Raw genomic sequence first — 57,643 nt, forward strand, 5'->3', positions numbered from 1 at the left:
AATTACAATACAGAAACAAATACAACTCATGTGGCACCTCTATTTCAATTTACTTATGAGCAAACTGCGTAGTGGTGGGGAAATTTTGACAAGATCAACAACGTCATTACGATGAAGTAGTAGTATTCTTACAGTTTGGGCGATAGTGATTACGATTACAAATTATATGAAACAGTTACACCCACCCCTCTCCCATGGACCCCCTCTGTAAAAAAAATATTGTCATAATACCACTGCTACTTATTTAAATATATTTCTGTAATATATATTTGTGTAATATATATTTGTGTGATATATATGTATGTTTAGAACAGTCATCTAAAAACTGATGCTATGTTCACTCTGAGTTGGTTATCTCTCCCCCCCCCCCCACCCCCCAACACACACACCTCACCACCACAATTGTGTAGAGCGACATTAATGTCACACCTAGGTATACACTGGGTTGGATAATTGACTTAAAGTGACCAGACAGTGGTGAATGAAGTTGAACCCACCCCCACCCCCCACCCCCCCACCCACAATCCACCCCGAACTGATCTGTTAAGTACATGTAGGAAAACGCGTAATGATGTACCAAAGTACCATGCCGCCAGAACATTAGCTTTTTAAACGTAAAACGCTGTGAATATTGTTTTTGGAATTACCAGTAAAAAGGTGTGTGATCAATACAGTGATCTAACCCATACCTATCACTATGTAAAAAGTGATCTTTAAAGAACACAAAGAAGCAGTAGTTAATTAAAAATATATGAATCTGAACAAAAAGACCAATATTTAGTTAAATGTAGGCTGATCTTCCGAGCTTCTTCCATTAAATCGAAAAGCGTGGTTTTATACCATATCTGATTTTTAAAAAAAACTTTCATTATGCTGTAATACTTTAGCATTTATGATGTTGGTATATTAAATTTATGATTATAGACAAAAACATTTTGTAAACACGAATAGTGTTAAACAATTTCATTATATTCTTAAGTAATTATTTATTTGTTTTGACATTTAAAATTAAATGTGTAGATATATACATATTTATATTAAGAGAGTGATTATTTCCCCTATTTCACTTGTCTTAAAATAATTTCACTGGAATTATTATGTAAGAAATTTTTAGCGCAATTTCCATTCTGGAGAATTGCGTTTATTAACTCGTCTTTTCTGGGAATGGATGGATGGATGTGTGTTCGCAGCTTTAAGTCGTATCTCCTCCTCCACGAAGCAATATTGATGACTAGTTCCAAAAGCAAATATGTTAACGAAATTCCGACGATGATAGTGGGCCAAAAAAATTCCCGGAATTCCTTCCTGGATTTCCCAGAAAAGCCAAAAAAAAAAACCTAGAAAAATTGCAGTTTTTGGCCCATATCTCGGCAACCAGACCACTTAGCGACTTGAAACATTTACCAATCGATTCCTGCCATAATTTAGAACAATATTGCCGAAGAAAGTTTTTAAAAATATCCTTTCGTTCGGTCACAAATTTTTTTTTAAAACTTACATTATACATAATACACTACAGTACTATATAGCAATATATAGATATCTATTTTTCGCTATCTTTTAGATCTTGCTATAAGTTTATTTTTTTTATTACTTATTTACTTATTAATTCAAACGTTATTTTTGTACCCTATTAATTTATTTATAATTTATATGAGAGTGATAAGGAGTTACAATTACAAGGTTTTGTTTCGCTAGGCCTAATCATTTTTTCACATTTTTTAAAAACAATAGAGTTATATGACTAAAAACCATTGCGCGCCTACTGAACGTGATGGCGCAGCCATGGAACGTGATGACGCATTCATCTATTGAACGTGATTACGCGTACATAAGGAAATTGCGCTTAATTTGTCACTAGACTTTTTAATTAACTTGTTTTTACAAGAATTACAAAACAGATTGTGTTACGTTCATTGTTTTTGGTTGTAGTGTGTGTATATATTTTTTTTTGTTTACATTTTGATACAATTTTTGTTTTGTCGGCCTACATTGTGTGTTTTTTTCTTATTTTTTTCAGAGTGCTACTTTCAATTTATTTTACATCATAGCGAAGTAATGACATACAGCTAGTAATTATATATATATATATATATATATATATATATATATATATATATATATATATATATATATATATATATATATATATATAATACACGTATGTAGAACGTGTTAACAATTCGGCGCCTTTTTTTGCTCTTTTCGCTCCCCCTACAACGAATACCTGGATACGCCTCTGTGTTTCTTATATACTAGGCATGCTGCCCAGCTTCGCTTAGGCTTTCGAAAACATTGAGGATTTGAATGCTTAATTAATTCGCCCGAGGGTCGGTCTGCGACCTCAGGAGTTATGAAGAGGTTCCTCCGTGGACATTTTTTTTCGATTTATAGCTCTTATAAGGCGCCGGTCAGTCGAGGTCAGTTTTGACCCTCTCATCGTAGACTTTTCGGCCAACCGGCCCCCGTGTTCTGTCGCCCCAAGGCAAGATCCTGCCAAATTTGAAGCGCCTGCGGAAAGTGCCCTATCGGACACCCGACAACTTTGCTTTATATATTATAGAGATTAGCAAATTGCATAGATAAACAAAGATTCTAGATCTAGGTAGGGTTTACATCTGTGTAAGTCTAGTTTTTCCGTAGATCTAGTTCATCTAGATCTAGATCTAGAATCCAAATAGAATTTTTTTTTTAAGTTTAGCCCGAGCAAAATAAAAAAAATAGATTAACCAAGTTGACTAGGTGTATGGTTTTAAGTACACTATCATCTCCGCTATTTAGGTACCATTTTAACGCGGAGAATGAAAGACGTATTTTCAAATCTTAACTTACGCGAATATGCCTATTCTTTCAAATTGATTTTTTAATCCCAAATTAGCCAGTTCCAAACAAAGATTTTTTATAAAATAATTAAGTCTTGGAATAGATTCTAGAGAAGTTAGAGTCTAAATCTAGATCTTAGCGTCTACGTCTAGTTATTGCGTAGATTTAGATCTAGTCTAGATCTAGAATCTCTAGATCTAGAATCCAATTAAATAACATAAATTTTATGAGTTTAGGCCGGAAAAATTGTATTGTATACATTTCATAGTGTACGTAGATCTAAATCAAATTTGAATGAGGAAAAATCGTATTGTATACATTTCATAGTGTACGTAGATCTAAATCAAATTTGAATGAAATAGTTCATTTCTTTTTATTCTAAACACGGCAGATGACGTCATCAGTTAATGTATAAACATTAGTGACGTCACAGTTTTATGCGTTCTTTTTCACATCTATAAATGCTTTTCCTGTTGCATAAATACAATTGTTTTTCTACACTTGAATACGCTTTTATTTTATATTTTTCTTCTTTAAACAAAATTGTGGTTATACATTTAAAACATCTAACATATTATTTTCAACAAAAGTCCGTAAAAAGTTATCGATATATCGCTGTAGATTCTGATGTGATGTCCGGCGAAAATATTTTGCGGACAGACAGAGAGAGAGAGAGAGAGAAGTGCGAACGTGGCCTGTTATATATATATATATATATATATATATATATATATATATATATATATATATATATATATATATATATATATATATATATATATATATATATATATATATATATATATATATATATATATATGCCACACACACAAACATATATATATATATATATATATATATATATATATATATATATATATATATATATATATATATATATATATATATATATGTTTATATTTATATAATAATGTGTGTATTTAGTTATTAATTTATATAAAGAGAAAGAGATAGAGAGAGAGATAAGTAGTTCTTTTGTAGCCTATATTTGTGGCGGTAAATCGACAGTTCTCCACGAGCGCCAAAATGTGTCCTTACGCTGCAGGGGTCAATAACCTTATCGATTTGAAGAGCCATTATATAAATTCGCTCAGCTAAGAAAACATTGTGTTGGCGACCGGTTTGAACACGTCTCTAGATGTGCACGTGATACCCGCAGTGTTCTGTTTGACTTCCTGTACTTTCCGTTAGAGAATGACATTTTCTGACAAGTTGAAGAGCTGCATTATTAATTTGACTTTTAGAAAGTTATTTGTCTATGTTAAATAAAAGGATAGGCCATGCCGTAAAGAATTTACTTTGGCACTTTTTCGTAATTGTTTAGGAGCATTGTATCAGGGGCGGAACTACCATACCGCCAGACCCCGCAATGCGGGGGGCCCAGGACGTTTAGGGGCTCAGTTCCGACCAAAAAACAATGATTTTTTTTTTCAAAAAATATGTTTTTCATGCATCTTGAAAGTGATTTTGTAAAAAAAAAAAAAACAGGTCTACTATAGCAGAGATAGCTGCGTAGAAAAATATTTTAAAATCTACAAGAGCTATAGTTTGAAAGGTAGGCAAACATTCACACTACTTCCATGACTTACTGCCCTTCTTTAAAATAGGTATGCCCACGAAGCTCATTTAAATAGTTTTGTACTCTGTATATTAAAAAGCAATTGATTCTCTGAATTGTTATTTAAATAAGACGTAATAAACAATGGTATAGCTATAAAAATCAATTTTTTTCAAAATTGATATTATAAAAGCCAAAAATGAAAAAAAAAATAAACATAACGCGAGAAACCATTCACGAATCAAGCTTACGTCTTTATATATTTTTGAGCAGCTTTTTCTGCAGTAGCCATGATTATGTTGTTTGGATGAGTTTGGACTAAATTTGTCTGAGTTGTTCATTCAGAATGGTTATTTATTGCAATGAAGTAGACTTAATTACACAGTTAGGATATAGATTATATATATATATATATATATATATATATATATATATATATATATATATATATATATATATATATATATATATATATATATATATATATATATATATATATATATATATATATATATATATAGGGGGGCCCTAATTTTTTCTTTGCGGGGGAGCCCTTTTTTTCTAGTTCCGCCACTGCATTGTATACGAGGTTGAAAAGTCTTCATGTTTGTGTAGCTGTGTGGTTGTTTGGTTAAAGTTGTGGTGACGTAGCAGGTCGCTGACCACTGATCGTCTGCTTGATGGTGCGCGTGTACGTTGGTCCTTCAGATGTCAACTGGCGCATTGTGTCATTGACACGGACACGCAGTGACACGCATCTTTGGTTTAATTAAACTGATCCAGCCTGACATTGTTTTTTTTTTTGTAATGGGAGGGCTGGTTCAGAGGCGTCGCTAGGCGGGGGCGAGGGTGCGGACCGCACCATTTAGAGGGGGGGACACCACGACAAAAAAATTGCAATTTTCCAGTTCAATGCATGGTTAATCCGAGTTTTAAAAAAAAGAGAAAACAATGCTACACCCAGCTCTTTATTTGGGGGGGGGGGGGGGGGTGACACCAACTGCAAAATTTACAAAGAAAAAAAAGGGGGGGGTGCAGCACCGTGTGACACCCGACCTAGCGACGCCACCGGGCTGGTTATGTTGTTTAAAAAAATATAAGTTGGGGAGGGGCTAATCGTCTATGTAGGCCTACAACCCGAGAGTCATCCACCGCTATACAAATAATAATTTAAAAAAAACCCCATAAAATCGTTCAGAGCAAAACATTTTATATTTTACATATTTATAAAACTGCAAAAGATAGGTCAACATTACTACATTATTTCAATATTTTTCGGGGGTTGAGCTTGGGTAGCTAATACCCTCCCTCCTATGACTATGAGCCTCACGTGAATAGGCGTATGATCCTTGGTGTTCAAAAGTCACCTTGCACAATGTGACCTTGACAGTGACACTCAAGACAAAATATCCTTGACCTACAAGTGTCATCTGGCATCCTTGTGACGTCAGCACAGGGACAGAAACTTGGCATTAAGATGCTCGTCGACACGACACATCCCCCCCCCCCCCCCCCCCTCATGCTTCTAATGGATGCCTTTAAACAACAGACGCTCGGTTATTTCCCCTTTCAGATGATTCCCTTAGGGGAAGTAACTCATTCTTTGATATCGTAATCGTTGTGCGCCTGCACTGGTGAAGACATTTATGGAACGTACATTTTTTGCTTACCGATACATTGTCTTGTAGCATTAAACACACACACACACACATACATACACACACACACACATATATATATATAGAAATATAGTGATATATATATATATATATATATATATATATATATATATATATATATATATATATATCACTATATTTCTCTCTCTGTATATGTGTATATGTATATATATATATATATATATATATATATATATATATATATATATATATATATATATATATATATATATATATATATATATATATATATATATATATATATATACATCCATATATATACATATATATATAAATATATATATAAATATATATATATATATATATATATATATATATATATATATATATATATATATATATATATATATATATATATATATATATATATATATATATATATATATATATATATGTATGTATATATATATATATATATATATATATATATATATATATATATATATATATATATATATATTCATATATTCATATATATGTATTTATATATATATATATATATATATATATATATATATATATATATATATATATATATGTATATATATATATATATATATATATATATATATATATATATATATATATATATATATATATATATATATATATATATATATATATCAATGGAATAACCAACTCTATGGCTAGGGCTTAGCAGACAGCTAGTTTAAATTAGAACGACTAAATCTATTCATCTATTCTTCATTGTTCAGTCTTTGTTATTTGAATGACCAGCTTCATCGCTTGTGATTGAATCACTTCTATTGTCAATTAGTTATAGAACGATAAGAATGGCCAGTAGCGGTATGACGATAGAAAATGACCGTTTTCTAAAGCGAGACTCCAAAACGACCATTTCTTTTACCTAAATTAGAAATGACCACTTCTCAAGACGAGATTTAATAAAACGACTTCCTTTAGCTAGGCATTGTCTGCAGCTAAACTTAACAATGACCACTTCCTCTAGCTAAAGTGCAATAATAAAATATCAAGCCAAAGTCCACCCGCACTAGAGACGCACATGATTGCTTTATGTTTGAACTGCGATTAGACTATCCAGAGAGAAATCAATAAACTATCGATTTCGCCCGTGTAAAAATAATTATCACGATCATTTTAAAAAAAAAAAAGAAAAATTAAACCAGCTTCTTCACGTACGGCTGAGCAAGCAAGGGAAGAAGTAGGCCCCTACTTCTTGTCTGATGGCATTAGAGAATTTTTAAGTATCTCGCTGCACGAGAATGTCCGAAGAGTTGTAGGACTTTGTGACATAGTTATTTCCCTTTGGTGACGCTCTTCTCTCCCATGTTGATGCGCTGTAGGAATAAAGGTAAACTACTTCAACATTTCTACATTTCTTTTTTACCATTTTTACAATGTTCATTTAAATTGTTATACATAATCGATGAAGCTATACACTAAAACTAATGTGCTTTTAAGTGAATGAAATAGCATAATGTCTACTTAGGAAAGCGATTTTTAAGTCCAATACAAAATAAACACCCGTGGTACACACACACACACACATGTATATAAAGGCCCTTATATATATATATATATATATATATATATATATATATATATATATATATATATATATATATATATATATATATATATATATATATATATATATATATATATATATATAAACATATTTAAAAACATACATTTAGATTGGAACATGTTTAGATACACTAACCCGCATACACACATACATACGTATGATTACACATATACATATATACTATGTATAGTATAGACCTACCCGGTTAGGTTATTAATAGAACAAGCTGTTCAGTTGCTATATTTAATAACCCATAGCAATAAGAGCAAAATGTCGGTGATTTGATGGAGGAGAAGGGGGTGAGAAGATTTTTAAACAAAACAAAAACACCTCCAGATGATGTAGCTGGATTAGGATAATCCCACAGGGAAATATAAGTCATGCATTAGAGTGGGGGTGGGGTGGGGGGCTGATCCTAAATCTTCAGTAAAGTATAGGCCGGAGACGTCATTGGATTCAAAATTCGTGTTCTCCGCCAAGATTACAAATTTACTGGTTGCAAAGTTACAGTTATTCCCCTTTTGTTTTGTAAACAAAGACCGCGGTAAATAAAACGTGCGTTCAAATGGTATTCATGCGCGGCCGACGTATTTGGAGCGGCGGCAAATAATGACGCACTACTTCGCCACTTCACTACTCCGCCACACAAAAGAGACCCGTTCCGGAATGCTCGCTGTACGATGCTTGAAGCCAGGAACAGAGACCACAGAACGGCACAATCTGCCAGCATAAATCTGCATTCATGAACAAGAATAAATATTGCATGTAAATACTGTCGCTATGTTTGGTTGGAGTGAAGGGAGAGGATAGGGGGGGGGGGGGAGAGCACACAACGCTTGGAACAGCTTTCATTATTTATTTCCGTGGGTTCGGAAATACAATGCAATAATTTTTTTTAAAAACTCTTTTATAAAACGTAGATTTGAAAGACATAAAATAAAGAAAATAAAACGTTTTAAATATTTCATGAGCGCCCAGCAACAAAAACAACCAAAAACCCATCCTCCCCGTTCAGAGTGTAGTAGAAAATGAAAGCCCTCCCAACTAAATTATGTAAAGAGTTAACGTTTGACTACATCCCCCACCCAGCCACTCAGCTTAGTAGAGTCTGAAAACCCTCCCCCCTCCCCAATGTAGTTTGTTTGAGTATGAAAGTCCCCGCGCTTCGTTTTGTTGGATACGGAATCCTCCCCTCCCCCCAGTGTTGTAGAGGATTGTTGAGTGTGAAAGCTCCTTCCCCCTCCAATGCTATAATGTATGAAAGCCCCCTTAAATTATGAAAGCCACAATGCCCTAGTGGTGTAGAGCATGAAAGCCCCCCCCCCCCCACCTCCACAGTGGCTTAGATTGTGAAAGCCTCCCCCCTCCCCAGCGCTACAGAGTATGAAAACTCATTTCTCTCCGCCCTAAGTACCTTCTGGGACCAACTGACGGGGTTAAACTGCCAATGGTCTGTTTGAAAATGGTCTGTATATTGATCCCATGGTGTGTTTGAAAATGGTCTGTATATTGATCCTGTGGTGTGTTTGAAAATGGTCTGTATATTGACCGGTGGTCTATTTGAAAATGGTCTGTATATTGATCCCATGGTGTGTTTGAAAATGGTCTGTTTAAAATGGTCTGTACATTGATATGGTCTGTATGAATATGGTGTGTTTGAAAATGGTCTGTATATTGATCCCATTGTCTGTCTGAAATGGTCTGTTTGAAAATGGTCTGTATATTGATCTCATGGTCTGTCTGAAAATGGTCTGTTTGAAAATGGTCTGTATATTGATCCCAACGAAAGAAAAAAAAAAACCTAGTTGTAGTTCCTGCCAGGAATGGGTGAGTTTTAACTGCGGCGTCTGTTTGAGTCTGTGACGCAATGACGCCGTAATGACCCCCATCTTGTGGTCTGCTTTCACAAGTCATGTTGTAAATAAACGTCACGAAGCGAGGGCAAAAGGTTTTTTTACGGCCTGTTTGGTTAAAGGAACAGCCGGGTCACGTAATTCATCGAGATTTTTTTTTTGTTACAAGAATCGTAATCAATCTTTAAAATATTTTTTTTTTAAAATTTAAAAAATAAAAAACGAAACAATGTGGTATTTGATCTCGAATTAGCCTGATGTAGAGAAAGCGGAGTTGATCTCATCAGTGTTTTTTTTTCAATATTTTAAAACAGTAATGAATGGTGTTTTACGCCTTCCTCCGTGATACATACATACATATATATATATATATATATATATATATATATATATATATATATATATATATATATATATATATATATATATATATATATATATATATATATATATATATATATATATATATATATATATATATATATATATACGCACGCAATATGTCGTCTGACAAAGACCCTTTACTCCACAACACCATTGTTACGAGTCTATCAAACAATATAAGCCACATCTTTCACTACACAACAATGCGCCCCGTTGATTGATTTGTTTTAAAAAAAATGAGTTTATGGTGCTGCGATCGTAATTATTATTATTTTTTTTTTGATTAAGCTAATGAAGTTTTTCTCATTATGACATATCTACACCAGCTGACTCGCGAAATCTTTGTTTCGTTTAACGAACACGATTATTTTTTAAAGTGCTTATATTTTCTTATGTTTTTATTGGTTCAGAACTGTTAGGGACTGTTGTAACGAGATGTAAACAGTCAATTTGGTGAGATTCGCCACTATGGCTGCGGGTGGTGTTCATGTGGTTGTGTGGGTCTCGCGTGTGGCACCACATTTTTTGTCTGTGATTGAAACACATTGTCTCGCTGCTTTTTGTGTGGCTTTGGGCGTTTTTCGTCTGGTTATGTAACGAGGAAGAAAGTTTGACTTGCTACATTATAAGAGGACCTGTAAGTATGACTAGGTATATTCTTGACTAGTTACATTATCAGAGGACATTGAACATTGACTAGCTACTTTATAAGACGACAAAAGTGTGACTAGCTACATTCTTGACTAGCTACATTATAAGAGGTAATTAAAGTTTGACTAGCAACATTATAAGAGGACATTGAAGTTTGACTAGTTATATTATAAGAGGACACAAATTTGACTTGCTGCATTATTGACTAGCTACTTTATGAGAGGACATTTAAGTTTGACTAGCAACATTAGACGAGGCCATTGAAGTTTGACTAGCAACATTCTTGACTAGCTACTTTATAAGAGGACATTGAACATTGACTGGCTACATTATAAGAGGATATTAAAGTTTAACTTGCTACATTCTTGACTAGCTACATTATAAATGAACATTGAACATTGAAGAGCTATATTATAAGTGAACATTGTACATTGACTGGCTACATTATAATAAAACGTTGAAATTTGTTTCGCTACATTATAATAAAACATTGAAGTTTGTTTCGCTACATTACAATAGAGCTTGCTAGTTCGACAAGCCACGCCAAGAGTTGAAAGATAATTTTGAACATCACAGCACACAAAGATAGGGTTATCGACTGTTTGGCTAATTTGATTGTCTAAAGTGGGACTCATAAATATTCGAGCTGGGCTTAAAGCGTCCTTCAACGTAAAAAAATGTTCGTGTTTTTTTTTTAAACTGAAGCAGAAGTTAACACTCAAATGGGTGGAAATCACGATAAGGCAATTTTAGATTTTGTTTTACTTTGTCTTTGTAAGTGTTGATTTTAATTTTTAAAATTAATCTTTTTGTAAAATTTCTTAACTTTTTTTTTCTTTCTTTTTACTACGAGTGGAGCTTAGTTTAAAAAAAAAAAGATTTTTTTTTATCCAACGAATTTAATTCACAGATACTGTCTTTATTCTTGATCAATGGTTCTTAACCTTTTCGGAGGTACCGAGCCCCACCAGTTTCATATTGCGCATTCACCGAACCCTTCACAAAAAATATATAGCAACTAACAAAACCACCATCGTGAATCCCATGAGTCGAAACCCTAGACTTACTCATCGAACCCTGAACCCCTGGGGTTCAATCGGAACCAAGGTTAAGAACCGCTATCTGGATCTTTAATTTCCTTCACGACTAGGGTTGCCAGATACCTTTTCCGAAAATACTGGACACCTTTCCATCCTTCCCTTCTCAGGTATGCCGCAAAGCAGAAGAAGGGGGGTAACAGAGTATTATTTCATATACTTGTCCAGTATTTATATTTATTTTATCCTGGACAGTCTGCTCAAATACTGGACACGTAGCAACCCTATTCACGACTGATCTTATCCAGATCATTTTTCATCTTTCTGCTTTAATTTTGGACTACGGGTTCATGTAATTGCTTGTGTACCTCCATGTAAGCGACAAACTACGGACAAGATTTCTGATATGTGCAGTGCATGATTTATCATTTCTTATCCTTTTAGTAATCAATACAGTTGTTCTACTCTGTCATTGTCACATAGCGTCAGAAAACATGGGTTTGTTCTCAGGTTTGATGGAGGTTCGTGGTTAGGTTAATTTAGCCAATCGCTACCTAGGGTGGTTCGTGGTTAGGTAAAGTTAACCAATTTCTGCTTAGGGTGGTTCGTGGTTAGGTTAAGTTAGCCAATCTCTACTAAAGGTAACTCGGGGTTAGGTTAAGTTATCCAATCGCTATTTGGTAACAGTTTCCAACAGTAGATAGTTGATAGTTTTGGGACGGCGTGGTCGGATGTTAGAGCGCGCGACTGCTTACTCGAAAGTCTCGAGTTCGATTCCCGGGTTTGTGTCTGTAAAATATCCTGAGTCCACCCAGCTTTGATGGGTACCTTAATCAAAGTAAAGACGGCTGGGCATAGTGCTGGCCACACTATCCCTTCATATGCCGAGGTCACCGATAAAGGTGAACTCTTATTCCCAGATTGGCAGTCAGGTTTGAAAGGCTACTTTTTAATCATTTGTACTTATTAGAAATGTATAGGCCTACTCTCTTTTATTCCCAATTCACTAAGGTAGTGGTTCTTAACATTTTTGGAGGTACCAAAACCCCAAATGTTTCATATTCGCATTTACCGACCCCAACTTAATAACTATGGTCCGCACTGACAAAATTTGATGGTAAGTCTTGACCTCCGCCGAACCCCTGAAATTGACTCGCCGAACCCCTAGGGTTTCATCGAACCCAGGTTAAGAACCACTGCACTAAGGCATCATGGCAAAAAATTATTGTGGCGATATCTCTCACTATGTATACACAATAATTTCTCCGTCTGCCTAATATATCAGCCAACATGTTCACGAAAAAAAAACTTTAAAGCCTTGTTGTGAACATTTTAAAAAATTGGAATTGTATGTAGAAAATCTATTAAAATAAAATAACCAAGAGTTTTTTCTAGACTTTATTGTGAAGCGATGTGTTTTAAGTCTAAGTAACAGCGTGGAAAGCATCGATTTCCGGTTTTTACTGATTTTAAATTGTAAATTTTAAAACATACCCATTACCATGAAGTAAAACTATTAGCCCGCAGTCTCCACGGTCAAACGATGTGTAGTGAGTCTATGTAACAGCGTGGATGCCATCGATTTTTTCCCCACTTTTGCTTATTTTAAAAGTATGTCGCAGATATTAAATCTAATATAAAATGTCCTGTTGTTTAGCCGTCCCGTTAATGAGTTGAACTCCACCACAGCGGCGTAGCTACCCTTCCCGGCGCCCGGGGACAAACTTTTGATGTGCACCCCCCCCCCAAACTTTCGATTTGTTGTTCCAACCCATTTTGGCGCCCCCTAAGGTCGGCGCCCGGGGACATATGTCCCCCCCCCCCGCCCCCCCCCCCTCCCTACGCCTCTGCTCCAACAACAACCTTTCCGGCGCCCGGGGACAAACTTTTGATGTGCACCCCCCCCCCCTCAAACCTTCAATTTGATTTTCCAACCCATTTTGGCGCCCCTAAGGTCGGCGCCCGGGGACATATGCCCCCCCCCCGCACCCCCCTCCCTACGCCTCTGCTCCACCAACAACATGGGGAATGTATGAAGCAGATATTGATCACATGCTTTTCCCCGGCCGTCCTTGTTTTAAAATTGTGTGATATGCGATAGTGTGATACGGGTCCGCCGTAGTTGTTTGAATGGGTTTTGTAAACTCATACTATCACTAGCTCACTAACCCTCGAGAATCATCGTATTACATTGGCACAAGATACTCAAAAACTGATCAATAATTATAATTAAAATTGGTTAATTAACCTTCAACAGGAAGCCTAAAATATGTTTATATTTGTCTTCATCATTCCTGTGAACACTTGTAGGACATCTTCTTCTTAATCCCGTGAGTGCCTAAGACGCGTTGGGCAGATGAAGTAGAGTTCATCCTATTCACAGACCTCGGCATATGAAGGGATAGTGTGGTCAGCACTATGCCCAGCCACCTTTGTTTCTCTAACGTAAGTTAAATAAACATCAGAGCTCGGTGGACTCAGGGACATTCCATTGATTTGAAACAGATTCGAACTCGAGATTTTAGGGGTTGCCGTTGTTCAGGGTTTTGGTCGATTCCTCCAAGTAGGACCCACGACATTCTAGCTGCTTTTGCTTCACTTTTGGCCTACCTTGAAGTATTTGTAAATAAGTATATTGCCTCGTGTTTATAAATAGTAATTAAATTTAATGTTTCTAGTTAAAACAAGATCGACTACGCCCCTCCCTACTGAGCGTTTAATACATTCAGATGAGATTCAAGATTTAAAGAGTCCATTGTAGTTACCTTCTCTAATACATGGATGTGATGGCGACATCAGGTCGGGTATCACCCGCTGTGGAGACTAAGGGTGTCACCCCTATACACTAAACCGCACTTTTTTTTTTTACACTTAGCCCTCAGTTTTACATTTAGCCGTCGTTTTACACATAACCACAGTTTTACACTTAGTTTACTCTTAGCCCCAGTTTCACACTTGCTTTAGTTTTCTTTAGTTTGCTTTACATTTAATCCCGGTTTTTCTTTTAGTTAACTCTTAGCCCTCAATATCACACTGAGTTTAATCTTAACCCCAGTTTTACACTTAGTTTACACTTAGCCCCCAGTTTTACACGTAATTCTACTTTTACACACACTCTATTTTTTACACAACAACGTGTTAATCTTCACCGTGACTGTATCCACACATTTTATTTTCTCGAACATTCGAATCCATCATTCCACTCCATCAGTCGCCCCCAAAATGAATTGCCAGGTTTAAATAATAAATAAGGCGAAAAGACGAATGGGAATTTTTTTTTTAAACTTCGGTTTGAAAAGCCAGGGAATTATGAAATTGATTTTCTTTTTTAGAGAAAATAATCTTTAAAAAAATAATGTTAATATGTTTTGTCTTTGAAATCGCATCTTTTAATTTTTAAATTCAGGAATGAAAAGACGTGAAAATAGATGAAACATAATTTTTGAAAAAGAAGTATTAAAACTAGTGTAGATATGTTTAAACTTTGAAATTTAATCATAACTTTTGAAAAAAAAAGCAAGCTAGGCTGGTTATTAAATCGTTTTAGTGAACAAACTCGTTGCCAGTTTTACTCCTACTTTCGTTTTCATGACCACCAACCATCTTAACTTAAGCTCAGTTGAACCGAGCTCTAAACTCCTAACTCTACTATATTCAGAACCTACAGATCCTTTGGCAGGTGAAGTAGAGTTCATCTGATTACAAGACACCCCCCCCCCCTCCCACCCCGACATACGAATGGACCATGCGGTCATGTCTATGCCGAGCCGAGTATGGATGACCTCTAATGTAGAGATGTGAAGCGTACGACATCGACTTGTCAATGATCGATTTGTAAATATTGATTTTAATCCTCGCCGGAGTGTTAAAGCCGGCAGACCATGAAAATGGCAAAAGGTGGCCTAGCCGGAAGACCATGCAAACATGGAGAAAGTTAAGCCGGCAGAAAATGCTAATTTAGATAAAGCTTAGTCGGCAGATTATAATAAAAGTGAAAATTTTGCCGGCAGACCGTGATAATAAAAAGAAAGTTTAGCCGGCAGACCATGCAAATATAAAGTTTAGCCGGCAGACCGTGATAATAAAGAGAAAGTTTAGCCGGCAGACCGTGATAATAAAGAGAAAGTTTAGCCGGCAGACCATGCAAACATGGAGAAAGTTAAGCCGGCAGAAAATGCTAATTTAGATAAAGCTTAGTCGGCAGATTATAATAAAAGAGAAAATTTAGCCGACAGACCGTGATAATAAAAAGAGAGTTTAGCCGGCAGACCATGCAAATATAAAGTTTAGCCGGCAGACCGTGATAATAAAGAGAAAGTTTAGCCGGCAGACCATGCAAATATGGAGAAAGTTAAGCCGGCAGAAAATGTTAATTTGGAGAAAGCTTAGTTGGCAGATTATATATAATACAGAGAAAGTTTAGCCGACAGACCGTGATAATAAAGAGAAAGTTTAGCCGGCATAAAAAATAATAATAAAAATTTTTTTAGCCGGCAGACTGTAAATTTAGATAAAGTTTAGCCGGCAGACCATATAAATTTAGATAAAGTTTAGCCGGCAGATCATGTAAATTTAGATAAAGTTTAACCGGCAGACCATGTAAATTTATATAAAGCTTAGCCGGCAGACCACCCAAAGACAGAGAAAGTTATCGACAAGGCATGACAAAGTAGAAAACATAATAGACTCTCACGCAATTATTTACAATGGATAATACAAAAACTGGCAGGAAATTGATTATTTTTAATTAACGAGATTGGGGGCCTTGCTCAAATATTTAATGATCTAATTACCAATTATATCAGCCGGGATGTAACCGTGTTGACTCGGGCAGCGAGTGTCGTGAAAGTACAGGGGTCAAGGTCGTCGAATCAACACGTAACGCGCGGTATGTTTTTAGTGGTTAATTGAACTAAATTAATTAACAATCTGCCCCCCCCCCCCTCTTCGAAGGACAAACAGTTTGTAAATGGTATTTTAGTGTACTGAATGGGTGTGAGAGTATGTGTGTAGTCCAGGGGTCGGCAACCTTTTGAAGCGGAAGAGCCAAAAGTTACAATTTTCAAAAATTATCTGGTTTTAAAGAGCCACTAACATTTTTTTATTTCAAATATTTTATTTTTTTATTAAGATTCTCAGTATTTGTGCAAGGAGCTGGAGAGCCGCATCTTGATATCAAAGGAGCCGCATGCGGCTCGCGAGCCGCAGGTTGCCGACCCCTGGTGTAGTCGAATGTGTTACATTAATAAAAGATGTTGAATGTAGCGAGGCAAGTAAGGATGTGACGTCGGAGAGTTGAGTCATAGACCTGTCGTGTTAGTGAGTGGATGTATTCATTTGTCGTCGTGCATATGTTTCGTTTAAGTGTAATTAAAAGATGAAATTAACAACGAGGTCCTGTTCGGATTTATATTGAATCGTCCTCTTCTGCGTACATTGTCCTTCGATCCTGCCATATCTCACATTCATAACAAACAGGGAAATAGAATCTTTTGAAAACATTAACCTTTCAATAACCCTAACACTTCAAATACACTATCTCAAATACACTATCCCTTTCCCTACTACTGTTCACTTTACCCACATATTTACACCCAGATTCTTCCTGCGGTGCCCAGGACACAGGGAGTTGTGTCCTTTCTTACAATGGTTGCTGTTATTGGGGCTGTCTTTAGGAATACTGCATGTTGATGTGATATGATTGTTGTTAATGTTATTGTCTTTAAAAATACTGCATTTTGATGTGATATGATTGTTGTTAATGTTATTGTCTTTAAAAATACTGCATGTTGATGTGATATGATTGTTGTTATTGTTATTGTCTTTAAAAATACTGCATGTTGATGTGATATGATTGTTGTTAATGTGATTGTCTTTAAAAATACTGCATGTTGATGTGATATGATTGTTGTTAATGTTATTGTCTTTAAAAATACTGCATGTTGATGTGATATGATTGTTGTTAATGTTATTGTCTTTAGGAATACTGCATGTTGATGTGATATGCTTGCTGTTAAATGTTCAGAGTTCTTTCAGGCATGTCTTCGTGTGGGGCACTGCACATCCCTCCCCCCCCCCCCCCCAAAAAAAATCACCCCCGGACGTAATGGAAAAAATAATTTGTATGGAAACCAACGTCCGCCTTCAAGAAATTTTAAGTACCCCTCTCGAAAGTTTATTATTTTACATTCTGACGAATTCATTTATTTTTTATATCTTTCTCGAGAATCAACGTAAATAAAATTGTGTATAATCTATCACCCGATTTCGACAAATGTATTTGAATTATCGCTGTCACGTGACAATTCTCGTAAAATATTTATTTTTATTTATTCTCTGTCCCAGGTTATGACGACGGTGATGGCAGAAAACAAATCAATCGACAATAAACAAATCACTCGTTCACAACAAGAGGAAGCGGCCTCAATGGTAGCCGTCGTGTCACGTGTTACGGTGATAACACAACACGTGACCGCTAGATGAGCCGAGAGTTGTTGTGAGTTGGATGAGTCATCGGTGTGTTTGTCAACAACAGGTGTGTCGGCGGCAGGTGTTTCCGGTGTGGAGGATGTCTATCTAACACCTGTTTTAAAGGTGTGAAGGAGCTTGTCTGACACGTGAGATTTTTTAGCGATTAGTACACTGATGTGTGGTACTTTTGAGCGTGCACTTTTCAAAGATTAGTACTCAAGTTGAACAAACACACCATATTGCTGAAAGAAAAAGATCAGTTTTTTTTTTCTTATGTGATTAAATCAACTTCAATGGCAAAAAAAAGTCTATTTAAAAAAAAATCACTGTTGAACATTTAGCCCATCTGGCGTGAAGAAAAATGAACATTAAAAATCCTATCTGAACATTTATTAACTTCTATGGAAAAATAATCTATCTTTAATTTACTACATCTGACTGTAAAAAAATATCCGCCATTTTGTGTTCTCATTCATTAACTTCAACGGAAGCGTAATCTTTCTTTTAATTTTAATGTTGAAAATTAATTCATTCTCATCTTGGTGGAATAAAAAGATCAGTTTTAGAAGAATGATGAAACATCCATATTTTAATATCAAGTTGAACATGTATCAACCTTCATTTCAATTTTCAATGTACATATCATTATTCTTGTGGAGTAATTATCAACATGATATGGATTAACAAAATCAGTCGTTTATTCTAATGTTGTACATCCAGCGAAGTTCTAAAGAAATTCAAAGGATACTATTTCTTTTAATACAATGTTGAATTCAATCCCAACTTTTAGGATTAAAGAGGATCAGACTCTGATTTTTTCTAATTTGTTGGGGAAAGGCTGAGCTGATTAAAGATAAGAAAATGTTTCGACTGACAGGCAATTTGACGTGTACCGAAACACTGACACGTGTGGCTAGTAATGAATAAATTAACGTTGGCCAGTTTCATTAACCCTCTCATTTTTAAAGTGTGACTGGAATGTTAACGTTGGTCAACAATCACGAACAGGGTGGTGATTTGATTAACTGTTAACAAATGTATCTGTTACCAATATGGTCAATTACTAAAACTGTTAGTAACAGGTTGGCGATAAAATGCTAACGAACTGATACTTGAAAGTAATGAAAGTTAACCAACGACGCTGATTATATATAAAGAAATATTGGATAGTATTATTAATGTGGATAGCACATTGATGATAACAAATGCTACTAGAGCATACATCCTGAAGAATGTAACTAGCGCTTACATATTAAATAATGTGACTAGCGCTTATATTTTACCCAGTGTGACTAGAACTTATATTCTGAATAAAGTGACTAGCACTTAGATACTGACTAATTAGAATAGCACTTACATTCTAGCTAATGTGACTAGCTCTTAGGTTTTACCCAATGTGACTAGCATTTAAATTCAGACTAATGTGAATAGCACAGAGATTCTGACTAATATGACTAGTACAACCAAGATTTGCCAAATGTGACTAGCACTTAGATTCTGACAACTGTGACTAGCACTTAGATTCTGACTAATGTGAATAGAACCAAGATTCTGACTAATATGACTAGCACTTAAGATTTGCCAAATGTGACTAGCACTTAGATTCTGACACGTGTGACTAGCACTTCCATCCATGTGACCACTATGACCAACACCAGCTCCGTGTCCCCGGTCGTCCTTGACCTCGATTGGTTCAGCGCCCTCTACGCCACCTACCTGATCCTCATCCTCGTCATCGGCTTCCCCGGCAACATCGTCATCGCCGTCGTCTACGGGAAAACCTTCCCCAAGACGGCCTGCGATTGGCTGATCCTCACCATGGGCATCACGGACGCCATCGTTTGCCTCTTCTCCCCTCTGCTGCACCTGCGGTCAGAGTTCGAGGCCGACTTCCCGTGGCTGAACGGCTTCTGGTGCGGCCTTGACCTCTGGATGCAGTACACGGCCATGGTCGCGTCCCTCATCATCCTCGACGTCATCGCCGTCGACCGCTACATCAAAATCTGCCAGCCGACGCTCCGGTCACTGACCCCGACCAAAGCGCGCCACGTCTGCGTCTGGTCGTGTGTGCTCGGCGCCATCTTCTCCTTCTACCCCACCCTGGACAACTTCCGGGAAGACGTCTGCAACCACTCGCGTCTGCACGTCATGTCCCTCGCAACCAAAGGCTACTACACGGGCCTGTTCTCGATATTCCTGTGTAGTTTTATCGTCGTGACGTTCGCGTACATCAGTGTGTGCAAGCGCATCGGGGAAAAAGTCAGAATAAAGAAACGTCTTTTGAGCAACAGTTCGCCCGTAAGGTCGCCTGCAGACGTGGAGCAAACGAAAAAAGAACCGCGCTTTTTTCACTCCTGCTGTAGTTCGTCTGTTATCGACACGCTGACCAAGACCGAGAACGCCTCGCTGCAAGAAATCGAAAGCGAGTTTGAGCGGAAGTCGGAGGAAAAGAAAACCGGAAGTTTTTCAAAAATTTCAGTATGGCGTCCGCATCTTCGCGGTTCTGAAAACAACAGAACAAACATGCTACAAATCCCTGTGATTGATAACCGTGCTAAATTTATAAAAAGTTTCAGCGAGGAGAAACCGGTCAGAAATGTTATCGTCAAACTGTCAAGTTCTCCCGCTGATTTAGAAAAATTTGACAAAAATGATAATTCAAACTGCGATAAAAATAACAGCTCCACCAACGGTGGAATAATAACAACAACAACAACATCAACTTCAACCCAAACTCGACTTTTAAAACGATTTTCGCTCCCCGTGTTGACGCCGTATAGTCGGAGTCATAAAACAAACGGATGCCGTGACGGCGTCAGTGCGACGGACGCGGCGTCACCAACAACACGATCGAACCGTTCGAGTCAATGTAGTTTTAGCAGCAACATCTTTCTCCGACCGTCGCTCACGCATACGACCAGCGATGCGCGCCAAAAGCGCATCAATTATTCATCAGCGATGAGTGGGCCCAGGGCTTCTGAACTGAGCACGGGGTCCCTGGATACCGCGACCCACACGGAGGACTGTTGCGCACGCATGCGCACGGGGCCGGATGGAGCTCCGCGCAGCCTCAAAGAGATCCCGTCCCTGACGGTGACAGAGGTCGCGGGCAACACGGCATGCGAACACCAGACAGACAAACACGCAGACAATCAGACAGACAATTATAAACACAACCATTCAAACAATTATACATCCAATCTAAAAGAGGTGTTTGGAGACGCCACCCCCACGCATCAAAAACACAAACCGCATTTTTATTTACTAAACCACGAAACTTTCTCCGGAAGAAAAAAACAAATCATTCACCCAAAACAAAATCTTGGAGTTAAACCAAATTCTGTTTCTTTTAAACATGTATCTTTATGCATATTCCCTTTATCAAGAAACACATCTTTTCACGAGCGTAATTCTCAAAACCCGACTTACTTTATAGATGACTACGGTAGGTTAAACAGTGGTGTAGTTAGCAGCTCTCTAATGCGAAAGTCCAAGTCTTACTCACACATCGACGAGCGCCATTCCTCCATAATGACGTCACCGAATCATCTCATCGAAAATGATCATTGGGGCGTTTATAAAAAATCGGATTCCCTTCTTTCTGGAACACCAACTTCAGATACGTACCCCCGCTTGCGTCAGGATAAACAAAGCGATTTGAGTAACCAGTCTCATATTTATTTGAAAGCAGACGACCGTCTAGACCCCCAGTCTGCTGGGCAAGTTAGTGCCAACCTTATTCATGAACGTCAAGGACGTATCTCCAACCTATCAGAAACAGATCAGCTGTGTAATCCGGGCATGCGCAGTCAGCACCACGGTACCCCGAATCACATGCATATCCGGTCCATCTCGCCGTTGCTGATCCGAACGCCTTCAAGCTTTGAAGACGACGTCTTCGAAGACAGCAACGACGCCCCCAGACTCCCCTGCTCCCCTCAAGAATCACCTCTTAAAAACCCAACCCCAATCCCCAAAGACCAATCCGCTCCCAACGAAAGTACTGGATTGCTTCGCGACGACGCTAATACTAGTTTTCTCAGGGCGCCTCCGCAATACAGACAAACTCTCATCTCCACCGGAAGTATCACATCCACCGAATCCACCAAATTTCTGGCCTACAAACACCAGCAGAGATTCGACTCGGTGGACGATGGGGTGGAGAGGGACGAGGCCCCTATAGGGGACGTGCCCACCGCCATCTTCCTCTCCACCCTGCTGAGACGCACGGACAAAGGTTCCAAAACTTCAAAGGGGTCTGGTAAATCGGCTTCCAGCAGGCGGCGCTTCGGCAGAGAGAAACAGGTAGGTATACAGGTGCATTATGAACAGGTAGATACGTCAAGAAGAAAAATAAATTAAAAATTGATAAATATGTTTAGAAATAAATTAAAACAGTTAAATATGTTTAGAAATAAATTAAAACAGGTAAATATGTCTAGAAAAAATTTACAAAAAGTACATTCCTATATAGAAATAAAAATTACAAATAGTTGAATCGTATATAAATAAATTATGTATAGTAAATGGGACGGTGTGGTCGAATGCTAGAGCGTTTGACTGCTAACCCGTAAGTCTCGAGTTCAGATCCAGATCTCGAGTCCGTAGGACGTCCTTGAGCCCACTCTGCTCTGATGGGTACCTGACTCACGTTAGAGAAAGTAAATGTGGCTGGGCCTAGTACTGATCACAGTATCCCATCATATGTCGAAGGTACTGAAACAGTTGAACTCTATCCGCCCCATCGAACGTAAGGTTTGAAAGGGTTGTCCTACTTTACTTGAGTGGTTTAGTAACATAAACTTTTTAGCGCAATTTCCATTCTGGAGAATTGCGTTTATTAACTCGTCATTTCTGGGAATGGATGGATGAATGAATGAATGAATGTATGGATGAATGTGTGTCCGGGCTTTAAGTCGTATCTCCTCCTCAACGAAGCAATATCGATGACTAGTTCCAAAAGCAATTATGTTAAACAAGTTACGAGAATGAGCATAGGCCATAAAAATTCCGGGTTTCTTTCATGTATTTCCCGGAAAAGCCAAAAAACCTCGAAAAAATGCAGTTTTTTGCCCATATCTCGGCAACCAGACCACTTAGCGACTTGAAACATGTACCAATCGATTCCTGCCATAATTTAGAACAATATTGCCGAAGAAAGTTTTCAAAAATATCCGCTCGTTCGGTCACAAATTTTAAAATTACATAAACACCTACAAACCGATCGTTCTTCTAGCTTGAACGCACCCCAGCATTATACGTCAGAGCTATTTTTAGATAACATAAGGAAATTGCGCATAAATGTCACTAGACTTTTTTAATTAACTTGTTTTAAAAATAAACTAGAAACGAGTTGATCTATTGTTTTTTTTAAACACAGTAATGTTTCATTCCTTTAAATAAGTTTTTAAAAGTTCATTGTGTGAATTCTAATATATGAAAAAAGATATTTTTATGTGAACCAAAAAAAAACAAGTATGATATCACAAACCTTTATTCATGATAAGGAAAGGTTTTTTTTTGTTTATTACTTTTAAGTATAACAGAGACATTAGACATAGATACACAGTCCAAAATCACTCTTTCCTCTAATTTCACTAATTACGGGGTGGGGAGGGGTTAAATTTATATTGTTTTTTACTGTGATGTAAAACACACTGGGGTGGGGAGGGGTTGGATTAAATTTCTCTATTGTTTCGCACTGTAATGTAAAACACACTGGGGGGGGGGGGTGAGGTGAGATTTATATTGTTTCTAACTGTGATGTAAAACACATCGTTCTATCCACCCCGTCCCTAACTTCCATACTAAATGGTGCCCAAATCTTCGTCTAGGTTTGTGTCAATCAAAATCTTGTGCCCATGTACTAATATGTATTAATCAAAATGTGGTTGTAAATAAAAAAAAAACTCCCAGATAAACTCTACTTCATTTACCATATAAATCGTGATGAATAAAATAGTTTTTACTTTTCTCTATTAAAACCCGTATCTTCGTTATACAAAAAAAATAAAACCTCTACTTACACCAATTTCAACCTTGACCTTTGATTTTCAGATGACCTTGATGCTGCTCTCCGTGACGGCCGCCTTCCTCCTGTCCTGGATCCCGCCCTGGGTCCTCTACATGTTCTCTTTCTACGGGTCACGTGACAGCCTCGACCCCCTCCTCGATCACGTGCTCTTCAAGCACCTCGCGACCTTGAACTTGGTCAACTTCGTGGCCAACCCCATCATCTACTACTGCTTCAACCCTTCCTTCAGGTCAAAGGTCAAGACCTTGCTCCTCCCCGTGTCGAAGACCAGCCTGTGCTTCCAGAAGAGATGACGTGGCAGAGGTTTGTGACTTTTCCGTTATGTGGGACCGGCGGCCATTGAAATGACATAGTGGTGTCTACCGAAATTGTGCACTTTTCCGTTACACCGAACTGGGGTTTCTTTCAGACGTTTTTTCTCAAGGACGGGGGAATTACTTGAAATTTCCGGGAGAGGGAGGTTGACATTGATTAAAGTATATATTTTCTATATAAATTATATATATGTCTACTTTGTCGAAAGGGGGGAGGAGGGGGGGGGGGGGGCTGGAAGTGCCTCTGGGAAAACTGCATGAAACGGATGCCAGGAAAGAACGCTGCCTGGAACAGCTCATTCATTGAGATTACACCATCTGCATTATCCCCCATGTGATTAGCTAACGTTTACTCTAATCCCCTTAGTCCAACCATGAAACACCAGTGTATATTATACTACGTTTAAAAACACGCCTGTCTATCTTACCGGAAAAAAAGTACCTCCCGCATCTGGTACCTTTGTCTTGAAACTGGGACGTGCACCTAAACAATGACATGGACCACATTGGATATATTGCGGATCTGTGCACCGAAACTTCGACGCCTAGGCGGATTTATATGACATTGGCAGATCGCTTTTGTAAATTAAACAAGAGCAACTAATGGATACCCTGCACCATAATTGGTCAGCTCATCAAATAATGGACGCTATGTGAATTAATTTATGTAAGTGATGTCACTGTTGTTTATATCCACGAGGCTAACCTTGAATAATTATGTAATTAAAAATGGCCAAAACTGTTCCCTTCCCCGATGTTCTTGATTAGCCATACCCCAGATCTACACGTGGCAAACTTGATGGGTAAAAAGTCTAGTTTTTTAGTATTGTTGTTTTAAAATACGAGTAGGGAATATGGGTACACTTAAAGGTACAGTTGTTATACTTCTGTTATGCGCCCTGCTCACGAGGCTAAAGTTAATGATGTAACGAAGAATCGTTATAGGTTCTTCTATAATTGCGACATGGTACTTGTAAGTCGTATCGAGTTTTTCTTTCTTTGCTGTTATCGCGTTAGTGTTAGGACTAGGTTTAAAGGTTACCAGGGAACGATACTAGGATTAGAATAAGTTATTTGAAATTATTGAAACGGTTTTGTTCCCCCCCCCCCCCCCTAGATGTATTGATACACCGTGTACTCTTGGTCTAGCCATACCACATATTTCAGCCACAAACTAGAAATGTAATCCTAAATCAATTTTTTTTAAAACATCAACACCTCATAGCCTAACGATTAACCATGTAATAATCCTTGCCTAAACCTAACATTAATCATTATCTAACTTACGAGCAAATAAGCACTAGATGGCGTTTTTTTTGGACAGAACCAAAATTTTCACCCACAGTGGGGGAGGGGGGACCGGGACTTTAATATTTGGAGGAGGGGGGAGTGGAGTAACATGGTGGGGGGTGGGAATGGACTGTGGTAAAAGTATATATTTCTATATAATTTCTTTTTCCGGGGTGTGGGGGGGGGGGGAAAGACCTACTTTGAGACGTAGACGTGCTTCGACAGATACCTGAAAGAAACACTGTCCCTCTCTTAGTCAAGTCTGAAAATATGTTCATCATCCTTTATGTGGACCCTTGTGGAACACAACCACACCCCTCCATCGTCCTCAGTTCTGGGCGATTCATCAACGCTATACCTAATTAGGGGTCGGCGTGGTCGAGTCGGTAAAGCTCATGGTTGCTAAACCGAAAATTCTCGAGTTCGAAGCTCTATAGCTGGGGACAGCCACTCTTCTAGGAGAGACAACTCCAAAATCAAACAACTGCTGCCTTGTAGTTTGTTCTTGGTTGGACAAAGGCTATGGAAGCAAAGCCAAAAAAGAAAAAAAACAGGCTGAAATCATAGTCAATGGCCTATAAATGGTGCATAACAAGTTGACACGTATACTTAATTGTGTTGGAGGGAATCCCTTCCAACATAAAATTAGGAACGTAGAAGAACGAAGAAAAAGAAGAAGCTATACCAGTACCCACATCAACTTACCCTCGAGGTAATTTGATTGTAATTCCATACAAACTGTTTACACTGCCGGCTAAGTCTTCTTAAAGCTTACACTCAACAAAACCGCCAAACAGATTAATAATAAATCAATCTCCCGGGAGATTATCGATTCGTGATATTACAATAATTACAAAATACATCACACCTTATATTGTAAGCGGTCAATAGACGAATCCTCATTTTGCTTGTAACTTTTTATTTCGTTCGATAATTTTTTTTTAAATAAATTTTTGTTGTCATGCTTTTTATTTTTTTAAATTAAAACAATCAATTTAAAAAAAAAAATGTTTTATGTATGATGTTCTTCTCTGATCAAGGTTCACTCGTTAATATTGATGATGATCGATCTATCGATTTTATGACAATGGAACACTTAATGTCATAAGGTGCTGTTGACTTGAAGGTGTTATATTTTGTTCGATTTTAGTGTTTGGGTCGTTGTTAGGTACAGTAGTTGGTGCCAGCTATACATTTGAAGAAAGACTTCGGTTAGATCATGTGACGTAGTTGCGCATGCGCATTTAGTCCTCACGACCTATCAAAATGCATTTATGCCGGTTAGTCTTATGCTAAAACATTCGTATATTTGTTTATTAAACTTTTCGCATCCATCGCGGATCAATTCTATTCAAATTATGAATTCGATAATAGGAAACTGGGATTTTACAAAATGATCTTTTGTGTCTTATGTAGAACTGATGTTGCCTCTTGTATAGTAATGTTTCGTGTATAGTAATGAGCTTGTTTCATTTGTAGTAATAATCTTGTTCTTGATTGTGTAGCAATGGTCTTGTTTCTTGTGTAGTAATGGTCTTGTTTCTTGTTTTTTTTTGTGTGTAGCAATGATCTTGTGTATTGTGTAGAAATGATCTTGTGTCGTGTGTAGTATTTATCTTGTTTCTCGTGTAGAAATTATCTTGTTTTTTTGTGTAGTAATGATCTCTTTGTGTCTTGTGTAGAAATGATCTTGTGTCTTGTGTAGCAATGACCTTATTGTATATCGTGTAGCAATGATCTTTTCTTTTGTATGATAATAATCCTGTTTTGTAACTTCAACACAGTCATTAAGCACCATGCTGTGGGAATTTGTTTTAAAATCCTCACACAATAAGAAACCGTCTAGCACTTTAAAATTGTCAAGTGAATAATGTACACTTTGTCATCACTGACTCACTATCTCACTTTTTTCTTCGACTGAAGAAATTGGAGGTCAGGGAGGAAGGGGGAGGGGAAAGAATGGACCTGTAAAACTCATCTTTAATATCCCCAGGCAATATAAATGATGTATGTGGTATTGTCGAGTCACGTGCAGCTGCCAGCCAATCAGCGTGGAGTTGTTGTTTATTTTTATAAGATGGAAAGTGGGGACTGCCAAGCTTCCATATTAAAATCAGAAAAACATTCCTGTTGTGCTATGTTTATATGATGATTGATTGTCCACTTTTACTGTGTGTGTGTATGATTGATTACACGTGGGAAATATCCGAGCAGAAGTCGGTATTGTTGACCCATGCGACAATGTCACCAATGAAGACGCCGGTCCTCCGCCGGCGCGCATGGTGTGCACACTGCTGCGCAAATAATAGAACCATGCAGTGCATACAGATTCCGCCCCACCCCCTTCCCTCCCACACGTGAAAGTTCACTTGTCTTTTGTAGGCTAAAGGCGCGGCCTAGCCTGCTCCGGTCAACACAGAAGACCCCTAAAACAACGTCAACACAAACGAGGTTTCGTTTGTTTAGGCCGTGCGTTGTTGTTAGACGGCGTCCTTCCAGATAGTTCGACCGGAGTCATTGTTCGCCGAGTTAGAGAACTTCATTCCTAGCAGCACGCCAAGACGCTAGCACCACGTACGTTGATTTGAGACAGACCACAAGAAAAGTCACATATTTTCACATCCTTTGGAGACGAACAAAAAGACAGGACGCTTTTTTTTACATAGTTTTTGAAAATTGAATTTTTAATATTTAAATTCTTGGATTAAATTGCAAGGTCAAATAAATTCCGAGGTTAATTAAGTTGATTAAAAGGATAAAAATGACAACGAGATATGTTCGTGTTGCGCTGATGGTGTGTTGCGTGCTGTGCCAAAGTCTGACGGCGCAGAAGATCGCGCCCAGAGAGAGGCCGGAGAAGCTGAGCCGGATGGCGGCGGACGTCAGCGAGGAGGACAACTCCAGCCGTGACGAGCCGAGCAACATGTGGATGGCCGGGCACGTGAACTGCTCGTGCACGCGTGAGCTGGCAGCCGTAAAGAGGGATCTACGTGAGGAGGTGAGTACATCATGAGAGTGGGTTGGGGGGGGGGGGGGTAGGGCTAGGGGAGGGGGTGGGTGCACGCATAAACTGGCGGATCTACATGAGGGATCTACGTGAAGAGGTGAGTACATCATGAGAGTGGGGGGGGGGGGGGTTGGGCTAGGGCTAGGGGGGTAGGGGTAGGGGGGTGCACTCGTGAGCTGGTGGCCGTAAAGAGGGATCTACGTGAGAAGGTGAGTACAAGAGTACAATCATGAGATTGGGGGGTAGGGTTAGAGGGAGGGCGGGGGGGGGGGGGGGTCGATCCATTAACGGATTTTTTTGTGATCGGAAGTTGAGGGAATCCTTGGATGTTCGTAGAAAGAGGGTGGGATTTTGAAACGGACTTGATGTAAAAATGTGGTTTTAACCAAATGGTGAACTAATAATAAAGCCACTCTCGTGGATGCTACGGAATTAAATGGCCAATGGCCAATGCGTCGCTACTGATGAACTATTGATTGATTGTGCTTTCATCCGGCAAAACCACCGACGTCCTTAACCGTTAACCCCTCAAAAACCAGTCAGCCTTGACCCTGGGTACAACACCCTTGATTTCGGAATTGGTAGATTTTTTTTTTGTATGTATGTTTAATGTTTGTCGTGGATTACAGTAGAGTAGTTTAAATAGAAGTCACTTTGCGAGGTGGACCCAGTGAAAAATTAAAGTGGAATCCTAAATCTATATATATATTTTTTTAATTTAAAAAAATGGTGTTTAAAATCAGATTTTTAAGAGACAAAAATTTCCGCAAAGCATTGAGTTATCAGTAAAGGAGATACAATTAAATAATACTGTACTTAGTATTAAAACCAAAGGTCTTTATTAGTAAGTTTACCCATTACCAGATGAGCCCACTGAGCACTTGGTTGGTCGGTAGTTGGGAGCTTTACAATGGAGTTATCTTTACATGCTCGCAGAGTTATCGGACTTGTATGTTATGAGGATTGTACCAATATGTGGGGATGTATGAGGTAAATTTTAAAAAAAAATAATGTTAGCGATATATTCAGAGGCGAGGCTAGGCGAGGGGGTGGGTGAAGCTGGCGCGGACCCTATTGGGGCGCCGACCCTATTGGGGCGTCAAACGTGATAGAAAAACAAAGCTCAATCTGAGCTGCATGTCTGAATAATACACGAAGCTAAAAATAAAGAATGCGGTTGAGCTTTCCCAACTTACTTAGGTGTTATTCTACATCAATCGCGTGACCTCAAAATAAAAACCGTTAAGAGACAAAGACAGGTAAAAAAAAACTCCCCAAACTTTCCGAATCGGGGGAGGTACTTTTTCCTCAACGTGAATAACTGTATGTAAATTTTGGAGCGGGGGGAGGTACAATACTGATAGTTCCCCCCGGGTGACGGAATGGGTCATTGAATATATCAACACCAGCACGAATCATATCTCTAATACCAGCCCTGACCATAAAGACAAAGCTGACCACAGCGCCAACCCATAACTCAATTAGTTCATCAACACCAACAGCCGAACACCGCCATTTATCGATGAAGCCAATCATCGGTGTTCGATTAGAAAGACCATGTTCCTGAGCTCAAGAAACCTGAGTGGAGGAGGCGAGTTCAAATCCTTGACAGTCCATGGTGTGGGTCTTGAGGACGTCGCTGAGTCTACTCAGCCCTTTTGGGTACCTGGCATAACATTGCTAGTCAGTGTTGTATGTAGTCCCATACCTTTACCGTAAATTCTAGTAAAATTGTTGCGACTGAACTAAGTAGAGATACCCTACTCCATTAATATTTTCCATTCCATTTTTAAGCGGTATTTTTGTATGTTTTTTTGTTTTTTTTTTGTTTTTAGTTTCGCTAATCCCTTCTAGGACTAAAGGGAGGCAACCCCGGCTTCTCACGGTTCTAGAGATGAATGGCACCGCGCGAATCGTGCCAAGCGGCCAGGCCATGATGGGGTCCGTGTTTTATGTGTTATGTTAATTGCTGTTTGCTGAATATGACCTCCTGGTACTCGAGGTATTGATTGCACAGACACGCCGACTTTCAGGGGGAGTGGAGTGGTGATGGAGTGGAGTGGAGGGGGGAATGTCGTTGTTATATGAAGTGGGAATAAATCTTCAAAGCTGTCAATCGCCTAATGCAAATACACTCAGAGCATATTGTGTTCTTGTGGTAGTTTTTTCTTATGACAACAATAAGAATTCCAGACCTTCTATCTTTGGGTTAGACGTACCATATAAAAACATTTACATTGATAGTTGGTAACGCTAGCATCAAAGTCATTTCCAGATACTAAACCAAAACCCGATCCGCAGTCTAAAACTTAAATTTAATCTTAAACCGTACGTTCTAGTCGAATGGTTAACCCGCACGTTTGGTCAGTTCAGTACATCGTCAAGTTAAGAGATGGCGTGGCCGGACGGTAGAGCGCACGATTGCTAACCCGAAAGTCTCAAGTCCGGATACCCGACTCAAATTACGGGAAAATAAAAGCGGCTTTGCAATTTTCTGACTTTGCCGAGGCCAAAGAAACAGGTTAACTCTACTTCGTCTACCTCGTGGACCGCCAGGTGGAGCCCTCCCGAAGAAAGTCTACCGCCCCCCCCCCCCCTGAACGAGATGGATTTTATATAGTAAACATACACTTTCACTGGTGTCCGCCCCCACCCCCCGGAAAAATGTTGACCGTCCCCCCCCCCCCCCCCCGAAAATTTCAAGTGCCCCACCCCCCGGAGAAAAAAAGTCTGGAAGAAACACTGATCACAACCCCCGCGCCCCCGCTCAACAGGGTCAATAAGCTGAGAAGTTACCTGTGTTTTGTTTATATGGACAGTGGAAGATAAGAGTTTCTTTCAGACATTTCTACATTTCTCTCCGGGGAAGAAGGGGGGGGGGGCGTTCAAACTTTCTGGTAGTGAACTTAAGTCTCCATAAGGGGGGGGGGGGAGGAGCGGACACTGGTTAAAGTATATAGTTTGTATATACATTCTGTGTCATTTGCGTCACGTTTCTCCTCTTTCTCACTATACGGCGTCATCCCCTCCGCCCACTTTATGACGCCAAGTTTTCTTTCCCCCCCCCCCCCCCCCCGCATTCCCATACTATATGAAGTTACATTACTTCCCTACACCACTTCACTTTGCTTGACAAATGTAAAACATCATGTCCCCCCACCCCCCAACTGTATGACGTCATTATCTTCACCCCCCCCCCCCCCCCGCAACCCACTGTATGACTTCACTATCGTCCCCTTCCCCCCCCCTCCCCACCCCTGTATGACGTCACTATCGTCACTACCCCCCCCCCCCCCACCATTACACCACTGTATGATGTAAATATCGTCACCTTTCTCCCACCCCCCACCACCACTGTATGACGTCACTATCGTCACCTCTCTCCCCAGGTCAACCAACGAGTGGCACTGCGGGCCGCCCTGGACACCTACGTCACAGAACTGACCGAGCTGCGGGCCATGATCAGCAACAACACCGGTCGCGTCATCGTGGGTGAGTTGACCCTGTGCTTGTCTCCCTTGTCTTGACACGCGTCCACGCCATCTTGTCCTTGTGACGTCATTACATCATCTGATAACATCACAACTCAACCTAGGCCTGATAGCATCAACTCTTTTGTAATAAAACAACCCATACGAACACCTACACTCTAGAGCAGTGGCCCTCAACTTGTTTGGATGTACCGAACCCCACTAGTTTTATAAGCGCATTCACCGAAACCTCTCAACCTTTATGGGGGTACCGAACCCCACTAGTTTTATAAGCGCATTCACCAAAAACCTTAATAGTTCCTTCGACCGCTCTGACAAAATCAGATCGTGAGTCGGGTGTGTGTGTGTGTGCCTTGACCTCCGCCGAACTACTGAGATCGAACCCATTTTGAGAACCACTGGACTGTCCACAAACGATGTCCCGCAGTTTTACAAAACTATGCACACGATGTGTTACATTATAGCCCCCCCCCCCCACTTTACCCGCTACACACACGTCATAGACACACCTAAACCTCCAGATGGTGTTTTCTTTTAGTCTTTAGTCTACTACTAATTCCCTAAAGACACTTGTCCGAAGGCCGTTTCTCCGAAAGCCTTTTGCCCGAAAGCCGTTTGTCTGAAGGCTGTTTGCCCGAATGAACACTTGCCCGAATGCGACAGACGCGCATATTTAAAAAAATCTACTTGGTAATGTATAAGATAAACATTTTTTCGGGCAAAACTGCCTTCGAGCAAGTGGCTTTCGGGCATTTGTCGCCTTTCCTTTCGGGAAAACGTCAGGCTTCTTTTATGGAAACCTTCTGGATTAGTCGCACCTGACCCCATTTTGTATGGGACGGCGTGGTCGGGAAGTAGATCTTACGACTAGTGACCTGAAAGTCTCGAGTTCGAATCTCGGATTTGAGGCTGTAAGATGTCCTTGAGTCCACCCAGCTCTGATGGGTAACATAATCAAATTTGGGAAACCAAGCCGGCTGAGCACAGTACTGACCACGCTATCCCTTCATACGCCGAGGTCATTGATATCAACTTTACCTCATCTGTGCCATGTGTCTTTGGTAAAAGATTTTAATTACAATCCACTTTTGTAGAGCTTGTTCTATACATGCTAATTCGCATTTAACCATAAAAACCTTTGATGCGATTTCTACCATAATTCTAACCCTAATTTGAACCCCCAATGTACTCTAGCTTAGAGTGGGGTGGGGTCTGGGGAGCAACCTAAAAATAGCTGTATCCCCTTCTTCAGCTCGCGGAGGTAGGAAGTGACTGTCGCGCGCGGGATAAGTGGGCAACAGGGGAGATGAACCGAATAAAAGTACACAACTCAGCAGGGAGATAATTAACACAGTAAAGTTAAAGTGTTTCTCATGGGGAGCAGATGTGTGTAGAGGGGGGGGGGGGGGGGGGCATTTGATCGCTATGGACTGTACGGCCAATTGCCGCTATGGCCGTTATACTGGTACCAGCACAAATTGGTTTTCATAAAAATAATGTAAAAATTTATGGACAAAATAAGTAGTGTATGATGGGGGTAGGGGTGGTGGTGGGTGGTGGGCAGGGGGGACATATGTCTCCGAGCGCCGACCTTAGGGGGGCGCCAAAATATCATTTTAGCTGTATTTTTGCAGTTTGAGGGAGGGGGGGTGCAAATCGAAAAGTTGAGGGGGGGGGGGTTGCAAATCGAAAGTTTGAGGGGGGTGCAAATCGAAAGTTTGACGGGGGGGGGGGATGCAAATTGAAAATTTGCTCCCGAGGGGGGGGGCGCCAAATTGAAAGCCTGTCCCCGGGCGCCGGGAAGGGTGGCTACGCCTCTGGTGGAGGCCACTCTAACAATGACGACAGAGTGACGATATCGAATCTACGGTTCATTTAGTATCGTATCGAGATGTTGGGGGTCAAGTATTAGGGCAAAGGTCAAGGCTAGGATCAGGATTGATTCAGGTTAGGGTCAGAACTACAACATCCACTGCTTCCATTCAACGAAATCTACTTCCACAAGCGTTCATGTCTTTTTTTGTCATAACCAATTAGTGCGCCCTTCCCTCCTACCCAGTGGCGTAGCGAGGTCGGGTGTCACCCGGTGCGGCACTTAATGGTGTCACCCCCCCAGAGGCGTTGCGACCCTTCCCGGGGACAAACTTTCAAGTTTTCGATTTGCACCCCCCCTCAAACTTTCGATTTGCACCCCCCCCTCTCAAGTTTTCGATTTGCACCCCCCTCAAACTTTCGATTTGCACCCCCCTCAAGTTTTTCTCTATATATTTTGCTATTTTTTGCCTTGGTGTCACCCCCCTAAATGGTGTCACCCGGTGCGATCCGCACCCCCGCCCCCCCATTCGCTACGCCCCTGCTCCTACCAATTAGCCCAAACTTACCGACCCCCTACTATACTGCAGACGTGTATACTTAAGTAGATGATGAAGGGTGGGGGTGGGGGGGGGGGTAGAGTTGTCTAGACGACTGTGTTTAAAATTTCAATAAAAAATGCTGATCAAACCAGTTGTGAAAGAATGACAAAAAGTACTTTACAACAACAACACAAGAGCAATTATTATAATATGGAATGTTCTCTATCAAAGTAAACATTTTGTTTTTTCGGAAAAATACCACTCCTGGACGTTCGCGCACCTTCAAATGCAAATCTTTTATTATTAAATCGCATTTTAAGTCGTCTTCTCGGTCTGTTATTACGCATGCCTGGCTTAGTAATTTTATTTAAGGTGCATGCAATTTTCATCTTTAATTGGCAATTATGCACTTGCTGTATAATTACAAATGTATTTTGTGTTCACTGGTCTAGAATTAACATGCAATTTAAATAATTAACCTTCATAGAAAGGGGGAAGGGAATAACTGGGTAGTTTTGATCCGTTGCATGATAACACGACGGTTGTTATTTCTAGTTTTTGATGTTATCATTCCGTTTTTAATCTTTTGAAAATAACTGCTACATAGAATAGATTGAAGTGTTAATTATTAATTAAGTGGACTAATACATCGAATATGCCAAAGTTTAGTTTCTTTGCATGAAAAATTTGGATTACACTTTTAGTCCTAGTTCTGACTGAATTAACCTACGGGAGGAGGAGTTTCTTCAACACTCTTTGTGTTTTTGTGCGGGAGTTTGTCTCTTTCTCCTCCATTTCTAGTCTTTTTACTTTCTCGTATGTACGAAGTTTAGAGAAAGTCTTGTAATCGTGCAAAAAAAAAAAAAAAAAAACAATCGAGATTTTTATAAATCTCGACGTTTTACACCTCACTGATACGGAAAACATAATTTTGCAATCTTGTCCGTATGTCTGTGTGTCTGTGTGTAAACACTATAACTTGAGTACCGTTACAGCTAGGTTGATGAAATTTCATATATAAGTATTTTATCAAAATCGTAGATCCGTATAACTTTTCAGCGATTTCCGATAACCGGAAGTGGAACTTTTTCTACTTTGAATTTTTCAAAAGCCTATAACTTGAGTACTATTTCAGATCGATAAATGAAATTTCACATGTAAGTAAAAGATCTAATTAGCGCAATTTCCATTCTGGAGAATTGCGTTTATTAACTCGTCATTTCTGGGAATGGATGGATGGATGGATGAATGTGTGTCCGGGCTTTAAGTCGTATCTCCTCCTCAACGAAGCAATATCGATGAATAGTTCCAAAAGCAATTATGTTAAGCAAGTTACGAGTATGAGCATAGGCCATAAAAATTCCGGGTTTCTTTCATGTATTTCCCGGAAAAGCCAAAAAACCTCGAAAAAATTCAGTTTTTGGCCCATATCTCGGCAACCAGACCACTTAGCGACTTGAAACATGTACCAATCGATTCCTGTCATAATTTAGAACAATATTGCCGAAGAAAGTTTTCAAAAATATTCTCTCGTTCGGTCACAAATTTTAAAATTACATAAACACCTACAAACCGATTGTTCTTCTAGCTTGAACGCACCCCAACATTATACGTCAGAGCTATTTTTAGATAACATAAGGAAATTGCGCACAAATGTCACTAGACTTTTTTAATTAACTTGTTCTCTACCTTCTGTCAAATTTTGAGTAATTTCCGTTGACCGGAAGTACTAATTTACGCTATTTCCGATTTCTCAAAAAAAAAAAAAACACATGTAAATTTATAAAGTACTAATAATATTGCGCAATATTATGCACATTTTGTTTTGGCGTTCGATTGGTGCGCAATTCTTTTTTCTATGAGATTCTATTCTATTTTTAAAAATTTAAATAATTAAAAATCATGTCTACATTCCAAGTTATATAAGAATATGCGAGAAAGTTTAGGGGAGATCACTCCCGGTTTATTTCCTCCTATACCTATCTGCCTTGTCTCTAATAATCACAGCCCCAGCACAATCATTAGCTCTCTCTGTTTGTCTGAATGTCTGTCTAACTATTTGTTTGTTTGTATGTCATCTTCCTCATGAACGATGTGCACATCTGTTTTTTTTTCTGTTTATTTGATCTACATGTTTGTCTGTCAATATGTTTGTCTTTCCGTCTTTCTGACTGTCTTTCTTTCTGTCTATCTTTTTGTCCGTCCGTCCTGTCTGTCTGTTCGTCCGTTTATCTCTCCATCTGTCGGTCTGTCTCAAATATTCCCATTGACTCTCCATGTGTGTAACCCCCCCCCCCGGGGGCCACTCCCCCCTCCCCCCCCCCCCCCCCCCCCCCCCCCCGCACCTGAACGTGTTTTCTCACTTACAGCCGCAGACAATGGGCTAGCAGCAACAAATTAGATGAAAGCCTCCAGAGACGGAGACGATAGCATTAGATCTTTCTTCAATGTGTGTGTGACTATATGAGTGTGTGTGTGTGTGTTCTTCAATGTGTGTGTGACTATGTGAATGTGTGTAAGGGGATTCGAGTGTGTGGGGAATAATATTTTTGACGGGATGGTTGGAGGGTAAATGTGCTAGATGGTAGTGCGATGGTTAGTGTGTATGAATACATTAGTTTTTTATGAGTCGAGTGAACTATTTGGATTATGTGTTGGGTGATTTTGAAGGCGTTGTGGACCAGTGTTTTTGTATGTTGGTTTGTATGATGGTTGTATGTGGTAGTTGCCGGCTGGCTTAGTGCGTGTGTATGTTAGTCTATACTATTTGTGACAGTATTACTAGGTGTGTAAGTTGTAATAAGAGGATATTTTAGGGTAGGGACTGTCGTTACAGAGGTGTTATTTGCAATGGGTGAGTGGAAAGGAGGGGGGACATGATGTGTGAGTGATGGGGCATGATGTGTGAGTGATGGGGCATGATGTGTGAGTGATGGGGCATGATGTGTGAGTGATGGGGCATGATGTGTGAGTGATGGGGCATGATGTGTGAGTGATGGGGCATGATGTGTGAGTGATGGGGCATGATGTGTGAGTGATGGGGCATGATGTGTGAGTGATGGGTGTGATGTGTGAGTGATGATGTATAATGTGTGAATGATGATGTATGATGTGTGAGAGATGGGGTATGATGTGTGAGTGATGGGGCATGATGTGTGAGTGATGGGGCATGATGTGTGAGTGATGGGGTATGATGTGTGAGTGATGGGGCATGATGTGTAAGTGATGGGGCATGATGTGTGAGTGATGGGGTATGATGTGTGAGTGATGGGATATGATGTGTGAGTGATGGGGCATGATGTGTGAGTGATGGGGTATCATGTGTGAGTGATGGGGTATGATGTGTGAGTGATGGGTGTGATGTGTGAGTGATGGGTGTGATGTGTGAGTGATGGGGCATGATGTGTGAGTGATGGGGTATGATGTGTGAGTGATGGGGTATGATGTGTGACTGATGGGGCATGTGTGAGTGATGTATGATGTGTGAGTGATGATATATGATGTGTGAGAGATGGGGCATGATGTGTGAGTGATGGTGCATGATGTGTGAGTGATGGGTGTGATGTGTGAGTGATGATGTATGATGTGTGAATGATGATGTATGATGTGTGAGAGATGGGGTATGATGTGTGAGTGATGATGTATGATGTGTGAGAGATGGGGCCATGATGTGTGAGTGATGGTGCATGATGTGTGAGTGATGGGTGTGATGTGTGAGTGATGATGTATGATGTGTGAATGATGATGTATGATGTGTGAGAGATGGGGTATGATGTGTGAGTGATGATGTATGATGTGTGAGTGATGGGGTATGATGTGTGAGTGATGGGTGTGATGTGTGAGTGATGGGTGTGATGTGTGAGTGATGCGCATGATGTGTGAGTGGTGATGTATGATGTGTGAGAGATGGACATGATGTGTGAGTGATGGTGCATGATGTGTGAGTGATGGGTGTGATGTGTGAGTGATGATGTATAATGTGTGAATGATGATGTATGATGTGTGAGAGATGGGGTATGATGTGTGAGTGATGATGTATGATGTGTGAGTGATGGGGTATGATGTGTGAGTGATGGGTGTGATGTGTGAGTGATGGGTGTGATGTGTGAGTGATGGGTGTGATGTGTGAGTGATGCGCATGATGTGTGAGTGATGGGGCATGATGTGTGAGTGATGGGGCATAATGTGTGAATGATGCGGCATGAAGTGTGAGTGATGGTGCTACATGCATGTATGATGGATGTTGGATGGTGTTGTGATCCAGAATAACGTATGACATACCTCAGGAGCACTAGGGCAACATTAAAAACCATGACGTAGTTTGTAGTTTCCTGGCCCCTAACCCATATTAGCAAACACTTAGAATTAGATTTAAAGCCCTAAATATTATTTTCGAAACTGAAAGCATGCACTACCTGCCTGAATGTATTTCATATCACCCCCACCCACCCCCTCCACACACACAGTCACACACACACACACACACACACAGCACTAACGGCCTCCATTTAAAACAATTTCAATAATTCTTTTTGGGAAAATCCACGTCATCAGGGAATAACATTCCCCCCCCCTCCCCTCTCATACTCTCCACCCCATTCCCCCCCTCTCCTCTCATACTCTCCACCCCACCAGCTAACATTGTGTTGAAGCCGCTACATGGTACAGATGCTGCGATAATGCTACACGCCTATAGTAACACAGAACAAACCGTACTAGAACAACACGAGCGTGTCAAAACACCTGCTGTTGTGCACTGAACGATGAGTCGACTTTAAACCTGGACTGGATTATTTCTTCATCGTGTGTTTATTTTGTTTCTCTTTTATTTCTTGCACCATCGCCACGTTTTGAAAATTATTGTTGGTTTATTTTTTGTGAATCTGGTCTGCTTTAAGTCAGTTCTATTTCTTAAGGGAGTCGTCCATAAATTACGTCACACTCCGAGGGGGCAGAATTCGTGATTTTGTGACGAGGGGTGGGGGGGTGGGGGGGGGGAGTTGGTGTTCTGATAGTGTGACGACATACTTTTGTATTTTTTAAAATTATTGTTAGAAACTGAATTTTAGCCGTTATTTCGCGTTTTAGTCAATATTTTTTTTTAAAAAGATGTGATATCCTTTTATGGTAAGGGTGTCTGGCTTTTTGTGACCATGTGTGACGGTGGGGAGGAAGGGGGGGGGGGGGGGTTGTGGACCCCCTAGCCCGAACCGTATTGTCTAAAGCTTATAGATTTATCCGCTTTTGTTTTAGAAAAGAAATTGACAATAAATAAATCTAAATGAAGTATCTATTCAAAAGGTGTTCTTTTCTTGCAGACTTCCTAGTGGGTTTATTTTTAGAAGCCCCCCTCCCCTTTCCATTTATTAAGGGAAGTAACAGTGTTTAAACTACTAGACTAATGGATAACCCTTGTATTTGCCCCTTACCCACAAGCTTACAACTGCACCGCCGTACGTTCTTTTCTCCACTAAGATACAAAAACATAAGACAAAATAAAACTAGAAGAGATAATCTAAGGGAAGTAACTAACTTTAATATTCTCCACCAAAGTTTTTACCACTGTTCTCTCCCCTTAACAAAAAACCCAAAACGTCAAATAGCTAGCCTTTTTTTCCAACACTAAGTTCAGCTTTTAAATTTGATCTCGTGAGCAGAGTTTCTTCCAGGCATCATGTGACCGCGCCCCCCCCCCAAATATCAAGTGCCCCCCCCCCCCCCGGAGAAAAAAGTCTGGAACAAACACTGCACGTGACACTGACACATGCCAAGGGAGATAACAAGATATAATCGTCTCCATTACAGTTTTATCACTGTTCTCTCCTTTAGCTCCAAACGCACAAGCTTCAAGCAGCAAACCATCCGTGTCGTTCTCCACCAAACTCAGCTACAACCGGGAAACTCAAGCCTTTAGACACGGTCGTGTTCGACACCATCCTCACCAACAACGGCAACTCGTACGACCCAGAGACCGGGCAGATTTACCGCCCCTGCCTCAGGACCTACATCTTCCATGCCACCATACTGTCGGGTTACAATACTAAGGTAAGTCTACGAAAGACGTAAGAATGGTCATGAAGTCATTGAAATGAAGCACTTAAATGTGTCTTTGATGCACTAAAGTAAGTCTTTAATATCGAAACTGATTGAATTCTAAAGTAATTCGTTGAAGCATAAAAGTAAACAATTGGGAAAAACTCAAATTTTTTAACTTCTTTTTTACTAGTGATATATTTTTAAAAAATTTTAATTTGCTTAAAGAGACATTAATTGATAACATGTGTGGATATAAGGATGGGTAGCGGTAATATAATTATTATTTTCTATTTATGAAAATCTTAAAATAAGCAGTTTTACTTCTTCCATAGTCAAAATGAGTATTGTAGGCCTGGTATGGTGAAACTAAAATGTTATTATTGTTATAATTATTAGTTTGGCTTGTTGCCATAGTTCAAATCGAGTTCAAGTTGGTAGACGATCCCGAATCCACCCAGCTCTGATGGGTACCCAACTCGCCTTAGGGAAAGTAAAGGCGGCTGGGCATAGTGCTGACCACACTATCCTTTCATATGCCGAGGCTACAGAAACGGGTGAACTCTTCTTCACTTGCCCCATAGACCGTCAGGTTTGAAAGGGAAACTTTACATTGTTCCATAGAGGGATGGCGTGGTCAAATGGTAGAGCGTCCTTGCTGCTAGTCAGAAGGTCTCGAGTTCGGATTTGGATTCGGGAATATGACACTAGGGCGTCCCTGAGTCCACTCAGCTCTAATGTGTACCTGACTTAAGTTGGTAACAGTAAAGGTGTCTGGGCATTGTGCTTACCAAACAATACGCCTAAGATGCCGAGGTCAAGAATCATTTGAACTCTACTTCGTCTGCCCAATGGATCGCTAGGGTCTAAACAGGAATCTTCATTTTTTTTTACCTTTGTTACCATATTCACTTCAATTAATACATCGCATAAAAATTGTAATTGTATTTATAATTTAATTACTTTTTTGTGTGTCCAAACATCTCAGGTAGAGACGGCCATCATCGTCAACGACAAGGAAGTTGCCCGGATCTCTCCGGCGCCCACGACGCGCACGGAAGCGGAAGTAACGCCGCCGTGGTGGACCTGCGCAGTAGCGACGCTGTCTGGGTCCGCCTGCTGTACCAAGGCGGGAACCACGTGCACGGCTATTACAGCACCTTCTCCGGCGCCCTTCTAAGACCGTCAGAGGTGTAAACGTTGGCACCAGACGGGCTGCGGTCAGGCTGGGCGCCGACCTGGGACTGAATGGGATGAAGCCCAGCGTGGCGCCGCCCCTGGCAACAGTTAGCCAGAGAAAAAAAAAAAACCAATCACAGAAATTTAAATGACTTGTATAAAACATGTATCCTAAATGTGTTCAACTACTTTGCTTTAAATCAAGGGCGTTATTATTATTATTTTTATTATTTGTATTAGGGAGTGGACGATGACAGAGGCTTAGCGACCCTTCCCGCGCCTGGGGACAAACCTTTCAAATTGGCGCCCCCTTCGGAGCAAATTTCCAATTTGCACCTCCCCCCCCCCTCAAACTTTTGATTTGCACCCCCCCCCCCTCAAACTATTTATAATGCAAAAATGCAGCTAAAATGACATTTTAATTTGTTTTTACAACCCATTTTGGCGCCCCTAAGGTCGGCGCCCGGGGACATATGTACACCCTGCCCCTCCCTATCGCTACGCCTCTGGACGATGATGCGTAAACATGGTAAATTTCCATCAATGGCGTTGCGAGGGGGGTACATATGTCCCCGGGCGCCGACCCTAGGGGCGCCAAAATGTGTTGGAAAAAATTAAAAGCTCATTTTAGATGCAGTTTGAATTATAAACATAACAAATATTGGGGGGGGGGACGCTAAATTGAAAGTGTGTCCCCCGGGCGCCGGGAGGGGTCTCTACGCCTCTGCTTTCCATCAGTGGCATAAGCAGGGGTGGCAAATGTTAGAATACACCCCCCTGCCCCCAACCTGGACCCCACAAATGACATATATCTCAAATTAAGTTACATCGATTACCGATTGATTACCTTTTTTGCTTACAAAGCTCCAGGCTTCAAAATTTTAAATTTCAATAAACCACAATTTTACGTTCTTAAAATCTTTAACAAAATCCCCCCCCCCCCCCTCAACCACCCCTTAACATCAACCAAGTCCTGCCTACGCCACGGCCAGAGTTTCTTCCAGGCATCTCTTCGGGGGGGCTTTGCCCCCCCGAAAAATTTTTACCGCCCCCCCGAACGAAATGAAATTTATATAATTTATATAGAAAATATATACTTTTAACAGTGTCCGCCCCCCCGAAGAAAGTTTACCGCCCCCCCGAAGATTTCAAGTGCCCCCCCGGAGAAAAAAGTCTGGAAGAAACACTGGCCACGGCAGTCCGTAACCTCTAATTTAAAATTCAGGTTGATGAAAGTGTGCCCACTCTATGGTGACATTTAATTTCGTCACGCCACGGATCCAGTCTTTATGTTTATCTTTTCTCGTTGAAATAAGTTCAAAGGTCAATTTAATTTTACCGGTGAGGATGTAAAACAAAACGAAACATGAAACTCCCAAGACACTCCCAATGCACGTATACCAGTTCAATTTTTACAAATAAATAATAATGGGTCATCAATAGTTAATCAAGTAACATTAAACTGACTTTGCTAATATTGATATTTGTCAATGACTTTCCTATCCCTGTATATCAATAATCAATCCTGATTATCTTATTTACTACAGCTAGTTCCAATATTTTAACCCAACTTATGATGTCTTGGCACGAAATCGACTTCCGTTTGGTCTTACATCGTTTACCGGAATCTCTTGTAATGCCTTGTGTATTGGCATCAGTTTCTTCTCTCTTCCCCCCCCCCCCCCCCCACACGAAAAAACGTCTACCGTCGTCGTCGTTCCCCCCTTCCCCCCCCCCCCCCACGAAATAGAATTTACATAGAAAATATATACTTTTACCAGTGTCCGCTCCCCCCCCCCCTCCTCCCGGAGAAAAAACGTCTGGAAGAATCAATGATTGGCATCCAAGATCATGTAATCGGTGTTTGTTTCAGATATTTTTCTAAGACGGCGGGGGGGGGGGGGGGGGGGAAGAAGGGAGGTAAGCATTTGAAACTGTCGTCTGGAACGGAGTAAATTTTCCAAGGAGATTGCCGGGGGGGGGGGGGGGGGTGGTACCGTAGACTTCTGTGGGCAACACACCTCCCCTCCCCTGAAGAGTTGCCTGAAAGAAACTCTGCATGTAATGGTGCCTATGTCTAATTTTTTTAAGCTTTCAAGTTTATTTCAACTAGTTTTCATCTCTTCCAATCCAAACTAAGTGTACACCCTAAAAGTGACCACCCAAAAAAAAAAAGAAACAGATATATGTGAAAAACTGGACTACTAAATATTTATTGTCTGTTTTATATTAAATTTTCCTAGCAACAGGCATTTTTGTTTGATAGCTGTCTCCTAACAACGATCGTATGTTTATTTTTGTGTTCAAGCAGCGAATGTTTATGTCGATTTATTCCTCGTTCAAATTAAATATTGTTCTTTGTTTCACGATGGATTTCATCATTTATTCTTTGATTGTTGTGTTGTCGTGAGAAGTGTGGAGTCCTAAGATCAAATCAAACGCCAGTATTCTTTGCAAGTAATTTCCTTTTTAAATGTATCGAAGTGAAAAGGCTACACCCCCTACCAATTGATCACATAGCGGTAGAGTGCTAAATTGCTAACGCGAAAGTCTCGAGTTCGAATCCGGGTTCAAGTCAGTAGAATGTGACTGACTCCACCCAGTTCTGATGGGTACCTTACTCTCGTTACGGAAAGTAAAGGCGGCTTTGCATAGTGTTGACACTATCCCTTCATATGCCGAGGTCAAGAAACATATGAACTCTAAATCTGCCCAATTGCTACAATATCTTGTAACTCTCTACACAATGCACTTACATATCATCTCAGCTAAGTAACTCATTTATGAAATAAACCAATAAAATATTGAAAGTAGTAGGGGTGATGGGAGGGGGGGTGTCCTAGATATAACGATACACACTTTGGGGGACAAGACAGGGACGCCTTTTAAGCGACGAAGAGATGCCTGAAAGATTAAACACTATCTCCCATAAAGAGAATTGGAAATTCGAATTTTCACTTAATATTATGAAAGAAATGCAACACATAAATGTGAAAAAAAGTAAGTTATAATGAGATTTGGTTAGAGATTGGAGATGTGCCGTATACATTCACGGGGAAATTCTCTAAAGGAAACAGAAAGCAAAACGCGAGAATTCAACGAGATCTCGGACATTTGGTTTGATGATTCCACGAGAAATACGCAGGGTCGGCTAAAAATGAGTTAATTACAGTCAGAGTATCTAAGTATTGTGTGTGGATTTGTGCACGCGTCTTTATATGCGTGTGTGCGTGAGTTGCTGTATGCTTATATGTGCATCTGTATGTGTACGCGTGCGGTTCTGTAAGCTTGTATTTGTATCAGTCTGTGTGTAGGTGCTTGTGCGCGCGCGAGTGTTTGTATGCGTGTGTGCGAGGGTTTCGGTATGTGTGTATGTGTATTTGACTGAGTGTGTGCGTGTGTGTCAAGCGCGCGTGTGTGCGTGCGTTTCTGTATACGTGTATGTGTATGTGTGTGTATGTGTGTGTGTATGTGTGTGTGCGTAGGTGTTTGTGTTTGCATATGATTGTTTATGTGTATCTGTGTGAATCTTTGCGTGTGTGAGTACGTTTCTGTATGTATGTATGCGTATCTGTATGTGTGCTTGAGTGTATGTGTGTGCATATGTGCGTGTGTGCGTATGGGCATCTGTGTGTATGAGTGCGTGTATGGCTGGGTGCGTGGGGTTGTGCGTGTCCGTGTGCGTGTATCTGAGGTCAAAAACGAGCCATCTACTGTCAACAGCCAAAGCTGATTTGGTCTGGGCCGTGCTGTGTTTTCCTGGCCAGATCATCCCGTCTTAACATGGAAATCCAGCCAGCAGACGACACCTACAAACACACCAGACGACGTGTTTACTTTCTCCGACAGTGCTCTCCCCCTCTGTGTACATAAACAAACAACTTACCCCGTGTTTGACCACCGCATGTCTAAATCCTTTCAGACCCCGACAGGTCACGTGAGGGGTCCCCAATCTCCGGGCCAATCAGAAGACAGCAAGACAATGAGTCGACACAGCACTAATATATATCAGCTCACAGCGAGGCCCGGCAGGTCACGTTTGACTTCCGGTTCGATATTCCTGTATAAAAATGCTGTCACTACAAAGGAAATAAAATAAAAAAAACTCTAAACTTGTTCATAAAAATTTATTTGGAATCTGTGAATTATTTTAAATATTTTTAAAAAATTATTTGGAAAATAATTTTTAATTTTGATAAATTGAATGGGGCTGAAGAATGACAACTGGTTACTCTTTGTATTCATATTCGTGCTGACTACTGATGTTGTGGTAAGTTTTCAACGTTTTATTTTCCTTTAGATTTTCTTATAGTGTTAAAGACATTTACATAGAAAACAACAGGTGGGGGGAGGGGGGTTTAAATGTGTAGATGTGTAGGTGCCTCGCTCGCGGTCAACCGAACGACAGACAACTGGGCGAGACCAAGTGAGGGTTGCGACCACTGGGCGATAATTAACTTCCCCTAGAGTTAAACTTAATACTCATTTGGGTTTACTAAACTCTCGTAATCATGTAATTCACGCACGGTTAAAAAAGAGAAGAGTTAATTCAAATAATTTGCCATGTAGATATGAGTTATAAATCAATTTTATCTCTATCTAGAGGCGTGCGCAGGAGGGGTGCTGGGGGCTAGAACCCCCTTGGTTGAAATTTTGTCTAAGCCACTATCTTTATCTGATGATTTATTCTTCTCTTGTTGGCTAATTCATTGTAATATTTTCCAATGTATAATTCTATAACAAGACTGATGCGAATACTTCGATATCACAATGAATATCACATGGCGGCTTAGATATTTTATTAAAAATGTAAATGTCTTGATCTCACGCAGACAGCAGATAAGACAAAAGTCTGGTGGGGTCGTTACACTCCCGACGTCCGGCAGACGACAGACGTTCAGGACGCCAAAGCGAGCAAAGATTTCCGGGTGTCGTCATCGGGTAATGACGCGGGGTGGGGCGAGGAGTTCCGCCCCAAAGACCAGTACAGCCAGGACAACCAGCTGACCTGGCCGGAGCCGGACTTCCGGCCGTTTCAGGCCCATGACGCGGACGTCCAGTGGCCGGACAAGTCCAGCAAGATGCTTGACTCTGGCACTTCAGACGTGAGTCTTTATGTCTTCTGTTGTTTTTTTAACTGCCTGTCCTGATGTCTTGAATCTATTTAAATCTATAGCGTCCCAATATTTGTGTTGACTTAAGATTTGAGTCATTCGACTCTCTCTTGACACTGTCTCACTTGTTGTTTATGGTATCCAGTGATCATAAAGTGTCTATGTAAGGTCTGTATCCCCTCTTCACCTTCTTCGTGTATGTGGCTTTAACACCTGTCTAATACAGACATTGCCAGCGTATTTTCGTTCCAATGGTGTCAGTATGTTTATCAAATTCCCCCCCACCCTCCCCCCGTGTCATTGCTTTGCAGCCCTTTGCTCCCCAGGGGCCATAAAGGAGTGATGATGATGATGATGATGTGTCATTGCTTGTAGTGGATGTGTGTAATGTTAAATATTTTACCACACCCCCCGAATGTTAATCAAATACCCCCCCCCCAGTATGTTAATCAAATATCCCCCCCTTGTCAGTATGTTAATCAAAATATTTTATCCCCCCCCCCCCCAGTCATGCAATTGCGATGAGAGGTTGGGAGTGCTGGAAAAGAAAATGGCTGAGCTACAAGAAGAGAACTCGTACCTGACGACCCGGCTCTGGGACATTACCGAGGCTGTTCAAAGTCTGCTCAAGGAGAAAGGTGAGGGGGGGTGGTTGATGTTCGTGGTCAGAGGCATATCTGGGGGGGGGGGGGGCATGCAGTGGTACCCCTAACTTGAAAAGAAGAAACTTTTGGAATAAAGGGAAACGTATAAACTTTTGCCCACCCAGTCAGAAGCCCTCCCGAAGAGAGTCTACCGCCCCCCCCCCGAACGAAATGGAATTTATATAGAAAATATATACTTTTAACAGAGTCCGCCCCCCCCCACCCCACTTTAAAATATCAAGTGCCCCCCCCCCCTCTCCCCGGAGAAAAAAAGTATGAAAGAAACACTGGTTCGTACCTCCGAAAATGTTAAGAACCACTGATCTAGGGAGTGGAACCCGTTACGAGCTTAATTATTTAAAAAAAACAAATACATGGATAATAAAGATGTTAAGAATATAAGGTGACTTGAACGGCAGGGGGGAGTAGAGTTTCGTTGGCATTTATGATGGCGTGGTAATACTTGACAACTGTGGGAGGATTTTTTTCTGATGGTGTCGCTGTAATGGTTAGGATGTGTTACGTTAAAGGTCAGGGTCGCGGTCAGGATTGTGATGCTGGTTTACATTTCCTTGCATGTGATAGGATTGTGTGGACAGAGTTATGCCACGCAACCTAAGCTAAGAGGTGTGGTGTGTGTATGAGGGGGGGGGATCTACAGAATACTTACCTAACCGAAGAAAAATATAACATGTTTCAGCCTTGTTCCTATATGATCTCATACTAAGTAGAAAGCGTCCTTGATCTTTATGTAAACGATTTGCTTTCTAAAAAAAAAAAAAAAAAAAAAAAAAACTGCGCACATATTTGACCAATGAACGTGAACATCCTGTTTCACGTAATGGCTGACCCAATACCACAGACTTAACACAGTTTTTAGACAGGGTCACACATGTGTTTATTTCATGTTATTTTTAAATCAAATCTACATAAATAATGAATACCATTATTTTTTTTACTCCAGGAAGCTCCAAGCTAAAAGAACAGAAACAAATCATCTCATTCTCAGCACACGCCGCGTCGAACATCCCATTTCTAAAGGATGCTGACGTCATAGTCTTTGATGACGTAAGTTCGCACCAGTTTTTCTTCCAGGCATCTTTTCAGGGGGGGGGGGGGGAGGGGGGGGCTGGAAGAAACACTGGTCCGCACGTTATTCATTACCTCGTCCATTAAATAATTCTGAGTTCAGCTAAACAACATTATATGTGATTTTAAATTGCATTTAAAAAGCATTTCAAATCCGACGGTTTGTAGAATAGGTGAAGTCAGTAGCGAGGGGGGGAGGAGGCGGGGGGGGGGACATATGTCCCCGGGCGCCGACCTTAGGGGGCGCCAAAATGGGTTGGAAAAATAAATTGAAAGGTTGATGGGGGTGCAAATCGAAAGTTTACATGAACATATTTCATTAGCCTGTCGAAGAGAGCCAGAACGTCAGCTAGAAGACTAATACAACTCCAATAGTCAAACGGAAACTTCAATCAGTTTTGTAATGGCAGATTTTCTACGTGCTTACGAATAGAGCCAATTATGATAGACGTACTTCTAAGGCATAGCCAATTATAAAGTTACGCACTTCTAATTTACTGTAATACTAATGATGTAGTGACATACTTTCAATTAACCATAACGCTAATGATATAGTGGCGTACTTCTAATTAAACGTAACGCTAATTATGTAATGACGTACTTCTAATTATCGTAAACGCTAATGATGTTATTATATATTTCTAATTAACCATAACACTATCGATGTAGTGACGTTCTTCTAATTAACCATAACGCTAATGATGTAATGCCGTACTTCTAATTAACGTAACGCTAATGATGTAGTGACGTTCTTCTAATTAACCATAACGCTAATAATGTAGTGACGTTCTTCTAATTAACCATAACGCTGATTATGCAATGAAGTACTTCTAATTAACACAACGCTAATGATGTAGTGACGTACATCTAATTAGTCTACCGTCTAACCCAGGTGCTGGTCAACAACGGTGGGGCCTACAACCCCAGGAGTGGCATCTTCACGGTGCCAGTGTCCGGCGTCTACCTGTTCACAGGTAAGGGATTACATTGTCTCATGGGAAGTAAACAAATCACCTGGTCCCATAAACGTAACGTCAAGCGCCCACTTCTTAACACGTATTGAAAGAAATACTTTTTTCGACCCCCCCCCCCCATCCCCACTTTCCGTTCCCTTCCCTTACCCCTACACACCCACGCATTCACAGCTGTGAAGTTTATGAATGTTAATATTGACATTGGTACTCATCTACAATGAGCCGTTCATCGAAACATGTCGTAAATAACGCTTGCTTGTATTATTATTTTTAGCTTTAAATGGTTGGCCAATGTACTTTAATCACAACGTTATTTGCACTTTACATATTTCAGTACTTCTCTGAAAAACTGCCCCCCCCCCCCCCGCCTCTACCACATACAACCGCTCCACGGCGACTAGACTGAATTTTTTTTACCAATCATTTATTTTTCTGTATCCTCAAACATCTAGCATCATTTATTCTTCTCTATCTCCATAGCAACCATTGTTTATTCTTCTCTATTCCTATAGTAAACACCATTTATTCTTCTCTATGCCCTTAGCAAGAATTTATTCTTCTTTATCCACATAGCAACCATAATTTATCCTCTTTATCTCCATAGCAACCATCATTTATTCTTCTCTATCCCCATAGTAACCATAAATTATCCTCTTTATCTCCATAGCAACCATCATTTATTCTTCTCTATCCCCATAGCAACCATCATGTATACCTCTGTATCTCCATAGCAAACATCATTTATCCTCTTCATCCCCATAGCAACCATCATTTATTCTTCTCTATCCCCATAGCAACCATCATTTATTCTTCTCTGTCTCCATAGCAACCATCATTTATTCTTCTCTATACCCTTAGCAACAATTTATTCTTCTCTATCCACATAGCTACCACCATTTATCCTCTTTATCTCCATAGCAACCATCATTTATTCTTCTCTATCCCCATAGTAACCATAAATTATCCTCTTTATCTCCATAGCAACCATCATTTATTCTTCTCTATCCCCATAGCAACCATCATGTATACCTCTGTATCTCCATAGCAAACATCATTTATCCTCTTCATCCCCATAGCAACCATCATTTATTCTTCTCTATCCCCATAGCAACCATCATTTATTCTTCTCTGTCTCCATAGCAACCATCATTTATTCTTCTCTATACCCTTAGCAACAATTTATTCTTCTCTATCCACATAGCTACCACCATTTATCCTCTTTATCTCCATAGCAACCATCATTTATTCTTCTCTATCCCCATAGTAACCATAAATTATCCTCTTTATCTCCATAGCAACCATCATTTATTCTTCTCTATCCCCATAGCAACCATCATGTATACCTCTGTATCCCCATAGCAACCATCATTTATCCTCTTCATCCCCATAGCAACCATCATTTATTCTTCTCTATCCCCCATAGCAACCATCGTCTCCGGGTTCAACACCACCATCGAGACGATGATCACCCTGAACGGACAAGAAGTGAGCCGAGTCTTCTCGGGGGCGTTCGGCAACCGTGGCTCGGGCACCAACTCGGTGGTTCTCAACCTGAGGGAGGGGGATGACGTCTGGGTGGCCCTTTTCTACGGCAATGGGAACTACGTTCATGGGAAATGGAGTAGTTTTACGGGGACGTTGATAGAGACATACTAGGGTCATTCATGTATTATACTAGAGTCATTAATAGAAACACTGTAGGATTATATATACATATAAACGGCAATGGGAACTACGTTCATGGGAAATGGAGTAGTTTTACGGGGACGTTGATAGAGACATACTAGGGGCGTTCATATTATATACTAGGGTCATTTGTATATTATACTAGGGTCAGAGGCGTAGTGAGGTGGGGGGACAGGGGCGCCAAAATGGGTTGGAAAAATAAATTGAAAGCTTGAGGGGGGTTGCAAATCGAAAGTTTGATGGGGGGGGGGGGGGTGCAAATCGAAATCCTGAGGGTGGGGGTGCAAATCGAAAGTTTGTCCCCGCGCGCCGGGAAGGGTCGCTACGCCTCTGACTAGGGTCCTAAATAGAAACACTGTAGGTTTATATATACATATAAACGGCAATGGGAACTACGTTCATGGGAAATGGAGTAGTTTTATGGGCTCTTTGATAGAGACATACTAGGGTCAAACGCGTTTTTATTAAACCATGTCACATATTTTTTAAAATGAAGACAACTTTATGAATAGTAATTATTTGAAACATGTTTCTGCATATATTAATGGATGGATATATTACCTATTTTTTCACCCATTAATCAAACCGCTAAGCATGGATCAACACATAAAAGTCAGTAATGGAAATTTTTGACCCGAGCTATTAGATACTTGATAGCTCATTAGACTTTTAAATTGGGCTAGAATAGATGATGACTATGCAGAAAAAAAAACAGGAATTGGTGTAATAGGTATCAACGGAATGGCGTCACTAGGATGGGTGTTACCCGGTGCTGTGCGTACCCCAGGATAGCTACACATAAAAGAGCTATCCAATTCTTCTTGTGTAAATATAATCATTCACTTTTTTAATCCAGTACAGTGTATGATTGTGTGAAAGTGGATTTTAAAAAAAAAGTAGATGTGATAGTGTTGGTAGAATATATGCGTGAAATTGTTTAGTAAATAAAAACAATTATGTGAATAGTTGAAAGTGTGTGTTTTGATCAGAGTAAGATATCGCTGTCAAAATCTTCTTTCATCAGTGTCTTTAACTTGTGAGGTAACTAACACTATCTGTTTTATTACTAATTGTATTAGCCTCAATACAGTTATCATTTGTGTCTGTCCATGGTGAGCGAGGATGATGATGTATAGATACATGTTTGTATAAGGGGTTAATCATTGTTAGATATTGTATAAGATAATGTCTATAGCTACTGTATCAATAGCTGTTTATTGTGTTTACCGTTGTAAGGTAGTGTATTAGTGTGTAAAGCTAATGCGTAAAGATAGTAAATTAGATAGTGTAAAGTTACTGCATGAAGATAGTGCATTAGATAATGTGTATAGTTTATGGATAAATTGTCGCGTAAAGTTAAAAATTGTCAGATAGTGTATTAGATAGTATGTTAAGCTAATGTATAAAGATAGTGAATTAGACAGTGTGTAAAGCTACTGTCCAAAGATATTGTATTAGATAATGTGTATAGCTATAGTATAAAGATAGTGTAGTTAAGTGTAGTAGATAATGTGTATAGCTAACGTATACATTGTCGTGTAAAGTTAAAAACTGTCAGATAGTGTATTATATAGTATGTAAAGCTAATGTATCAATTGTTGTGTAATTTTTTGACCAGTGTCTATGCAGGAGAAAAGGGCGTTTACATTTGTGTGAAGTCAGGGCATTACATGTGAACGTCATTCACACATGACGATGTTTGTGATGATTTTTTTACAGATGCGTTTGTGTATGTGTGTGTGTGTGTGTGTGTGTGTGTGTGTGTGTGTGTTTGGTGGGGGTTGGGGTTGGGGGAGGTCTCAAAGTAGAGGATAAATACACAGTGCCATCGAATCTAGATGAATCACAGCCTAACGCTCGAATGTAGGACTATATTTCATGTGTTGTGGTATAAATTTAATGTTATGGAGAGTAATCAATTTCATATGTTGTAGTATAAATTAAATGTTCTGTAGAGTAATCAATTTCATGTGTTGTGGTATAAATTTAATGTTCTGGAGAGTAATCAATTTCATGTGTTGTGGTATAAATTTAATATGTTCTTGTGAGTAATCGATTTCATGTGTTAATTAAATGTTCTGATCAGTAATTGATTTCCTGTGTTGTTATATTGATTTGATATGTTCTGATTAGTAATCGATTTCATCTGTAATTGTGTTAATTTAAGTATGTTCGGATGAGTAATCGATTTTATGTGTTGATGTGTTAATTTAATGTTCTGACTAGAAATCGATTTCATATGTTGATTTTCATATGTCGACGTGTAATCGATTCCATCCGTTGTTGTGTTAATTTAACCTTTCAGTGTGTACTTGTGAATGAGTTGGCCCCACACTGGTAACATGTATGAACAAAAACAAATCCCCCGTTGGCACGCGTCCTAAAATACCACCTGGGCAGATGGTTGCAATGTTTGCTCTATGCCTTCGTGCTAATTTACTTTTGTTGTGTCTTATTGTCTAATTAAAATATCGTTTAATAAATTATTATGCAGATTATCATATCCGTCAGGCTTCAGGTGATTTTTTTTTTTGTTTTTGTTTTAACGTTCATGTTTTATGGTGGTGTAGTCAACTTGTTTACATTCATACACTGGACGGTTTAGCTGTTTAGTTTGATGAAATACAATTAATAACATTATTACTGTAAATGTGTGTGTTTGGGTGTGGGGGGATGGTATTAGCCTCACATATTTTGATATCATTAATTTGTTTGTGGAAAGTTTGGAGTCCATCTACGTGTAGCCTCCAGCAGGGGCAGCCACACTCCCTGGCAGTCTCTCTCCTTAGCAACCACTCTCCATAGCAACCACTTTCCCTAACACATCTCCTTAGCAACCACTCTCCCTGAAGCCTCTTTCCTTAGCAACTACTCTCCATTCTCCCTGGACACCCCTCTCCTTAGCAACCCCTCTCCCTGACAGTCTCTCTCATTTACCATCAATTTTTCTCTAGCTACTTCTCTCCTTAGAAACCACACCTATGGCAGCCACTCTCCTTAGCAACCACTCTTCCTGACAGCCTCTCTCCATATCAACAACTCTCAGAGTCAGCCATCTACTTCCACCAACCACAAGCAGGCAATGATCACCATCCGCTATCTATTCTATAACAGAATTTCTCTAACATGATGTTACAAAATCTTACAGAATTTTTACATTGGATTCCTCTACGTGTTGGGAGTGGGTTCATAGTAAAATTTAATTTACAAAAAGGCGTGTTTGTAAAACCTTTGTAAAACATGTCTGGGGTAAATAATAATTTAAATAAATAATGGTAAGAGTAATGATTACTAAAATTAAAATGTGGCTAAAAGATATTTTCCTTCGGTGATAGGGGAGACCACTTAATCTTTTAATCCGTAGTTTTAATAAAACAAAAATAGTAATCATTTATACTATATTTTCAAAGCGGTGGAACTAGAAATTAAAAATATATATTAAATAGCTCGTATTTTCCACGTTTCAGGCATCTTAGATTTAAGATAAATTTATTTTAGCATTCTAAACACATTAAAAGCATAATTATTTCCCTTGTTTTCATCTGACAAAGAAGTGAATTTGCAATTGTTTTTTTTTCCGCATTGTAACGTTTCTTCTAATAAAATATTAAAACTTTGAATAATAAAAGAAAAATAGGCGGAAAGAACTTTTATTTTAATGTTTATTTGCAAGTAACAAACAATACAACGTTTTCAAAACATGTGTAAAAATGTATTTTTAACATTCACAACCAAAGCAGGCAAAACTATGAACACTTGTAGATAATTAGCAAAATACATATTAAACATTTTAACACTGTACCATCAGCTTTTAAAAAATAATATTTAAAAAAAAGTTAAACAAAAAAACAAGTCAACTTGATTTATAATACATTCTGTACACATTGCATATAACAAATAAGAATTTAAAACTAATCTGAGATCAACAATCAAACTTACAGCTATAACCACCTCAAAATTTTGATAATTATTATAAATATACCTGTTTTAAAAAATAATGAAAGCAGCCTGGAATATAAATTATTGTGCAGTATTCTTTTAGCACAGCTTGACAATATAAAACAATGTTTTGGGGCCACATAGAATAGCCCAAAATTACATCAACATTTGAAACTACTGAAAGGCTTTAAAAGGCACATCATTTCATAACACCAAACAGTTGGTGCAATTAAATTAATTTTTTAAAAAAATTTCTTTTTTTACATTGGAATATTAAAAATAAAAAAAACCAACAACAAAAATACAGTTTTTAGATAAAAATATATATACACATACATATATATCCATTCATATATATATGTGTATGATTTTCAGCTAGCAATAGAAATCTCAATTGTCTTTCATCATGATCCAGAAGTCAGTTGTATTCCGCAGGCTGTAGACTTTATTGAACTGGTCCAGTAAAACAACAACTGTTTTCCTTCAAAAAACCAGGCAGGTTTTTTTTTACAGTGTTGATGTGTGGGTATGTTGTTATGTGTTCATGTGCAGTTTTTTTTCTCTAGGATCTGATCAGACTGAAAATAAATTGTAAAATAATTCTTAACAACAATATTTATAGATTTATATTCAGAAATTTATTTAAAAATTTTTTTTTAATTTAAAATATTTTTTTTGGAAAATTACAAACTAATTTTGTTAGTCATTGTGCTGTGCATGACATGCTTTATAGTTACTCTGGTGATCTTACAACAAATAATTTAACTTGACTTCCTCCAATTAAATAAACACCAAACACATACTAATTTAAACTCACAAACACATTTAAGAATAAGTTCATTGCGGAGCATCTAGCACCACAATGGTGCCACTGATGACAAAAATTAATTATCTAATTAGACTCACCTTAGTGACTTCCCCAACGTAGTACTCAGACAACATGCTGTAAGCGTCAAGGCTGTGACCTTTATCTATGAAGGAGGTGGTGGCGTCATGCCCGGCATATTCTAAAATTATATCATCACCACCAGGGTGCTGGGAGTGAGAGAGAAAATATTTTCATGAATAGTTGACTTGTTAACTAGCTTAATTTATCTGCAATAATTATCTAATTTCTTCCCAGGCATCACTTAATGGGGGGGGGGGAGGATTTAATTAAATGGAATTTATTTAGAAAATATATACTTTTAACAGTATCCGCCACCCCCCCCCCCCCCCATACAAAGTCTGGAAGAAACACTGCCAATAATCAAACAACTAAGAAGTAACTACATTTTCTGCCCCTATGGGACAGAGTGGTCACATGGTAGACAGAGGAGTAGCGACCCTTCCCGGCGCCCGGGGACAACTTTCGATTTGCACACCCCCCCCCCCCCTCGAACTTTTCATTTGCACCCCCCCACTCAAACTTTCAATTTGTTGTTCCAACCCATTTTGGCGCCCCCCCCCCCTCCTAAGGTAGGCGCCCGGGGACTTATTTCCCCCCCCCCCGCCCCCCTCGCTAACGCCACTGATGGTAGAGCTTTTTAACCCAAATGTCTCAAGTTCGGATACCAAGATGTGTGCTAGTCTTGTTTTTTATGGTTGAGTAGGCTAATTCAATGCCTAACACAATACAACGCATGTTAACAATGAGGTTCTATTTTAAAAATTGAATTTAATTTTACTTTAAAAAACATGGAAAAACCCGCTTACAATTCTAAGAAATCGCGTGACGTCATAAACCTTGTTGTTGACGATGATCCAGCAGGACTCGCTGCAGCAGTGGTCTGCCACTTCGAGTCTGCTGTAGCTGGGGACGATGTTTTCTTGGTCCGGGCTACTGGCAGGGCGCAGGGATGGCGTGACGTCATCTAGCGTTTGATGACTGGAGTCAGTGGCGCCGTGCTGAAGAGAGAAAAAAAATTTGAAAGGGATTTTTTTAAAACAAAAAATAGTAACGAGTTTATAACAGGTTATCTTTGTTGAAGAAGCATACACGTCTCTTAAAAAAACTAACCCAATTGATTAAAACTGTTTGGCAAAGCCGTGTGGGGGGGGGGGGGGGGGGAAGCAAGGGGGTGGCTACTGTACTGAGCTCGACCCGGGGGGGGGGGGGCACTATATGGGTAGAGCAATGTCGCACATTTTAAAGAGTTTGGTAATAAATTGATTAGAACCGATAAAGATACTTTTTTTTAAAAATCTTAACAGAACGCGTGACGTCGTTTTTGGATGCCCCTTAAATATAAAAACGCTTGCTAAAGCCGCGCAAAACCTGGGGCCGTCTGAAGCAAATAATACTGCGGTACTACTAAATCTGGGACCATTGCTAAATCAGAACCTAATAACACTGCAGTATAATTTTCTAAATCTGGGATCATCTGAACCTAATAACACTTCAGTATAATTTGCTAAATCTGTGATCATCAGAACCTAATTAAGACT

The 57,643-nt window shown here is 39.7% G+C and overlaps 4 protein-coding genes and 1 pseudogene across 4 annotated transcripts; 4 read left to right on the forward strand and 1 right to left on the reverse strand.

Moving 5' to 3' along the window:
* The first annotated feature begins 19,712 nt into the window (after positions 1-19,712).
* On the forward strand, positions 19,713-24,454 carry LOC131942370 (uncharacterized). The gene is made up of 2 exons (XM_059302206.1): positions 19,713-22,373; positions 24,126-24,454. The coding sequence occupies exons 1-2, from the start codon at positions 19,713-19,715 to the stop codon at positions 24,393-24,395; spliced, it is 2,931 nt and encodes a 976-aa protein (XP_059158189.1). The 3' UTR covers positions 24,396-24,454.
* A 3,766-nt stretch (positions 24,455-28,220) lies between these two features.
* LOC131942371 (complement C1q-like protein 2) lies at positions 28,221-41,846 on the forward strand (annotated as a pseudogene).
* A 4,086-nt stretch (positions 41,847-45,932) lies between these two features.
* LOC131942372 (uncharacterized) lies at positions 45,933-46,920 on the forward strand. Its single transcript, XM_059302207.1, has 2 exons — positions 45,933-46,040; positions 46,603-46,920. The coding sequence occupies exons 1-2, from the start codon at positions 45,975-45,977 to the stop codon at positions 46,918-46,920; spliced, it is 384 nt and encodes a 127-aa protein (XP_059158190.1). The 5' UTR covers positions 45,933-45,974.
* Positions 46,921-47,398: 478 nt separating this feature from the next.
* Positions 47,399-51,395, forward strand: LOC131942374 (complement C1q tumor necrosis factor-related protein 2-like). Its single transcript, XM_059302209.1, has 4 exons — positions 47,399-47,522; positions 48,493-48,596; positions 49,510-49,591; positions 51,015-51,395. The coding sequence occupies exons 1-4, from the start codon at positions 47,435-47,437 to the stop codon at positions 51,245-51,247; spliced, it is 507 nt and encodes a 168-aa protein (XP_059158192.1). The 5' UTR covers positions 47,399-47,434; the 3' UTR covers positions 51,248-51,395.
* A 4,203-nt stretch (positions 51,396-55,598) lies between these two features.
* Positions 55,599-57,103, reverse strand: LOC131942373 (uncharacterized; the record flags this gene model as incomplete). Its single annotated transcript, XM_059302208.1, has 3 exons — positions 55,599-55,794; positions 56,123-56,251; positions 56,912-57,103. Coding segments are annotated over 3 exons (357 nt in total), but the record flags the coding sequence as incomplete, so codon positions are not given.
* Between the last annotated feature and the right edge of the window lie 540 nt (positions 57,104-57,643).

The sequence above is a fragment of the Physella acuta genome, unplaced genomic scaffold (assembly GCF_028476545.2).
Source record: "Physella acuta isolate Inbredline_101_S28 unplaced genomic scaffold, ASM2847654v3 ptg000404l, whole genome shotgun sequence".
NCBI lineage: Eukaryota > Metazoa > Mollusca > Gastropoda > Physidae > Physella > Physella acuta.

What these genes read in the sequence shown, in the direction of transcription:
- LOC131942370 (XM_059302206.1), top strand. Translation starts at nt 19,713, where the DNA reads ATGACCAACACCAGCTCCGTGTCCCCGGTCGTCCTTGACCTCGATTGG. An exon ending in GCTTCGGCAGAGAGAAACAG is followed by an intron (nt 22,374 to 24,125) that starts GTAGGTATACAG and finishes TTTGATTTTCAG; the next exon opens with ATGACCTTGATGCTGCTCTC.
- LOC131942372 (XM_059302207.1), top strand. Translation starts at nt 45,975, where the DNA reads ATGGGGCTGAAGAATGACAACTGGTTACTCTTTGTATTCATATTCGTG. An exon ending in TGCTGACTACTGATGTTGTG is followed by an intron (nt 46,041 to 46,602) that starts GTAAGTTTTCAA and finishes GATCTCACGCAG; the next exon opens with ACAGCAGATAAGACAAAAGT.
- LOC131942374 (XM_059302209.1), top strand. Translation starts at nt 47,435, where the DNA reads ATGGCTGAGCTACAAGAAGAGAACTCGTACCTGACGACCCGGCTCTGG. An exon ending in AAGTCTGCTCAAGGAGAAAG is followed by an intron (nt 47,523 to 48,492) that starts GTGAGGGGGGGT and finishes TTTTTACTCCAG; the next exon opens with GAAGCTCCAAGCTAAAAGAA. An exon ending in CGGCGTCTACCTGTTCACAG is followed by an intron (nt 49,592 to 51,014) that starts GTAAGGGATTAC and finishes TATCCCCCATAG; the next exon opens with CAACCATCGTCTCCGGGTTC.